This window comes from Lytechinus pictus, chromosome 10, assembly GCF_037042905.1.
Source record: "Lytechinus pictus isolate F3 Inbred chromosome 10, Lp3.0, whole genome shotgun sequence".
NCBI classification, from domain to species: domain Eukaryota; kingdom Metazoa; phylum Echinodermata; class Echinoidea; order Temnopleuroida; family Toxopneustidae; genus Lytechinus; species Lytechinus pictus.
In genome coordinates, this window is record NC_087254.1 from 25,069,825 (window position 1) to 25,130,772 (window position 60,948).

The 60,948-nt window shown below is 36.9% G+C and overlaps 3 protein-coding genes and 1 long non-coding RNA gene across 4 annotated transcripts in view; 2 read left to right on the top strand and 2 right to left on the bottom strand.

Annotated features, from left to right (window-relative positions):
* LOC129277148 (uncharacterized) overlaps positions 1-1,198 on the bottom strand; it is a 10,888-nt gene extending 9,690 nt beyond the window's left edge. The window contains exon 1 of the long non-coding RNA XR_010294880.1: positions 1,059-1,198. This is a non-coding gene — a long non-coding RNA (uncharacterized LOC129277148). The remainder of the gene's footprint in view (positions 1-1,058) is intronic.
* Positions 1,199-30,259: 29,061 nt separating this feature from the next.
* On the top strand, positions 30,260-34,456 carry LOC129269354 (ATP synthase subunit f, mitochondrial-like). The gene is made up of 3 exons (XM_064105728.1): positions 30,260-30,491; positions 31,954-32,070; positions 33,961-34,456. The coding sequence occupies exons 1-3, from the start codon at positions 30,260-30,262 to the stop codon at positions 33,990-33,992; spliced, it is 381 nt and encodes a 126-aa protein (XP_063961798.1). The 3' UTR covers positions 33,993-34,456.
* Positions 34,457-40,103: 5,647 nt separating this feature from the next.
* On the bottom strand, positions 40,104-49,377 carry LOC129270374 (uncharacterized). The gene is made up of 4 exons (XM_064106067.1): positions 49,367-49,377; positions 49,003-49,078; positions 47,362-47,496; positions 40,104-42,369 (listed from the first exon to the last, which is right to left on the bottom strand). Exons 1-4 carry the CDS (start codon positions 49,375-49,377, stop codon positions 41,428-41,430), a joined length of 1,164 nt encoding a protein of 387 aa, XP_063962137.1. The 3' UTR covers positions 40,104-41,427.
* An 8,341-nt stretch (positions 49,378-57,718) lies between these two features.
* LOC135155809 (uncharacterized) lies at positions 57,719-59,351 on the top strand. Its single transcript, XM_064106068.1, has 2 exons — positions 57,719-58,538; positions 59,290-59,351. Exons 1-2 carry the CDS (start codon positions 57,719-57,721, stop codon positions 59,349-59,351), a joined length of 882 nt encoding a protein of 293 aa, XP_063962138.1.
* The last annotated feature ends 1,597 nt before the right edge of the window (positions 59,352-60,948 follow it).

The following is a 60,948-nucleotide window of genomic DNA, read 5'->3' on the forward strand; positions in this document are numbered from 1 at the left end:
ATAGTGAGTGATGGTATTACCGACCGGCCTTGTATTACCGAACGCGCACGTCATATGCGTCAGAAAATAATCAAATATGCTCAAACCTTTGCTACATCCTTCCAAAGGGAAATTGAATAGAAAAATTATGAAAAATTATCAAAAACACAATTTCGAAGTCTTTATATCCTAAAACAATAAAATATGGTCAAAATAGCTCATCAGTGACTTTGTTGTTTTCCTAACTTTTCCCATAGAAAACACACGTTCGGTAATACGATACCTTTTTCAAGTGACCAAAATATTTCACTTGCGAAGAGAGGTCCGATTGGAGGCTGATGTCGAAAAACGAAAAACAATTTCGGCAAAATTTCCGCATATTTATATTTTGTAGGTATTTGTGTATTTATGGTGAAAGTTTTGTGAATTTTATTGGAATAATGTGTTTGATATGATCAAATTCATGAAAAGTGTTCGGTAATACGATCCACTACCATACAAACGCCAGGCGTTAGGGGAGTGACCATACGTACAGATTATTACTTTCACTCCCCAAACGCCTCCAGGCCACCCCTGACCTGGCTACAATCATGACAATCATGAACTCTTTGCCTACTGAGGTAGTCACAGCATCAACAATCAATGGCTTCAAGACAAAGTTAGACAAGTTCTGGTCTGCGTGGCATTATGTTCACGCATGGGAATAGTGCCTATTTCATTCCAATACATTAATTGGCACAGCACATTGCACAAATAGCACAGACTCAGTTTTCGAACTTATCCAAGCTAGGAAGACAATCAAGCTAGGAAGACAACAAGATAGACCTGGAAACTTGACTGCAGGAACAACTGTATTTTTCCAGTAGATGCGGTATAAAGATGACAATACAAACATCCTCACCGCCGCCATCAATACTAGCCAGCCGTTGGCCGTCCCCGGCCGCGCACACCGCAGATCAGCCCCCACCCGTTAAGCGATCGGGAACAACGGCAGTGCAGTGGCCGTACGGTAATGATTAAAAAGTCGAAGAAATTTAAGTGCATGCCGCGCCAAACTACGAAAAATTGATCTAACTTACTGTTTAGCCTGTTGTGTGAATGTCTTAAGAAGTCGTTGTCCGAATCTGATCCATATTCTGTTAGTTTTTGTTGAAATATTGACGGCCTTCTTCATCAAGCTTCAGGTTCAGCTGAGCCTGAGCAGTTAAAGTTACGAACGTTTTTTTTTCAAATGGCGGAACCGGAAACACGTATACCGGCCGTACGCGTGCAAATTACTAGTCCGTGCGTTTGTACGGGGAGGGGGAGGGGGGGGGGGTCTTACTTTTTACTTGGCAACCAGACAATTTGACTATTTTCGCCATCATATATATCATATTATTAACGTAAAGTAATTGAATAAAGTAAAATTCATATATTTATTTCTTCTTCCTTTCTTTTTCTTTTTCTATGTCTTTTAATTTTTTCTTTCTCTTTATTATTTTTTTTAATATAAGGATAGGATTTAAAAACATGTCTCACAATTTAAAACCAGGGCTTTTACTGAAAATATGTTATATAGGCCTACTAGTATGCAAGTAGGATGACAAAGAAAGCAATGAGGAAAATCACAGCTCCAATCCTATGTATTTTTCATTTTATTTATTTTCAAAAACACACATTTTATCCTTTCTTGCGATCGAAGGAAAGATCCCTTTATAAGGTTCAAGTAGTACAAGAAAATAATCTTAGATCAAGTGCCGGCAGGGTATTTTGATAAGGGGTGGAGGAGCAAGACAAGCAAATATAAAGATACCATTTTAAAGCGAAACATAAGAAAATATAATAACTTTGCCAACGAGGTAAAAAAAATAATATTACATCGGTCGTGACACTTTAAGGATGGAAAATAGTTTGAAAATATATAGATACAAACTTCATACAAATTAGAAAAAAGAAGCAAAATAAACTGCCATCATATGTCAACAGAGATACAAGATTGTTCTTGCAATTAAAAAACATATTTACAAACTATATATAGCCTCGCATCATAAAAATAGATTGAAAATATACAAATTTATTTGATTTAAAAAGAAATAGATATAAACCAGCCTGGCTAACATATTGCAAGGTTGCAAAGATATAAACCGGGGATATAAAGAAAAAAAATAGGCCTTAAAATGGAAATTAAATATCCTATTTTTAGTTTATCCTATTCCACCTGTAAAATAGAAAAAAATATTGTGAATAGGAGAACAAATATTGAAGTAATTCTATTTGTAAAATATATTTGTAAGAAAATAGGTCCTTTTTACTAAAAAAAATAAATAAAAAAATAGATGGGAAACTTGGAAAAATGTATTTTCTCGCAATAAAAACTTCAAGGGGCCAGTATCGCATTAAAACTTGGTTATCAAACATGTAAAACAAAATCTTAGATAGCATTTTAACTGAGATTTATTTTTTAATCAACATTCAACGCTGAACTTTCTTATGTTAATTGTTTATCAATATTTTGTGAAAACAGATAGTGTGCACATCGTCATGAATATTCATTTGGTGGGCTGATGATGTGACATTCCCATTTTCCTTTTTTAATGTTAGATATGAAATTATGATTATCTAATTTTTTCAATACATGTGTAAATAATGTGTCTCCATTGTAATGAAGTTGCTGCATTAAATAACTAATGCGGTTAATCAGTTGTCATTCCAATTGTTTAAGTTCTTGGTAGAAATATGTTGAATAAACCTAATTTCATATAATGTACAAAAGAACATGGGATATGACATCATCAGCCCACCTCATTAATATTCATGAGACATGCCTAAATAAAACTGTTTCATGGGAATATTGCAAATACTTAAAATTCAACTTAACTTCGTTATTTGTCATCCGATTTTGAATAAATTTTAAGCATTTTGCTCTGTGAATTTTACTCTATTTATTGATTATCTCTAGCCTTGACCTCCCCTTCAATTATTTTCTTGTATTGTTAGAAAGAGATGGATGAAGTAGAATAATACGTTCATGCTTATGTTTTTATTCATTACAATATCTCTTTGAAATTCAACCCGGCTTCCTCACAACCATTAAGCTCTAAGGGTGTTAGGTGTGTCCTGTATGTTTCAACACGTACCCTTTTAAATGTAGTCAATTTTTTATTATTCATCCTGTTTTTTTATGAAAAATAAGTGGCGAACAAACAAAACAAATGATAATTGAAATTTAAAAGAGCGCATGAAAAAGAAATAACCCTGAAAACGAACAAGAGTCCTCAAAATATAAGTTGCCCATTTTGGGGTCAATAATTTTTCGCATTTTTCAGTTCGCGCTTTGCTCCTAGTTTTGATCTAGTACGTATAGTACCCTTTCTCGTAGATATAGAAGCTATCAAACTTAAAACCTCTGAGTCTCAGTAGGCATAACCCCCCCCCCTCGCTGATATAGACCTACACAATGGGACAGGGTGAAATATAATTTTCAAATAGGGCCTATATGTCACAATCTAGCTATCACAAAATTAAATTTTCATATAAAAATTGTACTTTTTAAAATGAATGGTGCCCTTTTAAGCCTTATGGCCTTTTTAAAATATAAGACTCAATACCCCACTGACCTCTAGCTCCCGAAACTGAAGAAAAAAGATAAATCCCTCACTGGAAATAAAAAAATTAGTCTGTGGTACAAACAGGGCTTCCATGCAAGTACTGAAGGAAACTAAATTTTTCATGTACCACAGAAAATACACCATAACGTCTGTGATACAGTTTCAGTCATATTTCTGGGGTGGCTGCATGAGAAGTACCGCAGGAAATTTTGAAAGTATAGCACTGGGGTTGCCATAGAATTTTAGAAGTGCCTAATTGAGTCCTGCAGGAAATTTCAAAATTTTCATTTACCACAGAAGTATCACAGAAGTATCACATAGAAGTGCCTTTAATAGGATCGAGTACTGCAGGAAATTTCAAAATGTTCATGTACCACAGAAGTATCACAGGGTTTCCATAGAAGTGCGTAGTAATAGGAGTACTGCAGGAAATTTAAAAAATGTTCATATACAACAGAAGTATCGCAGGGTTGTCATAGAAGTACTGCAGGATATTTTAGAATTTTCATGTACAACAGAAGTACGACATAACTATCACAGAGTGATATTGTATACAGTTATGTACAACAGAAGTATCACACAGGTACGACAGAGTACCATTAAGGTATTGCAGGAAATTTTCATATTTTAATGTACCACAGAAGTATGACAGAACTATCACAGAGTGATACCACAAAAGTCCTGTGGTAATTCTGTATACAGTTTTGTACAACAGAAGTATCACACAGGTACGACAGAGTACCATTAAGGTATTGCAGGAAATTTTCATATTTTAATGTACCACAGAAGTATGACAGAACTATCACAGAGTGATACCACAAAAGTCCTGTGGTAATTCTGCGGTACTGTCGTGTATGACAGAAGTATCACACAGGTACAACAGAGTACCACTAAAGTACTGCAGGAATTTTTTGTAAGGGAGGTCACAGTGAAGTTATTATGTTTATTTACAAATGTCATACATGGTCAAAATGGCCAAAATGGATACAACATTTTGATTATGTACTATTATTAATATTATATTGAAATCAATAATACATCTTATTAACAATACGGAGCGAAAAAAACATTTGAATCTTTTTTTATACATGCAAATGTGATTGGTCATTGTCGGGACCACTAGCTTATAAATGGTCATTAACACTGATATATTTGGAATCATTAATCTACATTAATCTAGAAAAATTTCCTAACATTACATGTAAATGAAGCTAAAATATCTCATTCCTGAATTTGCTGCCCCATATATATGTGAGGTTTCCATAACAATTTACTGTGTGGTCAAGGTGGCCAAAATCATGTAAGTGACCACAGTTCATGGTCAAACAACCTTATGTATGCTCGATGTAAAGGATTTTATCACATTTATCAACACTCTTCACCGATTAATGGTAGCTCATGCTGATAATGATACTGTTCAACATTTGAGCCCTTTTTGAATCATCAAAGCATGTGTGGCCACTGGCCAATATTGAGGGAAACGTGGTCAAAATGACCGCAAGATCCAATAGTTAGGCCAATAACACTGGTCTGTGTGGAATCATTCTATTGATTTCCACCCAGAAGCTTTCAAACTTTCCCATTTAACAATAATTGATGCTTATATTAACGCAATCTTAAATTTATCCTCATCATGTTCGATATAGTCTGAATTAACATACACAATGAGCAGGGCTCAATCCCGGTGGTCAAGGTAGCAAAAATGACCAAGGTAGTCAACTTTGGGGATGCTCAATTTTAAGGATTCATTCACCAGTGTTAGCTGTCACAGCACACCCTTGTTACGATTCTGGTAAGATTCGAAGTATTTTTGGATAAATTGAACTGATGTTATTGGCCATTTTAAGGGCCATATGTGGCCAAAATAACCTTAAGCTGTTAAATATGGTCATTAAGATTGATATATTTGGAATCAGCATCAAATTTTACACAAGATGGACCTTTGAATGCATTTCCATTTTGTATGGGAAGAAGATAAAACACGCTGAAGACCTCATTCCTGCATAAGTGCAGTTTATTATGTTAACCTGCGTGAATGGTCAGTTATGTCTATAGTACCCCAAATGACCCTCATATGTCAAAACTGATGGAATAAATTGCATGAGGTCAAACATTCTTTTGTGATGTTCAATTTAAAGGATTAATACACCAATGTTAGGTGTCACAGCACACACTTGTAACGATTCTGGTAAAATTCAAAGTATTTTTGGATAAATTGAACTAATGTCATTGGTCATTTTAAGGGCCATAAGTGGCCCAAATGACCATAAGCTATTGAAAAGGGTTATTAAGACTGATATATTTGGAATCAGCATCAAATTTTACACAAGATGGACCTTTGAATGCATTTCCATTTTGTATGGGAAGAAGATAAAACACGATGAAGACCTCAAATTCCTGCATAAGTGCAGTTTATTATGTAAACCTGCGTGAATGGTCAGTTATATGTCTTAAGTACCCAAAATAACCCTCAAAGGACAAAAGTCAAAACTAATGAAATAAATTGCATGAGGTCAAAATACTTTTGAAATGTTAATTTTAAAGGATTGATACACCAATGTCAGATGTCACAGCACACCCTTGTAACGATTCTGGTAACATTCAAAGTAATTTTGGATAGATTGAACTAATGTCATTGTTCATTTTGAGGGCCATAAGTGGCCAAAATGACCATAAGCTATTTAATAGGGTCATTAAGACTGATATATTTGTAATCAGCATAAAATTCTACACAAGAAGGACCTTTGAATGCACTCTCGTTTTATAAGGGAAGAAAAAACATGCTGCAGGCCTAAATTTCCTGCGTATTTGAACAGTTAATAATGCAAAACTGCGCGAATCGTCAATTATGTCTAAATACCCAAAATTACGCAAATAGGTCAAAACTGACGGAATTAATTAGATGAGGTTGATTGTTATGATCCAGCGCACATTTTAGAAATAAATGTGGATTTCTAAAGACATCCAATCGTAGCTCTGATCAATATTTGTTACATAACACATTTCGGACAAAAAAATCATGAAAATTGTCATTTTGGCCGAAACATGGCCAACATGACCACTGCTATTGTGATTTGGCAAATGAAACGACTTTATCTGGAATCTGGATGCATTTTTTTAAACTAAATATAGACCCTTTTAATTGGATGTGGCTACAAAAGCATTCTGTTAACAGGGTTAAGAGACCATTTTCCAAAGAGTGTTCAAAATTGTCATTTTTGGTCAAAAATTTGCCAAAATAATGGCCAAAATGGCCATAAGGTGTTAAATAGGGTCATTTAAGAGATGGTCCGGTCTGAAAGTATTTATAGCTTAATAAATAGAGTAATTCACTGAGCAAAATGCCGAAAATTTCATCAAAATCGGAAAACAAATAACAAAGTTATTGAATTTTAAAGTTTAGCAATATTTTGTGAAAACAGTCGTCATGAATATTCATTAGGTGGGCTGATGATGTCACATCCCCACTTGTTCTTTTGTATTTTATTATATGAAATCAGGTTTATTCAATTTTTTCCTCCAAGAACTAAACAAATTGGATTGACAACTGATTTAGTGCATTAGATATTCATTGCTGCAACTTATTTCATTATAAGGGAGACATATTATTCACACAAGTATGAAATAATGAAAAAATCATGATGTTATGTAATAACATAAGAAACCGGAAAGTGGGGATGTGACATCATCAGTCCACCTAATGAATATTCATGACGACTGTTTTCACAAAATATTGCTAAACTTTTAAACTTCAATAACTTTATTATTTTTTATCCGATTTTGATGAAATTTTCGGCATTTTGCTCAGTGAATTCTACTCTATGTATAAGGGTATAGATATTTTCAGCCCGGACCATCCCTTTAAAACTTATATATTTGGAATCTGCATAATATTCTACACAAGATGGACCTTTAAATGCATTCCCATTTTATATGGGAAAAAGATATAACACGCTGAAGACCTCAAATTCCTGCCTATGTGCAGTTTATTATGCAAAACTGCGTGAATGGTCAGTTATGTCTAAAGTACCCCAAATGACCCTCATAGATCAAAACTGATGGAATAAATTGCATGAGGTCAAAATACTTTTGAGATGTTCAATTTAAAGGAATAATAAACCAATGTTATGTGTCACGTACAGCACACCCTTGTTACGATTCTGGTAACATTCAAAGTATTTTTGATAGATTGAACTGATGTCATTATTCATTTTGAGGGCCATAAGTGGCCAAAATGACCATAAGCTATTGAGTAGGGTCATTAAGACTGATATATTTGGAATCAGCATAAAATTCTACACAAGAAGGACCTTTAAATGCACTCTCATTTTATAAGGGAAGAAGATAAAATATGCTGAAGACCTCAATTTCCTGCCTATTTGAACAATTAATAAATGAAAAAAACTGCCCGAATGGTTAGTTATGTCTAAGTACCCAAAATTACCCTCATAGGTCAAAACTGACGGAATTAATTACATGAGGTTGATTGTTATGATCCAGCGCACATTTTGAAAAATAAATGTGGATTTCTAAAGACATCCAATCGTAGCTCTGATCAATATCTATAACACATTTCGGACAAAAGTAATCATGAAAATTGTCATCTTTTGCCAAAACATGGCCAAAATGACCACTTCTATTGTAATTTGGCAAATGGAAACACTTTATCTGGAATCTGAGTGCATTTTTACTTAAGATAGACCCTGTTAATTGCATGTGGCTAAAAAAGCATTCTGTTAAGGGACCATTTTCCAAAGAGTGGTCAAAATTGTCATTTTGGGTCAAAAATTAGCCAAAATGGTCAAAATGGCGTGAGTACCGTCAATAAGAGTGACATTTTTGGAATCACCGCACAATTTTACCCCGGATAAGCTTGTCAAACCTTCCCCACCAAAAATTCTGAATAAAGCCCCCTATCTCCTAGACTATTACGAAATACAACTTGCTGTATATCCAGCTGAGAACCGAAAACCAAGGGATTGGTAAGTACGTCCTTTTAGTTCCAATCCAAATCCAGTTCTGTTCTATCGTGCGTGTGAACTCGCCCGCCAGGGTGCGTTGGTCGGACGCACTGATCTCTCCACTAACTGGATATGCGGGGACGGTCCTTTGTTTGAAGCCCGCGAGTTCTATTGTCCGCCATACCAGTTCCCCCAAAAGGAACGCGATCGCTCCACTGCATGTGCATTGGAGCGGTACGCTAGCTGTCTGCACACTGAAGCTCTCATTGCTTTTCATACAAAACTTCGTATATATTTAAGGTGCCAGAATCCTCAATTTCTTTAAACCATGGTACTTTCCCAGTAAATTTCGGAAACATAATTTTGAAGGGGTTTGTGTTTTTCTCACCTGAGGAAAAATTGATGAAATCCTTGACTTGCTAGGGGTATTTAGGAGGCATTGCCAAATAACATCTTAGGGATAGGGCGAGGACTTCCTAGGTTATGTAGGCTTATAACACTGGGCTTGAAACCCCCTTTTATTTAAAGAACAAGTCCACCCCCAAAAGAAAGTTGATTTTAATAAATAGAGAAAAATCAAACAAGCATAACACTGAAATTTCATCGCTTAAAATGTGTCTCTCTCTCCCTCCGTCACACCCACCCTCTTCGATTATCCTCTCCCCAGTTTGTTCAAAGCATAGGCGGCGGAAGCGGGTGGGTCCAGTCCCCCCTAAATTTTAGGTGGGGGACGGACCCCCCTAAAATTTATGTTGATAACCTTTTTTTTTTTTTTTTTTTTGCTTGTCAATTTTGTTTCCTGCGTCCCCCCCCCCCCCTAAATTCAGGTGGACCCCCTAAAATTCTGGTTGATAACTTTTGCTTTTTTGCTTTTCAGATTATTTTTGTTTTGCATCTCCCCCTAAATTTTGGGTTGATAACCTTTTTTTTTGCTTGTCAGATTATTTTTCTTGCGTACCCCCCTAAATTTTGGGTTGATAACCCCCTTTTTTTTTGCTTGTCAAATTTTTTTCCTATGTCCAACCATGAATTTCAGGTGGACCCCAACCCCCTCCTCTAAATTTTTGGGCTTCCGCCGCCAATGGTTCATAGTTGAATCTGCCATTCCATTCTTGGACAATATCACTCCTGCTGTAAACTCTGTCTCTCCAACTCTCCCCCTCCCCCTTCACAAATACACACACCCATGCACACCTCCACACACACCCCCAAACACACCCTCACACAGACACACTTCTCATTTTTGCTTCAAACATCAGTTCGAACGTAGACCCCAATCTTAAATTAAAAATTCTAATGCAGTAATTGAGAAAAGTAGACATTTAGATTTTCATTTAAAATCGACAAGGCCATGTTCTTTTAATAACAATCAATACTGACACTTGCAAATTGCATTGACAACACTCCAATGGTTGAAAGACAAAATATGGACGGATAAAACTATTGCTCATTGCTCAATTGTAGTTCATAGCAAAAAATATTAACTCTATATGAGTGATCGCATTTGCCTTGTCATCCCCCAGTTGGCTACATGTAGGAATTAAAAAAGAAATCTTACTACATGAATTGTAAGTACAAACATATCTGTCTGGTGTGAATTGTCGATACTGACGTCATAAGCGACAATTTCGAAGCGAAATATAAGTTTGGCCAGTGAGGGCGTTGTCAAAGCGTGCTGCTAAAAATTCTGAGTTTGGAGTTGTTTTGTTGCCCGACGATGCCATTGATTTTTTGTTTAACTTGCATACAAGCCCAATGATGTGAGTATACGAGCATTTAATCTTGAAGTTAAATAGTTCATTATCTATACAACTGATTTAATTGTAATTTCATGGGATTTAATTATTATTATTTGAAGTGCAAAATTACTGTATCGTGAGTTTCAATATGTGAATGAAAGTGCATGTGAAAGTGCACGCTATGTGTGTTACATAATGGATAGTGAATCGGGTACGTGGGCACTTACGTTAATTTGTCGTAGAGTGCGCTATTCCTTATTGTTTGACGACACCAAGTACTTGTAGGGGTTTTTAATTACAAGAAAATATGACTATGAGTTCTTTGTTTACAGTTATACATGTATTATGGGCTATGACTAAAACAAAGGCCTGTATAAATTTGGAGCACATTTATGATAATTAGTGTAGTTCATGAGAGACAAAAAAAGGGCAATGTAAGACAAGGTTGAGATATTTCAAAGCTGGTAGAGGCTCATGAGATTGCCTTGAGTAGAGGTTTGATTTAATAGAAGAAGGTTGTAAGAATACAGCTGATGTAAGCATAGGCTATATTGAAAGAATGAAACTCGATACAACAAAATATTAGTATTTCAAGCAAGATAGATATTTTTTTGCATGATGATATTTATGTGCATATAAAAAGGAAAGAAGTAATTTCATGATACATGTGAGAAAATGTACCTGTTGCAAGACATGTTGACTTATCAAACATTTATTGTTTATATTAAATTGCAGACTGAACCTGCACAGTTGCACGTTACTTTACTTGGACTTGGCTAGTTCTGTCGTCGATGGTGTCAGGGGTTGTACGTCACAATATCTTATAAAATGGAAAATCTCAATTGAAAACATGATTATAAATTAATGCACTCCACATGGAAAATTCCAGAACCACCCCCCCCCTCCAAAAATAGATAATTATCACCATTTTAATGAAATAATGAAAACATTACGTAATAAAATTACATTCCTAGAAGTAATCCTTTCTTGTCAGTGCATCATAAATACTGGCAAGATTCATACACCACTTAAAAGATTAAATAGAATGTTTGAAAAAAAAACCATATGATACAGAACTATGCAAGTGACCGATGTCACAAAATGGTATGTCCAAATAAAATCTTTTTCGTTACTATTGATGTGAATGGTTGGGCTGTGCCAAATTCAAAAGTAGTACATGGCAGCTATCTGGTAAGTATAATTAGGAATTGACACTATTGCCGTGAACGCTATCTAGACTCTACTTCGATTTTGGCTTTTTTTTTGGGGGGGGGGGACTCGGCGTGCGGAGGATCCCTAGCCATTGTGGTCGTATGGGAATGAAATGGCAGATCATTACGCCAAAGCTGATCTACAAAACAACATAGAAATGTTTAATAAACTATCTCTCTCTGAAATAAAGAGTATTATTACATATAAGTATATCACTCTCTGGCAAGATAGGTGGAATTCATCGCACACCTTTGTGAGACAGGTACAACATGCCGTTAACAAACCACATTTGTGTTTTTAACAAGATTTGAGGAGAGTATTGTCCATAGATTAAGACTCGGAGTAGTAGGTTGGAACGAAGATCTTTTTAAATTGAAAATACACCGAACAGGATATTGCAATAATTGTATTGGGTGTATTGAAACTGTAAGTCATTTCCTCACTGAATGCCCAAAATATATTATAGAGAGGGCTATGCTACTTGCCGAAACCAATTTAACTGATACTAAGGAAATAATGACATTGCTGAAAAGTGCACAAAACAAAAAGCAAAAATCCATCGTCCGCTTTGTTTTAAGAAAAACGCGATTGTTTCAGAAACGGTAAACCTAGGTAGCTAGCTATGCAGAATTGTAGTTGCTATCGTAGTTGTTCTCTTCTTTATCAGTTAGTTAATTGTCTCATGATTATGAAATTAATATTTCACTGAGAAGACTTTTGTTATCAATGCAAGACTTTTAATTATGTTGAGGTATTACAAAATGATGACTGCATGGCCACCGCTCAATAGCGAAATGATTGTTAGAAATATATTTCCTTTGCAGTCGTTTACTTAATCATATCTTACCACTAGCGTACCTACGGGGGGGGCAGGGGGGGCACTCTGCCCCCCCTGACGAGTCACAACCCATGCACAAACGTATCTTTGCCCCCCCTGACGGGCTTGAAAAACCTTTTTTGCCCCCCCTGACGAGCTTTAAGACCTCTAATGCCCCCCTGACGAGCTTGAAGACCTTTTTTTTTTTTGCTTGTCAATTTTTTTTCTGGAACGAAATCCTTTATTTGTGATCGAAGACCTTTTTTTTTTTTTTTTTTTTTTTTTTTTGCTTGTCAATTTTTTTCTGGAACGAAATCCTTTATTTGTGATCGAAGACCTTTTTTTTTTTTTTTTTTTTTTTTTTTTTTTTTTTGCTTGTCAAATTTTTGGGCGGACAGTTTTGCCCCCCCTGTGGAAAATCCTAGGTACGCCACTGTATCTTACATATTACTATATTTGATAAAAAAATATACTTGTGTGTGTATATATATATATATCAGCTATTGGAAGTTATACAACTATTGCAATTATTCTTCATTAACTTATTCAGTGGCGCGTTGGATGTACACACGATATATGTTATAATACTTGTGACTTTTTTCATCTCTAACCGCCCACAATATCTCGCAACTAACCTTGGAGGATTGGTTGCAAAGCATCCCACACTATACAATTTACTAAACTGTCAATATTTTGCAATATGATAGATTATGTTTTATCTTTTTATTAAAAGCTTTGACTGTTAAGAAAGAAAAAAGAAGACATCTCCCTGTATCTTGCTGGGGTTTCTTTCTTTTTTTCTTCGCAAAAGAGGGAGAGAAGGAAGGATAATTTAATAGTTATGACCAAAAAAAAATCAAAGAAACCAAATGAAAATATAAAAAAAAAACATCCAAGTGTATTGACACTTCTACTTTTTGTATTTGTTGGATTTCATGTTTGAAGGCTCTTCCTCCTTACAGGCAAGTGTCAATCGATTGACTGAGGGTCACAAGGAGGATGAAGGGCTTCCTCCCACAAGGGCCCCTTTTTTCCATGTAGGTAGGCTAAAGGCGTTCGTCCCCTGGAAAGATCAAACCTCAAGATGTTGATGGACCTGAATCCACCGGACAGTCGTAACCCCATAACTCTGGTACGGGTGTGGGAGGGGACTCTTCTTTCTTTGCCTGTCTCTCTTTCAGTCATTTCAAATCAGTTTTTTTTTTCTATCTTATGACTTTTTAATCACATAAATCCTCTCTGTCTTTACTTTACGGGTCAATATAACCCCAGAAAATATATATCTTAGGCCACTGTGATTATTGGAATTGTAACTAATCTACAGAAGAAAAAAAATGCTGAATTCATCACAAATGGTGCTTGGTACACTGAGAATTCAAAGTACCGAAAAACTTGTTAAAACAATATCCCCTTTTGTTAGAATGTTTTTCTTTTATATAATATCTCATAGATCTTCGATCTACAACCTGATCGTTTTCGGGAAGTAATCCCCCTATTGTTTGCTGATATATCTTATTCCTCAGTTTTTTGTTTCATATGTATTTAAATGTGTTTTTTTCTTTCTTTCATAGAAAAAAAGGAATGAATATATAAGAATTAATATAAAAAAATAATAAAAAATTATAGTAATAAATAAAATTGTTACCCTACTTTTCATACAGTGTGTGGCAAAACTAGTCAAACATGACTTATTGCCAAATAAAAACATGGAATGGAATGGAATGGAATGGAATGGAATTCTTTTTCAAAGGATATTATACAATGTAATTCAATACACAATTTCAAAGGAAAACTTGAAAAAAATATCTTCTGAATTCATATTAGATTATCGTTTTTTCCCAAAGTAATGTAATTCAGAACTTAATATTTAAATGTGTTTATTAATTTCTCTTTGTATATATGTTTAATCGTTCTATGATTTCTGTATACAGTGTATACTGAATCATTTATTTTTATTATTATTTATTTATTTTTATTTGTTTATTTTTTATTCATTTTATATATATATATATATATATATATATTGTTTATTTCTTTATTTTATCTTATTTTTTATTCATAAAATTTACTTATAAAAGGGGGCCTTCACCCTACAAGCTCTGCTTTTTAGTTGGTCTCCTTCGCTTTCGATTTCATGGTATTATAAAAAATGATTTGAATGTTAGATTTTGTAAATATGTATATTGAACTATCATTGTAAATGTAAAAAGATTGAAAGAGAAAATAAATGAATTGAATTGAATTGAATGGTACAATTTCCGGTGCTTCAACACGGATAGGCCAATCAGCGTTATTGTTCCCATCCAGTTAGAGGAGAGATCAGTGATCGTACGGCACGGGCGTACGTACGTGCGCCCTTGAGTATGGCAAGCCATGTGTTCCAAATACATGCGTACGTACTACCATATAATATATTTCACAACATATATATATATATATATATATACACACACACACAATAATATAAATTGCAATGAAATATATTTTAGGGAACCCTTTCTTTGAAATCCCCTTTTCTATTGTACCCTTTTCTGTTTTTTCTGGTGTGTCATGTTATTGTTCTTGAAAAGTACTTGTTTTTTTTTTAATAATATTGCTCAATGTCATTTTTATTCAAAAATATGTTTCAGAATACATCAAAAAGGTGTGACGTTGTATTCTACCCATTCATATTCACTACAGAAACTGGATATTCCCAACCCACACAGTTAGTTGTACAATAATAAGACAAACAATGTGGGTGATGCAACAACCAAATATTCACTTTGTGAGAAGGCTGTGGCTGAATAATATTTGTTTCATCATATTTTGATGATTATCATCAGCCCCCCCCCAAGAAAATCCATGGCATGAGCACATGAGGTTACTGGTACCTGATCATTGCACCATATCAGCACAGTTGTGTGTGTGAGGGGGGATGCAATGTAACCATGGAACATTGATGTGATTAGATTGTGATAAAAATATCTACCACAGCACAGAGCAGCTATTGTGTACTCACTCACTCTATACATTGTGCAACGCCTAGTATATAAGCATGTTGGACGCGAGCAAATAGAGGCTACCTCGAGCGAAGTTCGTGCAGGCTCCAATCTACTTCACTACCGCTACACTACACTCCACCTACCCGGAGGTGGAGTGTGTAGTGTAGCGGTAGTGGTGAAGTGGAGTTGAGCCTGCACGAACTTCGCTCGAGTAGAGGCTGAATGTACCGTTGCACAAGTACGTACCGTCCATAAAGGCCACCGCACACCTTACGACTGTTCTCGCGATCCGATTTTGGAACAAATCGCCTTTTGCTCATTTTCTGAAAATGTGACTGGAACATTTCATTTCATTTGAGGTTAAAAAAGAATTGAAAAAATACTAATATAACCATTTTGTAAGATTGTAAGCCTTTATTTTGGAGTAAAGGCCAAATTAGTTTCAAATCGCAGCTAATCGACAATCGTACGATAGACCAAAAGCTTCAGTCTCAGTATTTTGGTTGTCCCACTGAACTGCGTTGGCTCCACTCACCAACACAATATGGGGATGATAGTAAAATGTCGGAAATTGTTAAATAAATCCCCAGAAACGACGGTTATTCCTGTGTAATCGTATGGCAGTGAGTCCAAACTTCGGCGCGTGTCCATACTTCGCAGACGGTTATTATCTAAAAAACTAGCCAATATCCTTAAAATATGACATCATCAACATGAAAAGCGAACTAAAATTACCTACGGGTGTTAGTTTCTGTAGGATGAGTTCAGTATTCATGAAAATATTTACAAGATCGGCAAATTTGTCACCGTTAGCGCCCGTTTTGAAGAAATCTTATATTCTCAACAAGCATTACGATATCACCATTTTGCAAGCAGAAATCATCAAAAATGTGAGTTAAATGTGGTACTAAACGATTCTATAGCATTTTGCCATCAATATGATATAAATATGTCACTTTTTGAGATTGATTTTTTGTTTAAATCTCCACAAAAACTTTGGTTCGCGAAGTTAGGTCACACTTTTTAGAACGGTTGTCCAGCACAGTGCGCATTCGCCGATCGGAATAGAATTTTGGGATCGCGATACCAGCGAAACTCCTTGACCTACTTTCGTCCATGATTTTATAGTTTAGGATCTTGCCGTCAATGTGGTAACTATTTCTTGAATTGGTTTTGTATAAATTATGAATATTTTTGAAAAGTCCGCGAAGTTTGGACACCCCATCAGTACAGTATGATAGTATGAAACAGTATACAGACCGGTCAGAGACAAGTCGCAAGGGAAATCGTAAGGATTTGACATGTCGAATCCTTATGACTATGATCGCAAGCTCAAACCAAATTCCAGCCAATCAGACAGCAGAGTTTCACGACGCGTATATGAAAAACTACGCGCATACGCAGTAATAAGCGCACTTTCTCAGTTGCTATGCCAAAAAGCGCATGCGTGAGTCGCAGATCGGATCGCAAGGTGTGCGGTGTCGAGGCTTATGACCGCTTATGACTACCTTACGACCCGACTGGTCTGCGACTGGCTTGCGACTGAGTGAGGCCGCCTCGACATCGCACACCTTGCGATCCGGGGGGGCATTTCATGAAATGACTTGTCGGACGTTTTATCCGACAAGTCTCATTTTATCCGACAGTTACCATAGGAACAGTGCCTCTCAGCCAATCAAAATCATGGAAAGATGTCAGATCTGACAACTTGTCGGATGAAAATATTGATGAAACGCTCCCCAGATCTGCGACTCACGCATGCGTTTTTGTCTCACCTGCATAGCAGAGTGAGACTATAGGCGCCGCTTTTCCGACGGCGGCGGCGTCAACACCAAATCTTAACCTGAGGTTAAGTTTTTGAAATGACAGCATAACTTAGAAAGTATATGGACCTAGTTCATGAAACTTGGCCATAAGGTTAATCAAGTATTATTGAACATCCTGCCTGAGTTTTTATGTCACATGACCAAGGTCAAAGGTCATTTAGGGTCAATGAACTTAGACCATGTTGGGGGAATCAACATCAAAATCTTAACCTAAGGTTAAGTTTTTGAAATGTCATCATAACTTAGAAAATATATGGACCTAGTTCATGAAACTTATACATAAGGTTAATCAAGTATCACTGAACATCCTGCGTGAGTTTCACATCACATGACCAAGGTCAAAGGTCATTTAGGGTCAATGAACTTTGGCCGAATTGGGGGTATCTGTTGAATTACCATCATAACTTTGAAAGTTTATGGATCTGATTCATGAAACTTGGACATAATAGTAATCAAGTATTACTGAACATCCTGTGCAAGTTTCAGGTCACATGATCAAGGTCAAAGGTCATTTAGGGTCAATGAACTTTGGCCAAATTGGGGTATTTGTTGAATTACAGCCATAAATTTGAAAGTGTGTTGGTCTAGTTCATAAAACTTGGACATAATAGTAATCAAGTATCACTGAACATCCTGTTCGAGTTTCAGGTCACATGATCAAGGTCAAAGGTCATGTAAGGTCAAAGAACTTTGGCCACGTTGGGGGTATTTGTTGAATTGCCATCATATCTCTATAAGTGTATTGGTCTAGTTCATAAAACGTGTAAATAAGAGTAACCAAGTATCACTGAACATCTTGTGCGAGTTATAGTAGTTTTCAAAATCAGCACTGCTGCTATATTGAATCGCGTGATGCAGGTGAGACGGCCAGAGGCATTCCACTTGTTTGCTTTTGGCATAGCAACCGAGACAGTGCGCTTACTACTGCGTATGCGCGTTGTTTATCATATACGCGTCGTGCAACTCTGCTGTCTGATTGGCTGGAAGTTGGATTGAGCTTGCGATCCAGTCATAAGGATTCGACATGTCAAATCCAACGAACGTAGAGGGCAGCAACACACAAGCGTGTTGCTCTAAGGAAGGTCAACTCCGCTCGAATTTTGTGACCACTTTAAAAAATAAGGTGGGGTTTTGGGAAATTTGTCGAGTTGATTTTTTTTCATTTGTTAATTTCAAATATTTTTTAATGAACAATTATTAGATCGGTTATTCTGAGTATAAATTTAAAAAATATTACTTTCATTTTTAAAGAAAATATTTAGCTTAAATAATCATGATTTTGACATTTTTCCTCATTTTGGAATATTAAGTCTGTGACGAGGATACCTCATATCTCTTATTTTCTTCTGCTGAATTTCGCTGCACCACTAATAAATGCATAGACAACCACCGTAATAATCGAGGTCATTTTTCTGGCCTGGGTGCGCCGAGTCTGGGCCGGTCGCGCAGCTAGCTAGTGACGTTGATGATGCGCTGGGGCTTCAGGCGACTCGTCATAGATCTAGCAACTTAGACAATGACGTCTAATTTGCCTGGCCTGATTTGAAGTGTAATGGCTTCAGGGCTGATGTTTATCGACGATGATTGTTCAAGGTTAGATTTCAAATTTTAAATGTCATTTGACTTTTAAGTCTATAAATCTGAAATAAAGGTGCTGTATCCCCGAAATCCGGGTCTAAATTTCAACTCTGAGTCCGAGACCATGGCATGGACGGCGAACCCATGCATCGGATGCATTGCATTGGCTGCGCGCTGCGCTGCAGCTGCACTGTGATGATGGGTTCAGCGAAGAGCTCAGAGAAAATAAGGTGGTTATATTCAATCCCGACATGCTTTGCGAGTGGTCACAAAATCGTCTCGATGCAAATCACCTAATACAGCCGTCTGGTTAAATCGCTGATAACAACAATCACCGATTTGGTAATGCTTTTAGTTTCCTGAAACTTATATTTGTAAAGTTTTAAATATCAAAGTATGTTTTTATATGTATGTATATTCCTCAACATATTTTTTAAGTTATCTTTGATATTGTTGTAGTCATATTCTTTCATATTCGTTTTTTGATCGCTACTAATTTGTTGTTGTATTGGATCGGCATTTGATTTCGTTGGCATGAACAATAAAATACGCGCGCAGCTCAGCTGCATGCGCGTATCGAGTTGACCTTCCTTAGAGCAACACGCTTGTGTGTTGCTGCCCTCTACGTTCGTTGGTCAAATCCTTACGATTTTCCTTGCGACTTGTCTCTGACCGGTCTGCGACGCTGAAGCTGACAAGAGCTGTGATGTCATCTCCCCTCACTCAGCCGCAAGCCAGTCGCCGACCAGTCGGGTCGTAAGGTGTGCGGTCGCCTTAAGGACGTTAAAATGAAGTCCATGTCATTTTCACCAAATTTTGCAGAGAGTTACTTTGGTATCTATGCATTATGAAAATGCAAAAATTAATATAGGTTCATGTGCTTATTTTTTTTCTACGGGTCTTCAAAGTCGCCGTATTTGAATGATATGCAATTTTGCGCAATCAAAATAATTATGCCTCTCTTAGACCTCACGAATTCAATTCACCAAATGAGTTTAAATCATCTTTACTCATTGGATACCGCATCAAACTTCATCAAATTTTCAAGATATATAAAAAAGTGTATACCAAAGTAAGAAAAAGTCTTTTAATTGGTAAAACTTTATCTATTTGGAGTCAGCAGCGCCCTCATTTGGCAAGAATGGTGCAAAAACTCGGAAAAAACAAATCTTTCAAGACGTGAATCTGCTCAAAAATTAAAAAGGTATTTTGTAAGCTGCACTTTTTTCAAAATCCATGTCATTTTCATCAAATTCGGCTAAATTGTAGAGGAATGCATATCAGAGGTGTAGAGAAGTTAAAAATATGGGGTCCATGTGCTCGTTTTTAAACTATCAGTGTCCAAAGTGTTGCGAGTTGGCTTGAAAATATTGAAATCCACCTAAAATGTGCCGAAACGTGCAAAAGTCTAATAATACCGTCTAAAATGCGAATGGTTCCGTAGTTTTGCTCTCTAACATTCAAAATCCATGTCATTTTCATCATACTCTCTAGATTTTAAGAGGAATATATTCTAAAGGCATTAAAATATTAAAAATATGGGGTCCATGTGCTTGTTTTTAAACTATCAGTATCCAAAGTGTTGCAAGTTGGCTTGAAAATATTGAAATCCACCTAAAGTGCGCCGAAAGCAAGCAAAAAGTATGATAATACCGTCTAAAATGCAAATGGTTTCATATTTCGCTCCCAAACATTCAAAATCCATGTCATTTTCATCATACTCTCTAGATTTGCAGAGAAATATATTCTGATGACATTAAAATATTAAAAACATGGGGTCCATGTGCTCGTTTTTGAACTATCAGTGTCCAAAATGTTGCAAGTTGGCTTGAAACAGCCTAAAATGCGCCGAAAACATGCAAAAGTCTAATAATACCGTCTAAAATGCCTAAAATACGAATGGTTCCTTAATTAGTCCTGCTCCCAAACATTCAAAATCCATGTCATTTTCATCATACTCTCTAGATTTGTAGAGGAATATATTCTGAAGAAGTTAAGACGTTAAAAATATGGGGTCCATGTGCTCGTTTTCAAATTATCAGTGTCCAAAGTATTGCGAGTTGGCTTGAAACGGCTCAAAATGCGCCGAAAACAAGCAAAAGTCTGTTAATACCGTCTAAAATGCGAATGGTTCCGTAGTCTTGCTCCCAAACATTGAAAATCCATGTCATTTTCATAATACTTTGCAGATACTTTAGCACCTGAATATTCCAAATATGCAAAAATTAGCATGGGTCCATGTGCTTGATTTTCTGCTATAGAGCTTCAAAGTTAACCCAAATGGATGATGTTCTTAAGAATTGCGGGAAAGATACTTAATCTAAAAAATTTCAAATTTCAATAACAAACTTGAGAAGTAAAAGAAATGCTGCACTTTATTCAAAACCCATGTCATTTTCACAAAACTTTGTTGTAGAGGATCAGGTATACCTATGGTGCAAACATTACAAAATATGGGTTCATGTGCTTGTTTTCAAACTATCAGCACTCTTATTAGAGCAAATTTGCTTCTTAAAACACCCGAAAACGCGCCAAAAGCAGTATCTATTATGTGAGGAAATATTCCGAACCACTTTTCCATTTACTCGGGGTCATATTCATCATACTTTACAGCACTACAGAGAAACTATTTTGAAATTGTAGAGGAATAAAAAAATGGTCAATGGAATAATTCCGGTTTATTAGCTTAATAGCGGTCACGGTGGCTCAGTGGTAGAGCGTCCGCCTCATGAACGGGAGGTCGTGGGTTCGATCCTCGGCCGAGTCATACCAAAGACTTATAAAAATGGGACCTTCTGCCTTCTTGCTAGGCGCTCAGCATTTAGATTGGAGAAGGGTAATAATAACATTATTATGTTATGCAGGGCCCGCTGGTAGAGCAGTTTCCTAACTGAAGTGGCTACCCTGGGTAAATAAAACGTTATTATTATTATTATTATTATTTAATAGCTTCATAAAATAACACATCAGGGGCCCATTTCATAAAGGTACAGCGTCAGCGTCAAGTCCCAAAACAGCGTCAAATTTTCACTTGCAGCGTCAAGTAATATTTGACGCTGCAGCGCATTTCATAAAAAGTTGACGCTCCAGTAGGAGCGTCAACTTTTTACTGGAGCGTCAAGTATGGTTACTGGAGCGTCAAATATGGTTAAATATTTGACGCTGGTCATAGGGGAGCGTCAAGTTGACACTGTAAAGGGTTTGTCATTGTTAAGAATGGCGTACGTTGTGCTCAGGCATGCCCAAAGGGCTCTTACAAGAGAACGGATATTTAGAGCAATGTCTGTGATAATTAATAATGGTTACACTTCGTAATTCCGAAGGTTCTATATTTCGAAGGTTCGTAATTCCGAAACACGTAAATTGCCTATACCTCGATATTCGTCAATCCGAAAACGTAGAAGGGTTCGTTAATCCAAACATTTGTGGCGTTATTCCAAAGGTTCGATAATCTGAAAACGAAATAAGGTTCGATGTTCCAATGGTTCGTTAGTCTGAAAACGAAATAAGGTTTGTTAATCATTATGTTTTCGGAATCACGAACCTCATTTTGTTTTCGGATTAACAAACCTTCGGAATTACAAACCTCACTTTGTTTTCGGACTAACGAACCTTCGGAATAACGAAACCTTATTTCGTTTTCGGACTTATGAACTTTCGGAATTACGAAGGACTTGTCGGACGTTTTATCCGACAAGTCCCATTTTATCCGACAGTTACCATAGGAACAGTGTCTCTCAGCCAATCAAAATCATGGAAAGATGTCAGATCTGACAACTTGTCGGATGAAAATATTGATGAAACGCTCCCCAGATGCATGTTTGAAATGATTTTCCTTTCACCTGAAAATTTTCTTTCTTATTTTCAGAGATTTCCATAATATTATTGTTCGTATTTTTGCTAACTTCCGATGTAGTTTCACTATTATGTGGCAGGGAGTGTGCTTTGAAAGGGTTTAGTAAATGACTAGAGGTATATAGACTGAGTAATGGCTATTTTGGATCAAATTTAATCTAGCAGCTTTATTATTTAAGAATATTCAAGCCTGTCTCAGCGGCAACCTGTCTATAGTAAATCCTGTCTTCGGTGACCATCAAGATTGTCTTCCAATTGTAAGAAATATTTGTTTAAAAAAGAACCTGTTTATGGTAGACATTTTTTTTTCTGTTTCCCTTGGGTGGACTTACTAGACAGATTTGTCTGCAGTTTCATAAGGAAAACTAGCGGACAGAAGGTCCTCGCTGCACGCGCGCACCCTTCACGCAGAATTCCCTTGCATTATACCCTTTTTTCACAAACAAATGAGTATCAAGGACAAGCGTTGATTCAGATAGAATTTCCGCCCCCCTGAAATGAATGGTAACAACTTCTTCTATCAGATGACCATAATTTTTTTTACATTCAATTGGTGGGAAATATGACACTTTATTACATTAAAATTACTAGAAACCATCCATAGTCAGGAATATGTATTGGGATAATGGGTTTGGGGGACATTTTTATAGTACCCGGGTGGATTATATCCGTCGTCACATCGGTGGGTGGTGGTATCATGAATTTCCGCCCAGATTACAATAAAGGGCACATTGTAAGGCAAATACTCATGAAAGAACCATGGAGATTGGTTAATAAGGAAATAGGGCACTTTTATCATCAAATCAGAGGAGATTTTCTTTGTGATAGTGATGTCCGAAGAGCAAACCTACACTCGTGACGGGTCCATTATGTATACGAGGGGTGCATCCTAGCTTACCACTGCATAGCTAAGTCTGAAAATTAAGTTTTGCTTACTTCTTTCATTTTATATATGATGTTTAAATGTTCAAACAACAATAATTTATGAAAATTGACTCAAAATATTGCGAATCAACGCTGAAACATTATCTGTGTATACATTTTACCCCTCTGTAATGCTATTTCCCCCATAAAGCCGCAATGGAACATTCCGCACCACTAGTCATACGATGACCGCGAGGTCTGCAAACGTCGTCTGCTATGTTTTTACATGTCCGGTACACTGCATACAAGTTTTCGATATGAATTATCATCACGCACATGTTAAACTTCACGACAAAATCCTTTTTTTAACTACTCAGTACATCCCTGGGGGAAAACCATGGATGTTCTAGTACATGTAAGATCACTGGGGAAAACCCACCATTGTTACTACACTATATATGATGTTGATTTTCACTGTTGTGCTGTTGGAAACGGAACAAAGAGAATCATGATAAAATTTTAAAAATAGCTGGAGGAGGAAACGGTCGTAACCATCTTGAAAAAAAAGCGCCTTGTTTCTGATTGGTAGACATTCTAATGATGCTTTTATTTATTGTGAAGAATATAAGGTGAAAGATTATTGAACCTCAGTAGAGGACATGGAAAGCAAAACTACCCCTTTGGGGTGCAGTCCAATTATTACTGCGATGATATTACATTCAATGGTTCCGCCTACATGCAATGTGTCATTATCAATGAATGCCGTATCCATGCATATTTTATATCTATTGGGACTTGTATGTTATTCCTGGAGATAGACATTGCAATTTGATACCCATCCTTCACTCTTGTGTTAAAATAATAGCAACTGGTTTTAAAGTGTGATACATTTGATATTGTGAACCTGCATTAGCAGTGCGAAACTTGCTATCAAAATATAATTACTGAGTGATTCATGTTTTTGTACATGTATACGTACAGAACAAGCAATTCTTGCACTTACATGTACATTTACATTTAAACTAGCTGGCTTCTTAGCACATTAAAACAGAATTCTGATATCAACAGTCACAGACTAAACCAAGTGTAAAGAATGTGTTCATCACTTGGTATAATATAAAACATAAATAATTATAATATTAGCTAGTTTATATATATAGCGCTTTTCCCACAATGGCTTTACAGCATATTATTACCCCGGTCATTGGATACATTTCTATCCCGCACGAAAAGTGCACAATTTCTAGTCCATGGGGAGCATTCCTTGCCTTCATGGCAGCCTTATAATGGCGCTGGTAAATTCAACCTATAATAACTTACGCATGTTACCGGGTATCCATTTAGCACCAGGGTTGAGTGGCAAAGTGTTGATTAACGCCTTGCCAAAAGACATTAGACCGCAGTAGGATTCAAACGACCCTCTGTTTACAAGGCGAGAGTCAGAACCACTACACCACGGCTCTTCCACAATTTAAAGGTCAAGTCCACCCAAGGAAAATGTTGATTTGAATCAATAGAGAAAAATCAAGCAGAATGCTGACAATCTAATCAATATCAAATGTAAAAAAAAAATTAAGTTTCCCTTATTTCCCCCATACACTTATACGCACAACTCAGTGGCATGAAAATGACAGTGTCAATGATTTCCCTCACTCACTATTCATTTTTGTTTTTTTATCGTTTGAAGGATACAATATTTCAAATTTTTACAGATTTGGCAAAAATGACAACTTGACTGAACCATAAAATGTTGGAGTTCCACATGTTCAGGGAAGATTAAAACTTGTTTTACAAGACAATGAGGAGGAATTAGAATATTTCAAATTCCATTTAAAAGAGTATTTCGCCAAAAAAAAAAAAAAAAAAAAAAATAGTGAGTGGGTGACGTCATAAGTCCCCTCATTTACATACAGACCAGGAAGTGCATATAACTGCTGTGTTAAATTTGAGCAAACCTTTTAAAGGTACCAGTAATTTAACTGCTAAACATCGACTGTTGGCGGTAGGACCTTTTCAGATTTCCCTATTTTGGAGCTGGAGATTCGCCATTGTCTTCTTGCAGTCATGGCAACGTATCTTTTGATGCGTCATTTTCAGTGCGCTATCTCCATCTTCAGCGCATTGATTTTTTTGTAAGGTGAGTTTCAGAAATCCGTATGCCCATGAATAGACGTATTTTTAACGACTGTTTCAGAAACAGATTTTGAATTCTCTTTTTCTTGTTGCATCATGGGCACTGATGAAGAGCGTGACTTTACCTCTCATTTTGGGGAGCTACGCTCCTTTTAAAATCTATGATTTTATTCATCATAATATCAGGTGGGTGTTTTATAAAGCTGTAAAGGTAGAGTGACTTTACGGGTGTCTGGTGATCCTTTCTTGTGGTAAATAATAACACTGATTTCTCTTGATGTTGATTTAGCTCCCAAGAAAGGATCACCAGTCACTCATAGCTTACAAACAGCTTTTTGAAACACTCACCTTGTGATTTTGTCAGGAAGGCTAAAGATAATACCAAACAGAAACATATTTTGGTGGTGTCCAGGGACCATCCCATTCACATACAGCCTTGTTTCTGATTGGTTGACAATTCAATTGATGCTTTTATTTAACTGTGAATATTACAAGGTGAAAGATTATTGAACCTCAGTAGAGGACATTGAAAGCAAAAACTACCCATTTGGGGATCTTGGTACAGTGCCAATATCACTGCGATGATATTAAATCCAATGGTTCCGCCTACAGGCAAATGTGTCATAATAAATGAATTCGGTATACATGCATATTCATATCTGCTGGGATGTCATATGTTATTCCTTGAGATGTAAATGATAACACTGATTTCTCTTGATGTTGATTTAGCTCCCAAGAATGGATTACCAGTCGCTTGTAACTTACAAACAGCTTTATGAAACACCCACTTTGTGATTCTGTCAGGAAGGCTAAAAATAATACCAAACAAAAACATATTTTGGTGGTGTTCAGGGACCATCCCATTCACCTATGATGTCAGTTGCTTGTCTGCCAATGTAGTTCAGATGCTCGTTTGAGGGATTTTGCTTTCAATTATTCTTTCTCACTTTCATAAATAACCATAGGAAAACAAATTGATTATTTTTTTGTATTTTCGCTGAGTTCTAATGTGTTGTACAGCGCAAATAGCGAGTATTCTTATTTGCGCAATGGAATGACATTTCGATAAAACAAAGATACACTCAATTAAATCGACTACGCCTCGTTGAATAGAGCTTCTTTCCTTCACCTCATGCAAAATCTCACACCATCACGCTCATGCATGCCTATTCGCTATTTGTATATTCTCGCTACATGATGTCAGGAGGTGACCGCCCACTCTGAGAATTTCATTGGTGAAGCTGACAACCCTGAACTTCCCCATTATCCCTGGCCAATAGCAGTGAAATACACCAAGTACGAATAAAATGATCAAGAACGTTAATCCACCTTCGTATACATGCTTGGGTTTAGAACTGTATCATGGAAACTATTTTGTCCAATATTTGGTCCATGCTTTCTCTTACTCAGCTCAGCTCTTTCTTGCCAATGATCCAGGCAGAGTAAGAGGGATGGACATAGAGTCTCCATCTTTAGCTCTCTTCTTATGCTGGCAGTGCAGCTGTGCAAAGAAGATGTTTACCTCGCATTGTGCATTGTTCAAGTTACATCATTAATGTGCACAAAATGAAGGGGAAGGAGAATGTCTGAGTACCGAGGACTTAACATGAATTTCTTCATAATTCAAAATGTTTCAGTTGATATTGTTCATAATTTTCGTTGAGACTAATGGTGTGTTAAAAATGATAATATACAAAAGTAGATTGAAATGTAATTTCTTACAAAAACACAGCCTGCATGATTTTTAGATTAAATTGTGCATACAACTATTTGGGGGGAAAAATAAGCGAATTTTAAAATGTCATAACTTTCTTATTTTACATCCGATTTTGATGAAATTTTTTAGCATTATGCATGTCTCATTTTTCTCTATTGATTCAAATCAACATTTTTCTGAAGTAAGGACGTTCTACAGTTTTGGTTATGTTTTTGCACGTCATGATCTATGGCTGCGCATATTTTACACTCTGCGCGCTGATGTCACAGTGGATGAACAGGTGATTAATCAGCTGTCGGTAGGTATTAGCTTATTTTTCTCTTGTCTGCATGCACAGTGCAGATCCAAATGGGTGATTTCAAGTTCAGTGTTGACCTTTTGGTGTTGGTGTTAGGTCAATTTTTACACGATTATAACACGAAACATAAAATGAAGGTGGTCCCGAAAAGTCACTCACTATTTGTTGTGATGTCAATAATGTGATCTGGATCAGTTTTACAAACTCATAAGTTTTGGAGCTAGGGGAAGTAATCCAAATTCCAACACCAACACTAACACCATTGTATGAAGCTCTTAAGGACGTTCCACAGTTATGTTTGGGCACATCATGATCTGTGCATATTTTACACTCTGTGTGCTGACGTCACAATGGATGAACAGGTGATTAATCAGCTGTTAGGTATGAGCTTATTTTGTCCTTATGGCTGCACTAACTGCAGATCTGATGTTATTTTATGAAGCTAATAAACTGGAATTATTCTATGGTCCATTTTTAAAAAATTCCTCTATAATTTCAAAATATTTTACTCTGTAGTGGTGTAAAGTATGACGAGTATGACCCCGAGTTTGAATAATGGTATAGAGTGGTTTGGAATTTTTCCTCACATAGATACAAAGCTTTTGGCACGTTATATTGGGGTGTTTTAAAAAGCACATTTGCTCTAATGAAAGTGCTGATAGTTTGAAAACAAGTCATGAACCCATATTTTTTTATGTTTGCACCTCTTAGCTAGGTATACCGTCCTCTACAACTTTGCAAAGTTTGATGAAAATGAAAATTTCTTGTCACCTTCTCAAGTTTGTTATTGAAATTTCACATTATTGAGGTTGAGTTTTTGTTATCTCAATCGCAATTTCTAAGAACTGAGAAGGGTGTTAGACTTAAAAGAGCGAACAATAATAACATTGATATAAATAGATTATACATCTTAAGGATACAACTATTAATTATATTGCGAACTTTGATGATATTTTCATGGATTTTTACTTAATAGAGAGCTCTTTAAACTCATTGTTGTGATCTCGTGAGGTCTAAAATGCCAAATTCTTTTGAATGCGCATTCTTAAAAACATCAATTTATGGGTGAACTTTGAAGCTCTATAGCAAAAAATCAAGCACATGGACCCATGTTTATTTTTGCATATTTGGAATATTCAGATGCTTAAGTATCTATATGCAAAGTATGGTGAAAATAACATGGATTTTCAATATTTGGTAGCAAAACTACGGAACCATTCGCATTTTAGACGGTATTATCAGACTTTTGCTTGATTTCGACGCATTTTAGGCGATTTTCAAGCCAACTCGCAACACTTTGGACACTGATGGTTTAAAAACGAGCACATAGACCCCCTATTTTAACTTCCCTACACCTTCGTAATTAAGATAATGCATTCCTCTACAATTTTGCCGAATTTGATGAAAATGACGTGGATTTTGAATAAAGTGCAGCTTAAACTATAATTTTTTTTTTGTCGATTCACGCCTTTTGAAGATTTATTTTTGGAAGTTTATGCACCATCCATGTCAAATGAGGGCGCTGCATACTCCAAACAGTTTTTCAAATTAAAAGATATTCTCCTACTTTGATATCCACTTAGTTACATATCCTAAAAGTTTGATGAAGTTTGATGCGATATCGACAGAGTAAGGATGATTTAAACTCATTTGGTGAATTTGTGAGGTCTAAGAGAGGCACAATTCTCTTGATTGTGCAAGCGCAACATTTTACATTCAAATATAGCAACTTTGAAGTCCCGTAGAAACAAAATAAGCACATGAACCTATATTATTTTTTGCATTTTCATAATGCATAGATACCAAAGTAACTCTCTGCAAAATTTGGTGAAAATGGCATGGACTTCATTTCATTTTTTAATGCGCAGTTTTTAAGAAAATCTATTTGGGTGAACTTTGAAGCTCTATAGCAAAAAAATCAACCCATGGACCCAGTCACCAATGTAATTTTTTGCATAATTGGAATATTCAGGTGCTAAAGTATCTGTTTGCAAAGTTTGGTGGAAATGACATGGATTTTACTTTAACTGTGGAACGTTCTTCTAACTTTGAAATGTAATGGGACATTGGGTCAGATGCATAAAAAGTAGCAATTGCTTGCAAGCAAAAGATCATGCTTCAGCGATTGCTTTATTCCATATGCATAACCCCTTGCTAGTGCTTGAACCCTTTTCTTGTCTTCAGAAAGCAATTGCGAGCATTTTTATAAATTTGAACAATATAGACGTCACGCTGGTGCGAACACGACTCACAGAAAAGGCAAGACTCAAACACAAAGGTGTGGCAGTGCAGATCTTGGTTGCATTGCCGATGGGTGGATCTACATCAATATTCAAGTGATAAAAACTTTCTGGTTATTCATTCAATCTTTCTCAAATATTTATTAATCTGTTCTTTGTTTTTTTTTCTCTTTTGTATGAATTCAACTTGTTTCAAGGGTGTCATTCTCATTTAATCATGTGGAAAATATTATCTGTGTAATAATTTCAATATTGAAGTTATTTCTCCTAAATATCCCAGGGTCTTTCAAGCAGATACACTTGCCTCTTTCAAAAATTGTAGACAATGGTTTATATGTTTTTTTTTTTTTTTGCAGTTAGTCGCCTACCTCTACCTGCCCCTTGTATTACACAGTCCCTCCATAAATTTTGAAAGATAAACTTAAATTAGACAAAAGAAAGTATTCAGTTTGATCTTAGCAGAGAAATGCAAGCCCTCAACTCAACATGCCAGATAAGTAGTTGCTCTGTGGGAATACAGGTTTTTTATTTGGTGACAATTGGCAATATTTTACTATTATTTGAATGTATTGTCTTTTTGTATTGTTTAGCTATTGCCGAGTTGAGACTGAGTGAGGTGAAGCTTGGTCAGCTTCCCAGGTGGCTGTCAACAACCTGCTCCTTCACACCAGCTGGTCTCGTCAGAGCCTTTGGAAGAGGTAAGAACAGGATACAATGAAGCCTTGATAGTTGTATCGTGGGTCAATTTTTTTAATCAATTGCAGCATTATGCTTTGAATATTTTTTTTTATTCTAGAGCATATATTCAAGGGAAGGAGTCACATAATTCCCAAAATTAAAATTGATGTTGATGTGAGGTGGATCAGACTGTTTTATAGGAAATATCACTAAAACCACTTGAGAGTCGTTTCAGGTCTTATAGAAATTAAGACATAAAAAAAACGAGTTTCTGAGAGAGAGGCCAGGGCTCTATGCATAAAATTGGCTTACCTTTTGTTAAATCTTTTGCCAGACTTAGCCAGGTATATTGGCAAATTATAATCTTGCTCCAGTTTTGTCCATCACCATGGTACCATAAATCTAAAATATAGCTTGTGTTCTTAATTGATCTCTAAATAATGAAGGATGTTAATAACATTCTTAGGAAGCAGAAAACTTTCTGAAAAAAATGGCAATTATCTGAATAACCAAATGTTGTAATCATCTTTTCTTATCTTTTTTTCATTTGGCAAAGTGTTGAAAATTATTAGTTGAAATCAAGAACTAAAGGGTGGACATATCAAAGGTGGATAAGATGACATGCACTGTCTTTGAACCTATTCTGCCAACTTTGCCAATTGGCAAGGCTCTATGGCAGTCTCAGGCCAAGCAACAGTGCTACATTAAAACTGATGTGTTATCATTGCCCGAGTAAGGTCATTTTACTCAGCATAATGCAGCAGTTACATGAATGCATCTTACTATTAGTGAATGTTTGAATATAAGTATGTGGATGGTAGATTAAAGCACTTCTAATTAAAGTCAATTATCATTCTAATCTTACAAAATTAAGCCATGGTTAGCACTATTGGAACACGTAACATGCAAATGTAGCGATTGGATATCAGAAAGCTACATATTATCCTATTCAATACTTGAGAGCAATAATAGAAAAGAAATATGCATATATATTTCAATTTAAATACATGTTCCTGTAAACATAGAATACATGTTTTAACTGAAACATTTTTTTTCATATCTAATGTAGTAATGCACTGTATTTGTGACCAACACTTTCAGGTTATTAACCTAAACTTAGACTGGCTTTTGATATGTTACCTTTTTTGTTACATATTATATTTTAGGTCTTTTACTCAAATTGAATAAAAATGAAGGTTGTATCTTTTCAAGCAAAATGATAAAATGTTTTGGCATCCCATTTAGCATTCCATATATTCAGCTTGTTGATTCATCCTTTCAAAACAACCTTATTGACAATCCCCTCCCCTTCTTGGGTATCAATTATTAGTTATACCCTTTGTTCAAATGTTCGGTTTATTGTATTTATGCTGCTCTAAGTATTATGAACATATATATTTTTTTCTATATTTGAGGTTAGTCGACCTAATTAATGCCTAAATGAATCTAAATGTAATTTGCCATTTTTATCCACAATTACAGGTCGCACAAGGTATTACAACAAATATATCAATGTAGTACGAGGCAATATTGCTCCTGTTGGCCAGTTTATTGCTACTTTTGTCGTTCTTAACTACATGTGGCGTTTCAAGGTTGAAAGTGAGTAAAAAATTCTTGAGTAGAAGAAATAACCAGTTGTGTAACAATGTATCAAGGACCCAGTAATAATAATAATAATAATAATACGCTTCGTTTATATAGCGCCTTTTCATCAGATACAAAGCGCATTAAAGAACGGAAGAATAACAGAACACAAATAGGGAGTATGAAACATAAGAACAATAACTACAAAATTATGAACATTATATGAAAACCGTACAGAAAAATTAGAATAGGTAGGTTTTAAGAGATTTCTTAAATGAGGAAAGTGTTGGGGAAGTCTTTAGTGAAGGCGGCAAGGAGTTCCATGTTTTATAGGGGCAACGATAGAGAAGGCTCTATCACCTATTTGTTTAGCAGTACGAGGTACAACAAGAGTATTTCTAGTGGCCAAGCGTGTGTTGTATTTGGATGTGTATACAGAGAGGTCAGCTAAATAGGTTGGGGCTTGATTGTTAACACATTTATAAGTTAGCTTATGTTTGATATGATCATTAAAGGAGAATGAAACCTTTGGAACAAGATAGCTTGTGTGAAAACAGAAAAATCTAAGAAATAGATCAACGTAGGTTTGAGAAAAATCGGACAAATAATGAGAAAGTTATGAGCTTTTGAATGTTGCGATCACTAATGCTATGGAGATCCTCACATTGGCAATGCGACAAAGATGTGTGATGTCACTCTTGAACAACTCTCCCCATTACTTTAGTATATATTTCACTTAAATTGCCTCTTTTATTACATCTATCAGTAGAACATGTATTCTTTCTATGGGAGGGCATGTAATACAGATTTTAAAGAATACATCATGGATAAAGAGTTTGTATCACCATACGAAAAAGCAAAAAGACACATTTTCAGGGTATTTCATAGTCCATCAAAGGGAAAGTTGTTCATGTGTGACATCACACATCCTTGTCACGTTGCAAATGGGAGGATCTCCATAGCATTAGAGATTGCAATATTCAAATGCTCATAACTTTCTCATTATTTGTCCGATTTTTCTCAAACTTTCTTTGTTCTTATTCTTTGATTTTTCTGTTTCGACACAAGCCTACTTGTTCCAAAGGTTTCATTCCCCTTTAACATAAAGCCAATGGAGATCATTTATAGTGAATTTAATACCATTGAAACTTTGCCATCATGGTACCGTAGCTACTATGAAAACAGGTTTCCATTTTAGGTATTAACATAGAGACATAGCTTTAATTGACATACGTGTTTATAAAACACGGCCAAAGACTTCTAAAAACTCCCTTCTTTTTTTTTTTAGTGCAATTTCCCATTAGTTTTGCATCTCTAATTTTCCTGTTTTTTAATGCCATCAAACTTGCCAAGGTTGAATGTATTGGAATTGTGAAGTTTAGTACAGTTTGATCAATTGGTGTAAAAAAGAAGCCAAAACAAACAGATCTGTTGTTCTTCTTGAAAAGAATGTATTTACCTTTGCAAGAATCAAGAGATGTGATGGCAAACGTTAAATTAGCAGTAATTTTTGGTCGAATATTTGACATTCACTTTAATGAGCATCTTTCGCACAAATGGGATTCATTACAGCAGAGCTTCTTTTACCCAGCAGTTAGTTACCTGTGCTCAATGAAATCCAAGATATAACCAGGCTTGCAACTAGCATCTCTTTTATAATTTGAAGTTTGCTCTCAATCATCTTTTGATTTTGACACATTACTATCTTACATTCATTAACATGTTACAAGCATTTTTCTTGAGATTTTTTTTCTAATTGTTGATTCTTTCTTTATCTGCACTTGTTCAAATTGTATCAAGGAACTGGCTTATTATTCAAGAGATGATTTTATCTCTTTGTTACAAAGAAAATAATTTGTCACTACATTTACACTTGTTTGTATCTTTCATGTTTTGCCTTTACAGAGGAACATCGTCTAAGAAAGCATCATTGGTGATGAAGATGGACTGCTTTTGACCCGACCTCTACCCTCGTCACTATTCCCACTCCCAGCTATAAAGATAATTCAGTCTCTGTCTTCAATAGGCACAACCAAAGTGGAATTAATTAACATGATCTATTCATAGAGTAAAACATCAGGAAATGCACCAATTAGAAGGAAATTTGAATTTGAACATGATGTGGAAAGGGTTGCCATCCGACAAGTTGTTGCGTTTGATGTGAAGACCACAGCAATTCTCCACTTAAGTATTCAGCCATGTCCCATTTTCAGTCCATCAGAAGTCCCCCAACCTCATTAGATTAGAAATACTCTGTGGAGTGGAATCAATAGTTGACCAATGCCCGCTGACAGTCATCTGTTGACTGTCTTGTAAAATGATATGTAGGACTTTGTATTATTTTGCTGTGTAACAGAGCAGAAAGAGTATATGAGAATTAAAATGAGTTGTTAACCTGTGAGCCTTTTCTTGCATACCTGATTCTTTTTGTTAAGTATTGTGTTTTTATTGATTTTAGTGGTAACTGGAAGGGGGCGATGACTTTCATGTAATATCTTGACCAGTGTTCTACATGTATCTGGTCCCATTTTAGTGGTGGTCGCTATTTCACGGCATTACAACAAAACAAAAATCAGGCCAAGTTAGTGGTCTAAAAGACAAAAGTGAAGGAACATCAGTGTAATAACAATGTTACATTAGCAAATCTTTATCAAATATAAGAATGTTTAATGTAAATTATGCAAATATAATTAGATTAAAGATGGAAATGAATGCAAGTGCAATTCCTTTTTGCAAGGAGTTAGTTCTTAAACACTTTATTCGAAATAAGTGGTGGATGGAACCAGTGTTTTTTATGGGTGGTGGTCAGAAATCTGTGCCGGTTGGGCCCGATTGTATAGCTTATAACAGGAGTGAAAAAAAATCATTGACAAATCACTTTGTGAAATCCTCTTCAGAGTGGAAACTGATACTGACATGCTATTTGTATTTTGTAATCCAAGATGGATTAATGCATGGAATTTATGGAAAGACACTCCGACTTTGGGTGCATTGCTACATGAGTCCACTCCAATAGCGTTTTGATCCCTGGTTGATCTTGGGATTGTTCCACAAAGAATATCAAATGCCCCCCCCAAAAAAAATGGAATGTGAATTTAATTTCACTCATTCATCTAATTCATAAGTTTTTTTTAAAGCAACTCTTTGCAATGGCCTGTGATCCTGGTATGCTGCAGTTCCTTGACTCAAAATATTTCCATCTTTTATCAACCTTGGCTCTGAAAGTGCTAGCTAATAGTAATACCCACCTGGGGCCCGTAACACAAAGCTTAGCAATGATCGTAGAACATTTTTCTACGATTGATTGCATTGACACAATGTACAATCAATCGTGAAAATCATGCGTACGATCAATCGCTAACCTTTGTGTTACGGGACCCAGGTCTCAAACAACTCGGTATTATATATCTAATGGAATGAACCGAGATGAAATGTAATGGTCATTTGATGAGTTGGGTTATTGACTGGAAATAACACCTTTTGATTATGAGACAAGATGACATTATAAGGCCAAGTCCTGGGTCCAGTTTGATACTAGTTAAACAAATGCATGGCCCGTATTCTGAAGTCAGGTTTAACTTAGACCATGGTCTAACTCTGTGCTAAAATTATGAGAAGCCAGGTGTCAAAATTTTTGTTAAGTTGTATGTTTCTTACATCTACTGTGCTCTTTCCTGATTCTTTAATGGTGAAGACAATTATTATTTATACTTCCTAGACAATTATGAATGAATTGAGAGCCAAATGAGCTGAAATATGATATCTCTACTGTTAGTGATTTATGTACCAATTAGCTATCCATACCTAAACCACAACTTTAAACCTGAGTTTAAGTTAAAGTTGAATTAAGAAGACGATTCCAAATATTGAGATATTTACATTAATAGCAACCTTACAACCCCCCAAACACTAATAGGTGATTCGACCCCCCATTTTCTTTTTTCAAAATAGTGAATTTGAACGATTTATCCCTACCCATTTTCCCTGAGTTCGCTCCTGCAATGCCTACCGAGACGGGTGTTCTTTGAGTGTGACGTCACCGGGGGGGTATTCGGTCCCGGTGTAGTAAACAAAGCAGTGCCGTTTTGTGTACTATGCACGTACTCCTTCATATGGAATAACTGCAGTTGAAGTTGTATCTGCGAGCCATAGAACTTGCAAAGAGGAAATGATTAAAATATTTGTGGCCGTACTATTATTCCAAATATGTGAATTCCCTCAGAATGATACCATAGACACTAAAGGAATAATTTCAAGGTGAATAATATGAAATTTGATCGAGATCTTCTCACCAGTCGATAACGTAGCAGACGTGTTATTATGACATATTTATCCGCGTGTGACGCGGCTCTTGCAAAAAAACACAGTTGGTTGCGGAATTGCTTTGTGCCGACCGGCCGCCCGCTCCGGCGCAGCTAGCTGTCGAGCGACCGTACCGTTCTTGTTGTCTTCAACCATAGAGATGTATACTAATTACTATATATATCTTTCTGTCTTCAACTCACTTGCGAATTGCGTTTGTATGTGTGACGGTGACCCCTAGCGTAATTAAATATAGAAAACAACTCAGAAGGCCGAGAAAGAATACTATACGTTTGGTTCAAGATTGTTCTGTGGAATGAGCTATGAGTGGAAATGATCCAGAGGATATAAAAGTGGAGTCAAAGACAAAAGAAAAGAAGAAAAAACGCCAGGGGATCGCTGCACGGCCATGAACTAAGTCGACATACCAGACCATAACATTACACTCAATGCCTAGCTGGGTGTTGTGTGTACTAGTATTATGCGTTCAGCGCGCGCTGAGCTCGCCGCCGGAATTACTTTCCAGCTACTCACTTGATTGAACATCGTGATAAAATAAATGAGAAATAATGAAAATATCATTCAATAACTCACTGTTTGCTATCTTACATCATGATTGAAGAGTTCATGGTGGTTATTCATACTGTTTTTTATACAGGGAAAGTAAAGACTTGTACATATCAGTCATATTTGTTTGATTTGAGTTGCTTTGAAAAAAAATTGTAAAATATCTTTCTCTCTCTGCATAGCATTTCTGTATGACTTTCAGGCACCTCTTATACTAAATTCCCCCCGGCGACGTCACACTCCGAGTGACTTATCTGTACACTCGTCTCTCGGGCTCTGACAGGTGGCTAATTTCATAGACTTTCAAAGCAAAATATCGAGAAGGCAGAGGATTTTTGTGACATGCTATCTGTTTGAACAACTTATATATACTATATATTGTATGTAGAACCTATATTTATGGAAACTCACCCCCTTCTTAATTCAACTTTAAACCCGACTTCAGAATACGGGCTCATGAGTTTACTATCAGCCAATCATATTGAATGATTTCAGATTTTCAGTAGTTTGATATTGCAGATTTGTTATTACAAGTAATTATGAAATGGGCCCCTGATTGAACCCAAGACTAAGCAGACTAGGAGGGTGTTTCACAAAAGAGTTTGGTCAGACAAAATGCGATGTTTCCATACCTGTTACACATGGTACTAAACACATAATTTCATTGATTATAAAACATGGTAGAGCGGTCCCATGAGCTTGATCTTACTGATACAGTGATGGATTATATACCCTACACATTAGAATTCAAGTGTAAATTTGGAAACCTTTGTGAAACACCCACATACAGGATGGCAGTTTAAAATCTGACTAAGTGGTGTTAATTCATATGGCTACACATGTATACAGTATATAAATGCTGCAGTCAGCAACAGGCAGAAGAGTTCTTGTCAGTGATTCTCACTTACTAATTTTCTCTGAGCCTATCATACTTATATTAGCTTATAACATCCTTCAGGGCAAATCACAGACAAAACTCTTTGACACACTCGCCAGATCAAGAAATTTAAACCAAATTTTGGGAGAGGAACACACCAAAATAAAGATAGAGAAAGAAAGGGACAGAATGGGGACTAATGTAGGGAAGGAATGAAGAAAGAAGAGAAAGAGTGATATTTTCTCATGATGTGGTCATGTTGAGCTATTCCTGTAGCTTGATAAAGTATTTGTAATGGGTTTATCCTCTGGGCTAGAATAGGATAAATGTGGATGAGAGTGAATGAGAAGAGATGAAGTGTAGCAAACAAAATGGACTTCAGGAGATACAGATGAAGAGAAAATGATGAGACAGAATGAAAGTGCAAGGATTGGGATAAAGATAAACAATGAGGAGAATGAGATAGAAGGAATCATGATAGCTTGTGAGAAAACAAATGGGGATAGAGGGAGTGTGAGAATGGACAAGAGGGAGAGAAGAGTCATCATATTGGTCTGTGAGTATACTTTTCCAGAAGGTCCTCTCATACTTGTCTTCTGCTTTCCCCTAATATCATTCTTAGTAAAAAAAAAAAAGTTTGTAAGCTTTGGGGGTGGAGTTGAATCTCAGCATTTAGGTGTTGAAACAGCCCAGTACTTTCAGGTCAAATTGAAGAGGAAATGACTTCACAGCCCCTGGCTATTGCCATGTGTTTGACCAGCTGAAAAAGTAAATCTTAACAAAACTTGTGAGGGCCTTGTAAATCTTAAAATAAGTAAAACTACTTCTCAAGCATAGAAAGAAAAATTTCAGGATACACTATTCAACGGTATCTACTTAAAGGGATGGTTCAGGCTGGAAATATTTATATCTCAATAAATAGAGTAAAATTTGATCCAAATCAGATAACAAACTTATAACAAAGTTATTGAATTTTAAAGATTTGCATTATTCCACTGAAACAATTCTAGGCATGTCTTTATGAATATGGCTTTATGAGCTGATGATGTCATATCCCCACTTGTTCTTTTGTATTTTATTATATGAAATAAGGTTTATTGAAAATTTTTCTACCAAGAACTAAAACAATTGGATTGACAACTGATGAAGTGCATTAGTAATGTACTGCCGCAACTTATTTCATCATAATGGAGACACATCATTTACACATGTATGAAAAAATGAAGCATTTATGATTTCATGTAATAATATATGAAAAAGGAGTGGGGATGTGACATCACCAGCCCACCTAATGAATATTCATGACAATGTGCATATAGCTGTTTTCACAAAATATTGATAAACTTCAAAATTCAATAACTTTGTTATTTGTTATCCGATTTTGATGAAATTTTCAGCATTTTGCTCTGTGAATTTTACTCTTTTTATTTAGATATAAATATTTTCAGCCCGAACCATTCCTTTAATAAAAACAAACCTGTAAGATGAAGTGGTTAAATGTCTTCTATCATGGAAAATGATAACTTTATCAAGGAAGGGCACTAAAATATTATCAACCATCAACTTTAGATTGTCAAAAAGAATCAATCAGTGGAGAATGATTCAATGGTTGCAAGAAAGATATAATAAAGCAATATTGACTGGCCTCGGGGCGATACGACATATATCGCCCAAACTAGATTTATATCGCCTGAGTTGTAGACGAGGGTGATATCAATTTAGTGAGGGCGATATATGTCCTTTCGCCCCCAGGCCAGTCAATATTGCTATTATTAACCAAATCAGACATCTAGAGCAACAATCGTTAAAATTTAGATATTTTTAGAGTTTAAGAATGGGAATCTATTTTGATATGTTGAGCAGACTGGTCCTCTAAACTTTACCATTGTGAAGTAATTGATATGACGCGCCCCTGACCTGGGGACACAGTATCAAGCGTTGTCTCAACTTGATTAACATTATGACATATTTGGCACTGTGCGTTTCAATAGGACATGTATACAAATGTGTAGAATATCCGGATGTTAGCTCTGCCTTATTGCCCGCTACATTTCCATGTATTTTCTCATTGACTTTCCTGAGCGGGCAATAAATTGGGCCCGTGGATAAACAATTGGAAAATTATTGACCGGCCATTTGATCCCACTCTTAAGCAGGCAACAATGTATCAAAGTTGTCCTGCTCAGATTTATATATCATTGAATATTTAACAAAGCTTTAGACAGACTTTGACATACAAACTAAATAGATCATATTTAACCAAACAAACTTAAATAAAAACTCGACAATTAAATTGAATAACTAGTTGACTTTATACTTTATTGCACTTGTCAAAAATTAACACAGATGGATATTCGCAAATCAAGGGCTTAAGCTCTTGAGGCAAACAACTCTCAAATATAGCATCAAAGATTCTTAGAAAGACAGGTTATAGCCCAAGCAAGCAAACAATTCTATTAATTGGGAATAATATCAGGAGCTTTTGTAATACATCTATTGATGGAAGGGCTTAGTTTCTGTGCTCTATAAATGAGTGCAAAATTATGATTTTGCAAAAAAATCTACTTCTGAAGTTTTTTCTGTTAGCTAGAATGTATTCAATTACTTATCCCCTCTAAAAATAAACTATAAGTAAAAACCTGAGTAAGTTCTATCAAATAAGAAATATGCGTGTTTCCCTTTTTGTTGAAAAGTTATATATATTATGGATATTACCATATGATATACTAGTAATAATAATAATAAAGAGGACTACGCAATGAAGTCCGACAGCCAGCCTGTAAAACGTCTTTGTTTTATAAAATGGATATGGATATTAATTGGAGGTTTTGAGATATGTGATATTGTTATCTAAATTCGTTTACCATCCATCAAATGACTTTTTGGTATCCTTTCTTCAAAATTGTTTTTCTAAAAATATGTATCACATGAAAAGCAGCAGAGAGTCTTAGCTTCTCAATTATATGTCATTTGTTAATTATATTTGTGATTAAGTCAGGATAAAACTATTCAATAATTCTCTCTTTTTTTTTTTTTGGGGGGGGGGGTGCACTTTACACAAAACAGTTTATGGCCATAAGATAAACTTTATTTATAGATGTGCATAATATTCATCCTTTAATTACTTGAATGACTTAAATGGGAACTAGAATTTCAAATTAACAGCTATTTATGAAAACAAAGCCAATAATGTATCAAAAGTCATATTAATTTAGATCAATCAATGATTGAAAAATTATCTGAATAAAAGGACCATTCAGAATCTCGGATTTAAAGTTTTATATCAAATTGAATTTGGTTTAAATAATTATGCGTTTACTTTCAACAGGTATGATTTTGAATGACACAAATTTGATATTTTCTCAAAAAAACATGAAAAATCTTAGTATACAGTAGAACAGAATATTTTGATTAAAGGTAATTCTTGGAATTAAACGCATTTATAAACAAATGGATTCACTTGGCCGGTTGTCGAGTTGTATTTCATTAGGGGAAACGCATTTGATTAACTAGTTATATGTAACAGGCTCCTTACACCCATGCAAAAAGCTTAGAACAATATCCATAATCTGTACTGGTAGAAACGTTGCCATGAAATACCATTCTGGAAGGTTATTTCCTTCTTATCATGATTTACTATTTTTTATTGCATCTTGGATGAAACTAAAGGCATCTCTACTTGTTCCAGCTTTCTGCTGCTCATCATCATCAGTGTCCACAACGAATCCAAACCCTGTCGTTGGCTTCTTGGCAAGATTGATTGGCACCGAGGTAGTCCCACTCAACATGACAGATGACAACTGTGGGTACATCTGAGAAATATGCTGGGCAGTCATGACTGGTTGTTGAAATGCACCGCTGGGATGTCTTTGGGAAGGCATATCGACTTGAGGGTTTACAGTACTGAGCTTTGAAAGAACTTGTTCTGATGAAGACTTTGGGTGAGAAGACGCTTTCTTTGGGGACACTGTTTTCCAGAGGTCTGCAAATCCTGCTTCTCTGGACATTATGGGATCCACACTTCTGTGCTGAGTTGCCTCTCGATGAACAACGTCTTGATATTCTGATGCTCCTACAGGGTTTACAGGAATGACACCATGGGTTACAGGTGAACTCATCAGAGTACTGTCTCCATGTGTTTCATGATTTGATACTAAATTTGCCTTAGCATCTGGAAGAAGTAGGTTTGCTTCTGATGAGCCTGATTCTGACATGAACTGGTTGTCTATCAACAAATCGGAAACTGGATTTCCTTCAGAATCCTTGGTCCTACAGGAAGCACTTGAAGACATCCCTGTTGATACCTGATCTTCAGGACTTACTTGGGGCATGGCTGCTACAGTCATACCGCTGAACAAAGAACCACCAGATGTTTTTGAGTTGCCAACTATTATAGCAGAGGGTGTTTCTCTTGAAACAGCAGCTTTCATTGAAGTTGTGTTAACTAAGGGTTCTGGTATATCCTGACCAGCAGCTTCAAATACTGACTGGGGCTTGAGCTGCCCCTCAGGCATCAATGGCTGATCTAGACTAGTGTCTGCTTCAAGCCTCTCCAACTGCCGTAAAATCTGAGGGTGAAAAAAAGACCAGAATCTGAATAAACCAGAATAGACTCAAAATTTGACATGAAAGAAATATGACTTGATACTCAAAGCTGACAGTTTTACCTTTATGATAACTTCTATTGAAAATAAGCTAAAATATGCGATTATCAATGATGAAATGTCTGCATAAAACTTTGATCCTAATATTGGGTACTTAATTTGACCCACGCGATTTGCAAAAGACTGACCAACTAACCAAGCAGCAAATACTCATTTAGGAATATCAAGAGTGACACGACACTTGATTGTTCTAAATCAAGAATAACATAATAACAAATATGTGGAAAATCTGTGAAATATAATAGACAACAGTGGTCATAAGACAAATCAGCTATTAGACCAAGTGGTTATTAGACTTATTGGCTATTAGACCAAGTGATCATTAGAACAACAGAGATATGGACTAAGTGGGTTTAGCCTGGATGTTGCTAGCCCATCTGATGATTAGACCAAGCGATATTAGACCAACCGTCAGTAAACCCTCACACATCAACTTACACACACCAACCCACCCACCATGTCAACTACTCATACATCAACCTACACACCTACCCTCCCACACCCCAACCCACCCACCCTGACAACTACTCACACATCAACCTACACACCTACCCTCCCACACCCCAACCCACCCACCCTGACAACTACGCACACATGTACCTACACACCTAAACTCCCACACCCCAACCCACCCACCCTGACAACTACTTACACATCAACCTACACACCTACCCTCCCACACCCCAACCCACCCACCCTGACAACTACTCACACATCAACCTACACACCTACCCTCCCACACCCCAACCCACCCACCCTGACAACTACGCACACATGTACCTACACACCTAAACTCCCACACACCAACCCACCTACCCTCCCACACCCCAACCCACCCACCCTGACAACTACGCACACACCTACCTACACACCTAAACTCCCACACACCAACCCATCCTCCCTGACAATTACTCACATATCAACCTACACTCCTACCTTCCCACACACTGCTAAACCATCCTGACAACTTCTCACAGAACTTACACGCCTAAACTCCCACACACCAACCCACCCACCCTGACAACTACTCACACATCAACCTACACACCTACCCTCCCACACCCCAACCCACCCACCCTGACAACTACTCACACATCAACCGACACACCTACCCTCCCACACCCCAACCCACCCACCCTGACAACTACTTACATATCAACATACACACCTACCCTCCCACACCCCAACCAACCCACCCTGACAACTACTTACACATCAACCTACACACATACCCTCCCACACACCAACCGACCCACCCTGACAACTACTCACACATCAACCTACACACCTACCCTCCCACACCCCAACCCACCCACCCTGACAACTACTCACACATCAACCTACACACCTACCCTCCCACACCCCAACCGACCCACCCTGACAACTACTAACACATCAACCTACACACCTACCCTCCCACACACCAACCCACCCACCCTGACAACTACTTACACATCAACCTACACACCTATCCTCCCACACCCCAACCCACCCACCCTGACAACTACTCACACATCAACCTACACACCTACCCTCCCACACACCAACCAACCCACCCTGACAACTACTTACACATCAACCTACACACCTACCCTCCCACACCCCAACCCACCCACCCTGACAACTACTCACACATCAACCTACACACCTACCCTCCCACACACCCACCAACCCACCCTGACAACTACTTACATATCAACATACACACCTACCCTCCCACACACCAACCCACCCACCCTGACAACTACTTACACATCAACCTACACACCTATCCTCCCACACCCCAACCCACCCACCCTGACAACTACTCACACATCAACCTACACACCTACCCTCCCACACACTAACCAACCCACCCTGACAACTACTTACACATCAACCTACACACCTACCCTCCCACACACCAACCCACCCACCCTGACAACTACTCACACATCAACCTACACACCTACCCTCCCACACCCCAACCCACCCACCCTGACAACTACTCACACATCAACCTACACACCTACCCTTCCACACACCAACCCACCCACCCTGACAACTACTTACACATCAACCTACACACCTACCCTCCCACACACCAACCCACCCACCCTGACAACTACTCACACATCAACCTACACACCTAAACTCCCACACCCCAACCCACCCACCCTGACAACTACTCACACATCAACCTACACACCTACCCTCCCACACACCAACCAACCCACCCTGACAACTACTTACATATCAACATACACACCTACCCTCCCACACACCAACCCACCCACCCTGACAACTACTTACACATCAACCTACCCTCCCACACACCAACCGACCCACCCTGACAACTAGTCACACATCAACCTACACACCTACCCTCCCACACACCAACCAACCCACCCTGACAACTACTTACACATCAACCTACACACCTACCCTCCCACACCCCAACCCACCCACCCTGACAACTACTCACACATCAACCTACACACCTACCCTCCCACACACCAACCAACCCACCCTGACAACTACTTACATATCAACATACACACCTACCCTCCCACACACCAACCAACCCACCCTGACAACTAGTCACACATCAACCTACACACCTACCCTCCCACACCCCAACCGACCCACCCTGACAACTACTAACACATCAACCTACACACCTACCCTCCCACACACCAACCCACCCACCCTGACAACTACTTACACATCAACCTACACACCTATCCTCCCACACCCCAACCCACCCACCCTGACAACTACTCACACATCAACCTACACACCTACCCTCCCACACACCAACCAACCCACCCTGACAACTACTTACACATCAACCTACACACCTACCCTCCCACACCCCTACCCACCCACCCTGACAACTACTCACACATCAACCTACACACCTACCCTCCCACACACCAACCAACCCACCCTGACAACTACTTACATATCAACATACACACCTACCCTCCCACACACCAACCCACCCACCCTGACAACTACTTACACATCAACCTACACACATATCCTCCCACACCCCAACCCACCCACCCTGACAACTACTCACACATCAACCTACACACCTACCCTCCCACACACTAACCAACCCACCCTGACAACTACTTACACATCAACCTACACACCTACCCTCCCACACACCAACCCATCCACCCTGACAACTACTCACACATCAACCTACACACCTACCCTCCCACACCCCAACCCACCCACCCTGACAACTACTCACACATCAACCTACACACCTACCCTTCCACACACCAACCCACCCACCCTGACAACTACTTACACATCAACCTACACACCTACCCTCCCACACACCAACCCACCCACCCTGACAACTACTTACACATCAACCTACACACCTAAACTCCCACACCCCAACCCACCCACCCTGACAACTACTCACACATCAACCTACACACCTACCCTCCCACACACCAACCAACCCACCCTGACAACTACTTACATATCAACATACACACCTACCCTCCCACACACCAACCCACCCACCCTGACAACTACTTACACATCAACCTACCCTCCCACACACCAACCGACCCACCCTGACAACTAGTCACACATCAACCTACACACCTACCCTCCCACACACCAACCAACCCACCCTGACAACTACTTACACATCAACCTACACACCTACCCTCCCACACCCCAACCCACCCACCCTGACAACTACTCACACATCAACCTACACACCTACCCTCCCACACACCAACCAACCCACCCTGACAACTACTTACATATCAACATACACACCTACCCTCCCACACACCAACCAACCCACCCTGACAACTAGTCACACATCAACCTACACACCTACCCTCCCACACCCCAACCCACCCACCCTGACAACTACTCACACATCAACCTACACACCTACCCTCCCACACACCAACCAACCCACCCTGACAACTACTAACACATCAACCTACACACCTACCCTCCCACACACCAACCAACCCACCCTGACAACTACTCACACATCAAGCTACATATCTACTTCCCACACACCCACCCATCCACCCTGAAAACTAGTAACACATCTTACACATCTAAACTTCCACACTGCCACACACCCACACAGGCACCCTGCTTACACATACACACATACCTATTGACCCCAACCCTTCAATCCTCCATGTAGGTATCTACATAACAGCACTTGACACTCTTTCCTACCTACCCACCAACATAGAGGGTGTTTAGTCAGGTAACTTGACATCTCGAAATTAGAAATGGTTATTTGAATTGCGAATATAAATCATGCCCTCAAAAATGGACATGTTTCACAAAGAACTATAACTAAGGTATCTTTTGCCATTATGGCATCTAGGGCTCAGAAGCCAATCACAATGAAGGTTTTCTAGGATAGTTTATGGCAAAATTACCATAGTTGAAAGTCTATATGAAACAGGGCCCCAGATTTCATGAAATCATGGCTTTTGAATATTGCACAGTGTAGAATGACTTGGAAAGTAAAGGTCTAATCTGGCACACATTTACTAAATTTCCCCTTCCCTTTGTTGTTACTCAAGAATACTACTTCTCTAACTGGGAAAATGAGTCTACATGCAGTATCCAAACAAATCATGACTGAAATTAATTGTCTTTTCCCAAGACTCAAGTCGTGGATCTCCATCGGCAGGTAATCTAGTTAGGGAACATGATTCAAATATACAAAGTCAGTAATCAAGTTACTGTTGTCTTTATTGATGGTAACAGATAAGCTAGTTTGGATTGAGTTGCTGCATGTTCCTCTCTTACCCTCAATAAATACACTTCCAGGCAAGCACTCAAAAATCTATACCCTACCAAAAATACCCATAGTGAAAATTTGAAGTTTCATTAAGACTAATATACCTTGAGTGACTTTGCCCTGACTGCTTTATCCTGACTATCTTGCAATGATGTAAGGTGAGAACTGAGCAGACTAAGAGCCACATCTGATGAGATGACATCCTCCTTTAGAATTCCTTCAATACCGAACAAACATAGCTAGAAAAAAATAGAAATATCAAAATGATAGGTTAAGAAAACTAGAAATAGAACACTAGATTTTCACTCAACTATTGATCTACATGTATATGGTGGGAACAATTTAAATATCACTGCATCCAATTCAAGTTATGTCCAGTGGTGAAAACTCATTGATTGAAAGCACAAAACCCTGAATCTGAAAGTGTTTTATTTACACTTTGAATAAAAAGAAACAGAAATGCAATGATTAAAGTAACATAAACATTCTAAACTGTATACATTCAGCATAAATTGGTTCTTTATCACATCTTTTTAGGGTGGCTATTGCACAGTTTCACTTAGAAACAATTATGTTCAACAATTAAATAATTAGTTTTCTACTTTATCTTCATACTACAGGTAGCACAAATGGCAAGCGATCTTAATTTTCTACTTCATCTTCATACTACAGGTAGCACAAATGGCAAGCGATCTTAATAACATTTAGATAATAATTACCTGTATCAAGCATGCAATAAGGAAAGTAGGACTAAAAAAAACATCATTAGAAGAATTGTCATCATTCAGTGAATGCAAGATTATCAATTTTTATTACCTGCAATATATTTATAGAATTCCCATATGATTTATTTGAGTATGAGGTATCATTTCCATTCATTAGTGCATGGATCACAAATTTGGGATATGAAATTTTAATAGATCTAATAATCTTAATCATTGAATTTCTGATACAGATTTTAATGGGAATAATGAATCAATGGGAATATTTTTACTATCAAGGAAAAAAATTGAAACTAATCGATAGATACTTATCTAGGAGTCTTAAAGTCTGAGCTGTTTAAAACTTCTAAATACTCCAAATAATTTTTATCAAATGTAAGTAGATGTTTTCATGATATCTATAATTTGGACTCTATGAACCTAATGGTACATTACACATACATTTAAGAAGAGAGACTATGCCAGACCTGCCAACCTCTGGGAATGAAAAATTGTATTCTGTATTTTCCCCCAAAAAAAGTGTATTTCATAATAAAATGTGTGGCGCACTCGCTTATCACGGCGCTCAAGCTGCATGCAAGCTAAAATGCGCACTGCTCTTGCAGATGAAAAAAAAAAAACATTGAAACATGTGTATATCTCACCCTGGTTATAACACAATGATTGAAAAAAAAAAAAGTTACCTGAAATTACATTGATCTAATGACCATATTTGTGTAAGTTTTATGAAATAAAGACATATAGAGATGATTTTTCTCAATAAATTACGATCTTGTAAAAAATATATATTTTATTTTTATTTTACAAAAACATATTTTTAAAAGAAAAAACGTACTGACGTATTTTGGTTGCAAAAACGTACTAAATACGCCAAAAACATACTAGTTGGAAGGTCTGCTATGCTTGATAATAAATTTTTCTGAAAAGCAAATTGAAATCAATCAAACTGCTAGATTCTATACATATTTATATTTCTAAAAAAGGTAATAATTTAAGATGAAATGTCAATTTTGTTCTACTTACCAAGTGTAGGTTTTTGGATGATGTTAGATGTGAAGTCAGTAGTTCAATTATCTTTTCACAGTTTAATGAGGAACTCCTGGTTGAAAAGTAAAACAAAATATGATGAACTAAATAAATGCTACAAAAATATGTAAATTACATCAAATGTATTCCCTAAAATCAAAATGGGTTGATGTAAGCTGTGAACAATAATTTGACAAATAACATGGAAGTAATGTCAGTACTTATCGGTCATTTCTTTCCTATGAACGACTATAAAATAAACTCTGAAGTTCTGATGAATGCAGAATAGAAAGGTAGGGGATACCCTTGTGTAGTAGTCCACCTGCATTCCCACCTAATCAGTTATATCGGGAGGAGAGACCTGTGGGTCATAGTGATTCAGTTCGCTTCTAGCCTCCCAGGCAAAGGTGATACCAAAGAAATAATAATCATATTAATTCAACAGATAGCATGGTTTCATGACAGAAAAGAGAAAATTTGCAAGAAAACTGTTCTAATGATGAAAAAGCCTAACCCCTAAATAAATGTAGAAAATATATCTCTAAAATCTAAAGAGTCTGATGAGATTGATTGCATGATAATAAATTCATCAGTGCTGAGCATGTTATCCTTTAATTATTACAGATTAATGAATTAAAGGAAATGTAATGTAAAAAGTTCCGAATAAGTCAAAATATTTTTCATTCATTTAACATTACAAAAATATAAACTGAGTAGTTTATAGTGAGAGCAATATATTCAAATGTAATTCTGAGACAAAAAAATTGTAACTGATGAAATGAAACCAATAACAATTTAAAAATAAGAGAAAACAAAACAGTCTGTACAGATGTAGTAGCCAAACAAGTGGAGCGCCTCTGGCAGTCTCACCTGCATCATGCGATTCAATATAGCAGCAGTGCTGACTTTGAAAACTACTATGAAATAATTATTCCAAAAAAAACACCATTCATATAATGATAAAATACTACGTTCACTGACAATAAATAACATTTGACTTGATCATGCAACCTAAGACTTGTCAGTGATACTTGATTACCCCTATATCCACATTTCACTAAATCTATAAACTGTGAAAGTTATGACAGCAATCTAATAATTACCTCCAAAATGGTCAAAGTTCAATGACCTTAAATAACCTTTGACTTTGGTCATGTGACCTGAAACTCACATGACATGTTCAATGATACTTGATTACTCTATGTCCAAGTTTTATGAACTAGATCCATACACTTTCAGAGTTATGATGGTTATTCAACAATACCCCAAACATGGCCAAAGTACATTGACCATTGACCTTGGTCATGTAACCTGAAACTCTCACAGGATGTTCAGTGATACTTGATTACTCTTATCTCCAAGTATTATTATGTCCATGTATTATGAACTAGACCAATATACTTACAGAGTTATGATGGTAATTCAACAAATACCAACATGGCCAAAGTTAATTGACCTTAAATGACCTTTGACCTTAGTCATGTGACCTGTAACTTGCACAGGTTATTCAGTGATACTTGATTACTCTTATGTCCAAGTTTCATGAATCAGATCCATAAACTTTCAAAGTTATGATGGTAATTCAACAGATACCCCCAACATGGCCAAAGTTCTTTGACCTTGGTCATGTGACCTGAAATTTGCACAGGATGTTCAGTGATACTTGATTACTCTTATGTCCAAGTTGTATGAACTAGACCAATAAACTTCCAAAGTTATGATGGTAATTCAACAAATACCCCCAACTTGGCCAAAGTTCATTGACCTTGATCATGTGACCTAAAACTCGCACAGGATGTGTAGTGATACTTGATTACTCTTATGTCCAAGTTTCATGAATCAGATCCATAAACTTTCAAAGTTATGATGGTAATTCAACAGATACCCCCAACATGGCCAAAGTTCTTTGACCTTGGTCATGTGACCTGAAATTTGCACAGGATGTTCAGTGATACTTGATTACTCTTATGTCCAAGTTTCATGAATCAGATCTATAAACTTTTAAAGTTATGATGGTAATTCAACATATACCCCCAATTTGGCCAAAGTTCATTGACCCTAAATGACCTTTGACCTTGGTCATGTGACTAAAAAACTCAGGCAGGGTGTTCAGCTTGGACAAAACTTATGTCCAAGTTTCATGAACTAGGTTCATATATTTTCTAAGTTATGATGACATTTGAAAAACTTTAGCTTAGGTTAAGATTTTGATGTTGATTCCCCCAACATGGTCTAAGTTCATTGACCCTAAATGACCTTTGACCTTGGTCATGTGACTCAAAACTCAGGCAGGATGTTTAGTAATACTTGATTAACCTTATGGCCAAGTTTCATGAACTAGGTCCATATACTTTCTAAGTTATGCTGTCTTTTCAAAAACTTAACCTTCAGTTAAGATTTGGTGTTGATGCCGCCGCCGCCGTCGGAAAAGCGGCGCATACAGTCTCACTCTGCTTCGCAGGTGAGACAAAAATGAAGGGGAGGAGAGTATTAATAAGAAAATAAATAAACAAAAAGAAGATATAATTCAAAATTATATACCTTACAAACTGAGTATAAAGATGAAACCCTTTTTGTCTTGCTAATAGTTTAAACAAGTAGAGCAGAGCGCAGTCTTGCCTGCATTACACAATTCAATATAGCAGCAGTGCTGACTTTGAAAATGACTATAAAATAATTTATTCACAAAAAAACACCATTCATATGATAATATGCTACTACGTCCAATGACCCTACATTTCATTTGACCTTGATCAAGCGACCTACGACTTAGGCAAGATGAGCAATGATACTAGATTACCCCTATGTCCACATTTCATTATCTATATCCATTAACTTTCAAAGTTAAGATGGCAAATCCACAACATGACCAAGGTTCATTGACCTTAAATGACCTTCGACCTTGGTCATGTGACCAGAAACTTGCACAGGATGTTCAGTGATGCTTGATAACTCCCCGGGGGGGGGCACTCAGTATATAATGCATAGTGGGTATGTGCCGCGGAGGGGACCCCCATTTTTACACTCAAATTTCCGTTCCAATGCATAGCATTTTTGTCTTATTGAGAAAAAGAACAAAGAAAGCCGCTCCAAGGCATAGCATTTCCTTCTTATCGAGAAAAAAGAAGACAGAAATCCGCTCCAAAGCTTCGCATATTTTTAGTTACGCCGTTCCGGTCGCATTGATCTGCTACAATTTTGGTGAAAAGCGGCCGTAGAGCGCTTTTCGACCATCGCCTAAACGCGAGCGCACCCGGCGGAGGCCGCGCTAGCTGCGTCATGCACGATTGCTCGTTCCATAGGGATACATACGCACTCACAGAGATACGGAGATCCGTTCCGAGGACCCCCGTTTTCACAAACATTTGTAGTTCCGAAGCCCGTTCCGAGGACCCTCCTTTTTACAATAAGCCCGCTCCAAGGCCCCCGTTTTTTGCCTCGCCCGTGGCACACCCCTACCACTTTTTTGGTCGAGTGCCCCCCCCCCGGGGATAACTCCAAGTTTTATGAACTAGATCCATAAACTTTCAAAGTTGTGATGACATTTCAAAAACTAAACCTTAGGTTAAGACTTCAAAATTGATTCCGCCAATAAGTTTATTGGTAGTTTATTGGTAGTTCAGTCGGTAGAGCGGGGTTCCGTATTCCAGTGACCCGGGTTTGATTCCCACTTGTTGCACTAGTGCCCTTTGGTATGGCATTTAAATCCTCATTACCAGGTCCCTCGGAGAAGACCTTAAGCCGTCGGTCCTCCGTTTGCTTGCTTTTTAGCATTTATGCCCGCATTTATGCTTTCTTAGCAAGAAGGTAAAAAATCACTACTATTTACCATTATTTTATCAATTTAATTTTGTATAGTTATTATTGTTCCAACGAAAAATAATGGAAAACTAAGTACTCTTTTTTCTTCTCCTTGATCGTCCGGTAGTTTTAAATTGTGCAAACAGCTAGCCTCCTTGTTAATTATGTTCACTTAGAGAATAATGAATATTGTAAACAAACAAAAATCCCCCACGGAGCAAATGCATAATTCAATGTACTATTCATGCTCAATAAACACGATGTTGCCAGGGAGATGGTCACGGTGGTTATCTGATCTGGTAGTCCAGGATAGAAGGGGTCGAACCTTGTTTTTTTATATATACAATGTTTTTTAATGGTTTCTTGTCAATTCGAGGGTGCTGATTCCGAATCTGAATGATGCCACTCGTGTAACCTTGAGCATTTTCTGCAAATTGGCAAAATCCAATATGGCCGCCAAAATATTCAAATTACCCATGAAAATCATAAAATTGTCCACACATTGGCTTTAAAGTACATGCAATTGTGCTGCCGGAGTGAAATAATATCTGAAAAAATGATTTTTGTCAAAATATTTATTTTCTTGATATCAAAATGGCCGCCATCATAGACCCCTGTACAATATGAATGGGGAAAATTAATTTTTACAAAATTGAGCACTGAAATGCAAGTAATTATGATCTATGAGTGAAGCAATGTCTGTAAACATGATTGCTAACGATATATATCATTTGTTATGTCAGTTATGTGATAAATCCTGTATTTTGATATTCAAAATTGCCTTCAAAAGCACTCACACTATTATGTACAATGTGAATGGTGACACAAAAAAATCACAAGAGTGAGCACTAAAATGCATTTTGTTGAGATAAACGAGTGGAATACTGACTAAAAACATTATTGTTAACGAAATTTATTATTTAACATGCCATGTATGTGACAAACCCTGTATTTTGATATTTAATATGACCGCCAAAGGCCCTAAAATTATGATCTACGATGTGAGAGAGGACAAAAACAATCACAAGGTGAGCACTAAAACGTATTTTTTTTGTGGTAAATTAGTGGAATACTGTCTTCAAATATAATTTGCAACGAAATATATTATTCGGGTTTCATATTTGTGTTAAATATTGTATTTTGACTTTCAAAATGGCCGCCAAAAGACAATGACTGTATTATGTACAATCGATCTGGGAAACCAATTTTCACATGAGTCAGCACCATGACATGCATATAATTGTGATTTAAGAGTAAAATATTGTCTGAAAACATAATTCCTAACAAGATATATCATTCATTCTGCCAGGTAGGTGATAAATAATGTATTTTGAAAGTCAAAATGGCCGCTACAGGCCCTAACGGTAGGCCTTTTATGTACTTTGTGAATGGGAACATATAATTTTAACAGAATTTGGCTTTGCTTGACTAAATGGTGTTGCATGTATGAGTGAAATATCGTCTGAAAATATGATTTTGTAACCAAATAGATAATTTCTTATGTTATTTAGGTGATAAATGCTATATTTAAATTTCAAAATGGCTGCAATATGTTTCTTTGTGGAAATTATCTTTCCCCATTCAAATTTTACATATTAAGATAAGGGACTATGGCGGCCATTTTTCATTTTTAAAAGGCTGCATTCATCACCTTTATGACACAAGCTATGATATATTTCGTTAGAAATCATTGGGTTTAGACAATACTTAACACTTACATCAAAATTAAGCCATTTTCATTGTAAAAATTTTGTCAAAATTATCTGTCCCCAGTTACAATGTACATACTACTTTGGGCTATGGCAGCAATTTTGAATTTCAAAGTAAGGCCTTTATTACCTTCTCAACCATTATGTGATGTATTTAGTCAGAAATCATGTTCAAGACCAAATTTTACCTATACATCACATAGTTACGTGCGTTTTTGGTTCTCATTCTGGTGATGATTAGTTTCCCTATACGCATGTTACAGAATTTGTAGGGGCTTGTGCGGCCGTTTTGAATTAAGTCAAAATACAGTATTTATCACCTATGGGAGAGGAAATGTTATATTTCATTTAAAAAATCACGTTTTCAAACAATATTTTCCTTATACAACAAATCTATATGGATTTCATAGTCAGGCAAATCCTAATTCTTTCAAAAGTATTTGTCCCCATTTACATTGTAGATAATACTGTAAGGGCCCATAGGGGCCATTTTGAATTTTACAATACAGCATTTATCTCATGCATGAAAAATGAAATGATATGTTTCGCCAGAAATCATGTGTTTAGACAATATTTCACTCGTATAGATTACAATTACATTCATTTTATTGTTTTTACTCTTGTGAAAATTAGTTTCTTCATTCGCTTTGTTCAAAATACAGATAGGGCCTATGGCAGCCATTTTGAATGTCAACATGCAGCATAATTACCGAAATTGCAAGGGAAATGATATGTTTCGTTAGAAATCCTTGTTGTCAGACAGTGTTACACCAATATTTCGAAGTTATTGGCATTTTAAAGTCAAACAAATTCAAAGGTTGTGAAAATTATTTGTCCCCTTTTATATATTGTACACAGTATAAGGGGTCTATGACAGCCATTTTGAATATCATAATACAGCATTTATCACATTAGATAGTATACAAATGACATAGTTTTGTTAATAGTCATGTTTTCAGACAGAAGTCCACTCGCAGGTCACAATCACATGCAATAATAGTGCTCTTGTTTGAAAAAAATATTTTCCCCATTCATATTCTACATAATAAAGTATACAGGGGTTATGGCGGCCATTTTGAATATCAATAAAATAAATATTTTGTCAAATATCGCTTTTCCAATTGGTATTTCGCTTCTGCACAACAACTACATGCATTTTATAGCTAATGTGTTGGCAATTTTATGATTTTCATTGGTAATTTGCATATTTTGGCGGCCATATTGGATTTTGCCCATTTGCGGAGAATGCTCAAGGTTACAAGAGTGGCATCATTCAGATTCGGAATCAGCACCCTCGAATTGACAAGAAACCATAAAAAAACATTGTATATCTAAAAAAACAAGGTTCGACCCCTTGTCTATGGGGCCTATCCTGGACTATGGGGCCCTGTAACACAAAGCTTAGCAATGATTGTAGAACATTTTTCTATGATTGATTGCATTGACTACATTGTACATTCAATCATAAAATTGAGTGTACCATTAATTGCTTACCTTGGTGTTAACAGGATGTGGGAATAATTTTTGTTGTACCTGGTGTCATAGCAACCTGACAACGGATGGTGCACTGAAGCTCCATGGGCATGATTCCTCGTACTGCACAAGTTTATATGGAGGATTGGAGGATTTCATAGCTTTTTTGGCAAGCCAACATGGAAACAGCAAAGCTTTACTGAACACTACCAGAAGGTAGGATGTGTTCCTTCCTTCTTTGTTTTAATCTAACTTTTGAATTTGTTATCAATGTTCACTGCAAATTACACTAATTTTGAATAGAACTTCATTCATAAGTTCAAGGAGTCTCATTTTCATCAAACGATATGAGAAAAATCCAGACAAATACACTACGCAATGTATAAGCAAGCCTTGGATATAGTAAAAGAAGAGACATTTGTGTGGTTATTGTCCATTAAATTGTGGAATAAAACTTTCTCAGAATGACTAACAATCTTTCAGGACTTACAAAGAAAATGAGACAGATTACATTCTGCTGAGTGTTGAAAGTACTGAACAATGTGACCATATATGTGTCCAGTCCAGCCTGTAGTATAGGATTGTGGTTGTTGTCCATTTATTTTCGTCATACATGTTTGAATGTAAGGGTATTTGGAGAGCAATCCTTTTTGACAATCCTGTTTGAACTTTTTCCTCATTATCTTTCTTAAATAAAATTTAAAAAACAAAGTTCCACACAAACATTCAAAATAATTCTTATCACCCTGTAGCTCCTTATATTTCTCTTATACAGGCTAACTAGACTGCCCATTTTTTAGATTGATGATTTACAAATTTCCCAATCACTTTTTAACACATTTTCTAATTATGTATCCAAATACAACAATGAAATCAACAACCAGAATTTTCTACATATAAATTTTGCCTTGTCCTCATGAGAGCTTACTGCAAGTACTGATAATTGTCGATTCCAGCAAGCCATATTGTGAGTTGCACCGGGGCATATCTGCCATACTTAGGCAAAAGGCAGCAAAGTACACAATTATCATTTGTTGTAAATAAGCAATGTGTGTTCGTCCTTTACATAGGCATCAATGCAATTTAACAACATATCTTCTTCAATATCTTTCCATATAATGATCATTTCTTCCCCAAATTTTGCCTGACCGTGCAACATAAATACATGTCTCAGAAACAACAATAACTCAAATTTGACTGATGAGTCACTTGCTTCCTTTTGCCAAAGTTGGGCAGATATGTCTCAAAGCACCAAACACTGATTTTTTAAATATTTTTTTTATACTTGTTTTAGGATTTGGAGCAGTAGCTTTCTACTTACTCATGAACATCAAGCTTAAGTTACAAGCAAGCTTTCAACCATCAAGCAATCCACCAAGTAGCTTTCAAAGATGATGAGCTGCACGCTTCATCAAAGACCAACCACAACAAAAACAAAAGGTGTTCAAATTATGTAATACATCAGAAATCTATGTGGACAGCAAATTTGGTTAAAACCATTTTTATTTTCAAGAACAGAGCAATAAAGAATATTGGGCATAAAGCTTCATAACTCTGAGCACAATAAGAAAATATTGTATCATTGTAATATTACTCAAGAAAGTCATAATTTATTGCATTCTTGGTTTTATTTGATCGTCAGAAATTAAGAAATAAAGAGACAAAATAATCAGAATATAAGTGGAAACAACAAATACAATTTTAATTTTCAATCCATAAAAAGTGTTAAAATGGACGGATTATTTATCCACCACAATGTTGCATTGTTGTTCATTATTTCCATATTTCTGAAAACATGTCAGTGTAATGCATTATCTGTAATGCAAGGGCAAGATGGAAACCTAATTTTCCCATACCCATGTAACAGTACATCAGTCACGTTACAATATTCATACAGAAATCCATTTTACAGATCAACAGATGAATCACAACTTTCTTTACAGAAAAATCAAGAAAACAGATATAAGGTACAGTTAACATGTAATGAGGACAGTCCTAAAGAATGCTTTGTCAACCTCACAATTAGCAGTATCACAAGAGATGATCAAGGGACATACATTCTGTTTGTATATATGGATAGGGAAATACTGGGTGATGCAACACAGAGGATTTGGCTAGGAGTTGATTATCCTCCAGGAAAGGCATCGGTGGTCGGAATGGAAGCAAAGGGTGGAAACTGGATGGCTGTGGATTTCACAGCTCCGTTGGGGAGCATTGGAGGGAAGATAGAATGTTATCAAGGTGGTGAATGGATGCCTCCACTCTCTGAACCAACTGAGACTGATGCGTTATTGAAACAGACTATTCTCATCAGGAAATCACACCCTGTATTTTGCTGTTCTTCTGTTTTCAATGAAGATAAAGATATATGTGCATGCAATGATACTGCATTGTACCTGGAGCCTTCCAGCAGCAATACGCCATGCCCAACTGTCCCAAGGAAAATTCCAACAACCTCTCGGTACAGAAGTCCAGAAGCTTCAGAGATCACATTGTCTGTCACCTCTACAAACTACATCCAATCAACATCAACAAAATTCCAGGATGCCTGTAATAAGTCCCCACATAATCTGAAAATGGCACTCATAATTTCACCAATTGTTATGGTCATTGTAGTAATGATTCTATTTCTCCTTTATAAGAGGAGACAGAAGTGTAGTAACAACAATAACAGATTGTATGGCGCTTCTTCATCAAAAAGTTTTGAAGATATTAATAATGAAGCTCAAGAAAGTACAATGGTGAGATTTAATTGAACTGGAGAACAAAGTGAATGCTACTGCCACTATTTAATCAAAGAAACCTCAAATCCACAATTTCTGAAATGATAGGCCTACAGATTGTAATGATAATAATAATAGATGGGATTTGTAATGTGCCAAATCCCCGCAGCAGAGTGCCTAAGGCGCAATGAAAGAAAGAAAGAGAGAGAAATTATAAACAAATAAAATGATAAATCAAGGAACATTGTGCTGATTTTATTCCACACTCAGTCATCGATGATAAATGCAAGAATGAAAAAAAGTAAAATCAAACAGAAAATAGTTCAGGAACAAGTTCCATGAAAAATGAAATGACCTGATTAATGGGCTGATATAGGCTCTCGAGCCAGTCAGTACTGGATTTTTTTTAAGGTTCTATAACTTCTATTTGCTTTGTTCAACTTTGCCGCCCTGTGTGCTTTTCTCTGATGTTTGTACAATAAAAAGCTAATTTATATTTCTTCTCAGTGCAATTCATGAACCTTGTAGCACCAAACATAATTTGGTATGTCGACTATCAACTCTAAATTTTCGAATAGGTATAACAAAGGCCAATGCATACCTCATCATCAGTAGCAGCAGCAGCAGCAGCAGCAATTAAAGCAAGTTTTAGGACTCTTCATTTAAAAAATAAACAATATTCAAAATTTACTCCATGAAGGCAGCTGTGTAAAAAATACTGCAAATAGAAAAATAATAATCAAATACACTGAGTACCACAGGTCATTATAGCAAGAGTGACATTTTTCACATTTGTAGAATGTTCACAGGCTTCATTGGATTTTTAAGGGTCAGTCACATACTGCACTTTGACAATGATATTTAAGAATGTATTGAAATTATTGATTCCATTCTCCAACTGGTTTATATAATGATTTATACCTGTGACAAATGGTTACTTTGCGTAGCATAATCTGATAAAAATATTTAGGCAGATGACAGATAGTAATATGTGATAGTCTTGATATTTTCAAGCTCATTAAATTTTTCTCTACCTGCTATAGGCAAGGGCCTATTCATCCATATTCATCCATTCTCATGACCTATACAAGAAGATCCATTTTTTAAATGAAAGAACACATACTAGGAATTATGACATCTTTATTGCCAGCTAAATTAGTCATTCCTTACTAAGCTGTCAATTCACAAAACCATTTACAGCTAACTTGCATCTTAAGGCCACCGCACACCTTACGACCCGACCAGTCGCCAACTGGCTTGCGACTGGGTGAGGGGAGATGTGACGTCACAGCTCTTGTCAGCTTTGAGTCGCAGACCGGTCAGAGACAAGTCGCAAGGAAAATCGGAAGGATTTGACATGTCGAATCTTTATAACTCGATCGCAAGCTCAATCCAACTTCCAACCAATCAGACAGCAGAGTTGCACGACGCGTATATGATAAACAACGCGCATACGCAGTAGTAAGCGCACTTTCTCAGTTGCTATGCCAAAAAGCAAAAAGTGCATGCGTGAGTCGCAGATCGGATCGCAAGGTGTGCGGTGTCGAGGCTTATGACTGCCTTGCGACTCATCTCCCCTCACTCAGTCGCAAGCCAGTCTGCGACCAGTCGGGTCGTATGGTGTGCGGTGGCCTTAATTTCACTACCAAACTTCAAGTTGGTGATAAACCACTTCAACCCTTAATGAATATATCCTTAAAGGCCACCGCACACCTTACGACCCGAATGGTCGGCGACTGGCTCGCGACTGAGTGAGGGGAGATGTGACGTCACAGCTCTTGTCAGCTTGATAGTCGCAGATCGGTCAGAGACAAGTCGCAAGGAAATCGGAAGGATTTGACATGTCGAATCCTTATGACTGGATCGCAAGCTCAATCCAACTTCCAGCCAATCAGACAGCAGAGTTGCACGACGCATATATGATAAACAACGCGCTTACGCACTTTCTCGGTTGCTATGGCAAAAAGCAAAAAGCGCATGCGTGAGTCGCAGATCGGATCGCAAGGTGTGCTGTGTCGAGGCTTATGACTACCTTGTGATTCATCTCCCCTCACTCAGTCGCAAGCCAGTCGCAGACCAGTCGGGTCATAAGGTGTGCGGCGGCCTTAAAATAGAGATTGTTTAAGGGTGTCTGTAAGAGAGGGTGTTATTATGTGTGTGATATTGGTAAAGTTCCTTTTGAAACTGAATAGCTTATGTAGATTCAATTAAGAATCATTGCATGGCTGGCAGAAGGG

Excerpts from the sequence above, each read along its gene's own strand:
- LOC129269354 (XM_064105728.1), top strand. The coding sequence starts at position 30,260 with ATGCAAGCCCTCAACTCAACATGCCAGATAAGTAGTTGCTCTGTGGGA. Across the intron at positions 30,492-31,953 it reads CGTCAGAGCCTTTGGAAGAG|GTCGCACAAGGTATTACAAC; the intron begins GTAAGAACAGGA and ends CCACAATTACAG. Across the intron at positions 32,071-33,960 it reads GTGGCGTTTCAAGGTTGAAA|AGGAACATCGTCTAAGAAAG; the intron begins GTGAGTAAAAAA and ends TTGCCTTTACAG.
- LOC129270374 (XM_064106067.1), bottom strand. Across the intron at positions 47,497-49,002 it reads CATCCAAAAACCTACACTTG|CTATGTTTGTTCGGTATTGA; the intron begins GTAAGTAGAACA and ends ATTTTTTTCTAG. Across the intron at positions 42,370-47,361 it reads TCAGGGCAAAGTCACTCAAG|ATTTTACGGCAGTTGGAGAG; the intron begins GTATATTAGTCT and ends TTTCACCCTCAG.
- LOC135155809 (XM_064106068.1), top strand. The coding sequence starts at position 57,719 with ATGGACGGATTATTTATCCACCACAATGTTGCATTGTTGTTCATTATT. Across the intron at positions 58,539-59,289 it reads AACAAAATTCCAGGATGCCT|GTATAACAAAGGCCAATGCA; the intron begins GTAATAAGTCCC and ends ATTTTCGAATAG.